This window comes from Suncus etruscus, chromosome 5 (genome assembly GCF_024139225.1).
Source record: "Suncus etruscus isolate mSunEtr1 chromosome 5, mSunEtr1.pri.cur, whole genome shotgun sequence".
Taxonomy (NCBI): Eukaryota; Metazoa; Chordata; class Mammalia; order Eulipotyphla; family Soricidae; genus Suncus; species Suncus etruscus.
Genome location: NC_064852.1, coordinates 71,361,843 through 71,422,218, shown reverse-complemented (window position 1 = coordinate 71,422,218; position 60,376 = coordinate 71,361,843). Strand labels below are relative to the sequence as shown.

General features: G+C 39.3%; 1 protein-coding gene across 1 annotated transcript; it reads left to right on the top strand.

Moving 5' to 3' along the window:
• The first annotated feature begins 4,307 nt into the window (after positions 1-4,307).
• Positions 4,308-44,896, top strand: IWS1 (interacts with SUPT6H, CTD assembly factor 1). The gene is made up of 14 exons (XM_049773105.1): positions 4,308-4,540; positions 6,401-6,516; positions 19,204-20,272; positions 21,309-21,501; positions 22,423-22,480; positions 25,155-25,252; positions 26,543-26,693; positions 27,863-27,945; positions 29,903-30,032; positions 31,221-31,338; positions 32,309-32,420; positions 33,322-33,378; positions 38,923-39,034; positions 44,523-44,896. Exons 1-14 carry the CDS (start codon positions 4,507-4,509, stop codon positions 44,652-44,654), a joined length of 2,463 nt encoding a protein of 820 aa, XP_049629062.1. The 5' UTR covers positions 4,308-4,506; the 3' UTR covers positions 44,655-44,896.
• Positions 44,897-60,376: the final 15,480 nt, after the last annotated feature.

Here is a 60,376-nt window from a genome sequence, read left to right as displayed (position 1 = left end):
TGGCAATGTTCCTTTTCGCATAGGCATATTAACATGGGAAATCTTATGTATGCAAAAGAATTCTTCCTAATAGAGATAGAAACACATAAAATTTATACTGCAGTTGGGCCTACACCCTGAACACTTGTCATAGTGTCTTGGCTTTGGCTTCAGAAGATCACACATTGACCATTCAACCCTGAACCTTGGATATCATCTATGGAAACAACCATGGTTTTCTACATCATCACCAGGAATCAAACTTCCACCAGGGAAGGCCTTACTGCTTCTCTGGATTCAGAGAGGGTTTCTGTGTCACCCTGACAACTTGGTAACAGCAATAACCTGCTTTCAGGGTAAGGTTCTCTGCATTGCCACCTAATGGTGAGATGAAACCAGAAGTCACCTGACTTCCACATAGTATCAGTACAGACACCAATAGTTCTAGCTACAGAAACCTGACAACAACAATCTTTTTTTTTTTTTTTTTTTTTTTTTTTTTTTTTTTTTTTTTTTTTTATGAAACTGATTTTAGATGGGAGGAACACATTTTTGTTTTTGTTAATTTGGGGTGGGGGTAAGGAACACCTGGCATTGCTCATGGGTGACTCCTGACTCCTCTGGGAACCATGTAGTTGCTGGAGGTAGGATTTGGGCCTCCTACACACAAATCATGTGCTTCTATCTATGAGCTATCCTCCCAGTCCCAGAAACAGATTTTTTTTTTAAATTTGTTTTGTTTTGTTTTGTTTTGTTTTGTTTTGGGGCCATACCCGGCGGTGCTCAGGGGTTACTCCTGGCTGTCTGCTCAGAAATAGCTTCTGGCAGGCACGGGGGACCATATGGGACACCGAGATTCGAACCAACCACCTTTGGTTCTGGATCGGCTGCTTGCAAGGCAAACGCGCCATTGTGCTATCTCTCCGGGCCCAGAAACAGAATACAACAACAATCTTAATTATGAAGAACTTTTACTGAGACCACAAAGAAAGACTTTGGGATTGGACAACCTACTATGCCTGGAGTTGCTATTAAACCAGAATATTTCATGAGTAAGGTCTCCCTGTTTTTGGATCAGAGGTTTTTCCTTTCTATTTCTTCCATATTTTGCTGTGCCTGTGCAAATAACAACTGATATACACGCACACACACACACACACACACACACACACACCTTTTTATTGTATTTTTTCACTTAGCCTTTAAAAAAGAGTTTACTAAACCTTCTGCTTTTGTATTAATGACTTTATTGGAGATATAATAATTTTCACAAATATACTTGCTACTGAACTTTTTCATCTTTTTTTCTTTTCCATTTTATATATTTATTTTCTTTCTATTTTTAATAACTTTGCTTTCTGTCATCTTGAAACAAATGTATTATGATCAGTTATGTCAACTATGTGATGCATTTTCTTTAAATAAAATATTAAAATAAAATTTTAGTAATGAATTCTAATATTTCTCTACTATAGTCCCACCATTAATTTTCTATATATGTAGACACACACAGTCAAGCAAATTTGTAGAATACATATTATGAATCAAAATTTCTGAAGAAAAGAGCATATGAATTTGGAATGTTTATGTTTTCAAAATGCTTTCTTTAGATTATGCCAATATATTCCCATTATTATCTTGAATGGCATGTATTTCCTTATGACCTCACCAAGATAATTTTACTTGCTTTAGGTGCGTTCCTATTTTCAGTACTATAAACAACTTGGTGGAACATAACTTTGAATTTATCTTCTCAAGAGAGGCTGTGTGGTATGTGAGAGAACACAACAGATCCAAGAAGCAAGCATAAGAAAGACTAATTTCACTTGTTTGTTGGGAGCAAGGGAGAAGGTAGAGAGAGAAAGAGAGAGAGAAATAGAAAAAGAGAGGAGACTGGAAGATGTTACTGGCATAGAATAAAGGGACTTAAAATCTGAGACAACTCCCTCATCTTACTTTTGGGAAACGTGAGACTCAGAGAAAGCTGATAACTTATAGAAGAGCTTGCCACAGTTGAGCAAAGGCAATAAACCGAAGCTGGACTCAAACCAAAGACTTGTGTGCCCTATCTGCAGTTTTACCAGTGACTAGTTGTTCTTTAGTGTCTGACCTCTTGTTCCCTAACAAGTTCAACAATTACAGTGTCTCAAAAAAAAAAAAAAAAAAAAGCTGGCAAAATAATGAGTTTACTTAGAGAGTTCCTTATAGAATGTCTCTAGATTATCAGTGAAAAGAAAGTTCTAGTCTGATATAAAGCCAACTCTCTCTCCTCTCTCTTCTCTCTCTCTCTCTGATATAAAGCCAATTCTTTCTCCTCTCTTCTCTCTCTCCCTCTCCTCAAAATACTGCTTAGAAAGACAACTTGTATTATTTCAGCATTTCTCTGGTAGGTGTTCTGAGGGGCAGTCAGCTGATGGATAGAAACTCTGGAAATGCTTCTGAAGTTGTACTTGCTTTGACAAACACTCCTTTAACTAAATTCTATGTTATTTGAAAAGTAACAAAAATTTTGGCTTCCTAAGTAAACATAAATGTTTGTGTGTCATATATTGGGGTTATTTTTACATTAAAATGTTATAGTTAAGGTCTTATGTTTACAATAATATTCACATTTATGCCCTTCGTGTACAGTTGCTTCATCTCACCATCACCCACCACCCTGTATCACATACAGTCCACCTACTTCACAAACACACCTCAATCTGGAGTTATCAGTTTGTATTCCAGTAAGGCGTTTTTTTGTCCAGTGCTATTGTCTGTTACTTGTTTTGTTTCCCTATCTATATACCACAGAGGAGTGACATCAACTGGAGTTGTCTTTCTTTAGCTAATTTAGCTCAGTATAAAACTCTTCAGTTCCACATAATTTGCAGCAAAATCCATGATTTTACAGCGTTGAGGTACTCCCAGGCTGGCTGATGATTCTGGCCAGACCAAGACACCACATGTGGTTCTTCGAACACCTTTGATGTAGTTCAAATGCTTGGTCACATGGGCTAGTTTCATGGGAATAATTAAAAAAAAAAAGCTACGTTTTGCGTAACTCAATAGGAAGAAGGGTGTTTTTTGTTTGTTTGTTTATTTTTTGTTTTTTTGTTTTTTTACTGAGAGTCATCCTGAAAATCCTAATAGGTGAGGTTGTTCCTTATCCGTTCTCACGTTGGTACACAATGTCCTCAGTTTCATTTGAGATGTTCCTGAAATCAGAACTCTATACATCACCTAATGGAACTAAATAAAGTGTTTAGATGTAAGTGGTGTCTTTGTTTTTTTAAATTGAGGAAACGCCTCAGTGAAGGAAAAAAGGAAGGAAGGAAGGAAGGAAGGAAGGAAGGAAGGAAGGAAGGAAGGAAGGAAGGAAGGAAGGAAGGAAGGAAGGAAGGAAGAGAGAAAGAAAGAAAGAAAGAAAGAAAGAAAGAAAGAAAGAAAGAAAGAAAGAAAGAAAGAAAGAAAGAAAGAAAGAAAGAAAGAAAGAAAGAAAGAGAAAGAAAGAAGAAAGAAAGAGAAGAAAGGAAAGGAAACCTCTGGTACGTTTTGCTCAGGGAGGGAGGGAGGGAGGAAGGGAGGAAGGAAGGAAGGAAGGAAGGAAGGAAGGAAGGAAGGAAGGAAGGAAGGAAGGAAGGAAGGAAGGAAGGAAGGAAGGAAGGAAGGAAAAAAGGAAGGAAGGAAGGATAAGGAAGGAAGGAAGGAAGGAAGGAAGGAAGGAAGGAAGGAAGGAAGGAAGGAAGGAAGGAAGGAAGGAAGGAAGGAAGGAAGGAAACCAACCAACCTCTGGTACGTTTTGCTCAGGACAAATACATCCATCCTCCATCTCCAAAATTTCCTACAAGTCCCAGAAAGCAACGCGCCACTTCCTCCCCATTCTCAGGGCGGGAATGAATCAAGCCACTCGCTGCATGCCGGGAACATTAGGTAAAGAGGGCGCGTAAATAAAGAAAAAAAGGAATTTTAGCAGCTAATTCTCTTTTCGGAAGAGGAAATTCCACAATGACCCAAACAAATTAAGGACTAATAACCATAAACATCACTGTCAGCCAATAAGGATAAACCAACGTGCTCTCCGAGGTGGGCGGGGGGAACGACACTGAACGGAAGCCGGAAGCTCCCGCTCAACTTTCCCCAGCAGTTTCCCATCATGCCACGCGCTACCCCCCACCTTCCTCGGGCTCTTTTCATTGGCCGAATGACGGGTCACGGCGCCTGCGCGTTACGGTTCCTTGAGGGTCGCGGGCAGACGCCATTTTGGCCCCAGAGGTGCTTCTGGGAAGTCGGTTTATCTGCACGCCTGCCCGCCTGCCCGCCGAGCCGGGTAATTTGCCTGTGTCCGGTGTGGCTTGGAGTTCGGCTCACTCACATCTGCGCCTGCCTTCTTTCTAATTGCCCGCACTCCCCCAAAACCGTCTGCCCGAGGGGGGAGCCCTCCGAGTAACCGTACCGTCGGGGAAATCATCAATCACATCCCCTGGAAGAAGGTGTTGGGCAAGGCGGTGCGGGGTGCGGACGCTCCCCGCCTTGATCCCGCCTGCCATGGACTCGGAATACTACTGTGGCGACCAGTCAGGTGGGGCCAGACTGAGGGACGATCAGGGCTGAGAAGCGGAGTGCCAGTTCTGCAGGGCTTTCATTGAACCCCAGGGGGAAATTAGGGAGCCCCCTTTGACAAGCTCTTCCCTGCTCTGGGCCTAGGGGCGAGGGGCAGGGGCATTGGCTTAGAACCCTAAATCAAGTGCAGAGATCAGATTTAGCTCCCAAAGTTAGAACCTCCGAGTGGGGAGGGATCATGGAGAAAAAAAGACTTAGGAATCTGCAAAGGGTGTTTGTGTTTTTTTGGCTGAAACTTGGAAGCCACTTAAGAAAGAAGTCCTCGCTGTGTATGTGCAGAGGATTCCACCCCCCCCACACACACACTCCACCTCTCTTTTCTGGAGTCGATTATTTTCTTAAGAGAATGCTCGAGTTCGGTTGGAGGTGGGTGTTGTGGTTTGGGAACTTGGCGTTCCTTGTTTAGGACTCCTTGAATCTTGACTGTAGCTAACGAACTAGCCCAAATGTACTTAGGTCCCTATTGGAGTTGTGGACAGACTTTGATATCTTTCTGACACTTCATGGGAGATTTTGTGACTTTTCCTTTTCTTGGAGATCTGCCCTCTTTCTCCTCGTTGAAACGTGGTTCTTCCTTTCTTTTCCAGTTCAAAAAAAGTTCTTTCTGGGTCTCGCTCAGCTAATAACTGCCAGCACTGGAGTATGGACAAAAGCAGCCCCCACCCCACACCTTCCTTGCATTTGCTTTGATTTCCCTCGGGTCCCCCATTCCTTTGGGTATTTAGCTAAGCGCTCTAGTCAAGCGCTTAAATTAAGTCTTAACAGTCACCTTCCCTTCTGAGTTCACTTCAGTTCGTTACTCTACTACAGCTCAATAGAGACCTGTAAATGCTTCCCCACCCCCACCCCAAGTATGCACTTAAGCTGTCTATGCTGGTGTGCTTGAAGTGTTACCTCTCATCGTGTTAATAGATTTATATATGATGGCATTGTATATAGATTTAAGTGCTAGAAGACATGAAAAGTAGTAATTTTCAGATTTTTTAAAACCTTTAATTTATGCTATCATAACATTTTTAGGCATTCTGCAGTGATTGTCTATGGCGCTCAAAATATTTTAGCTTCATGAGAACTCTATTTGCCATACTTAATGTTACAACTTAAATTTCAAGATTATAATGTTATTCACTTCTAAATTGAGTGGGTCCATAGTGTGATAGTGATTTCTTATGGTTTGTTTTGGTGGCTTTTGTTTGTTTTGTTTTTGTTTTGGTGGCTTTTTAAGTTAATTTTTCATTAACTTCTGGACACTTCCTCCCCTTGTTGAAGGTATCAACTCGTCTTTGTACTACCTTGTAATAGTATATGCTTTAATTAATCATACTTGTAGGCTTAAATTTCTTGTGTTCTTCATTCATAAACAAGTGTTACTGCATATACATCATATACTGGGCAGTATTCTGCTTCCTGACTCAGCAGTGAGCCCAAATAAAAAAAATCTCTGTTCTTTTGGCATTTTTATTTAGGTGAAGGAAGACTCACATTTAGCAAAGAAATTGTAGTAAGTTAAGTTGATGGAAAGATTAGACTCAGTTTTTAACATAACAATTAAAGAACATTTTTATAAGTTGTCAACTGGATCCTCAAATTCTTCACATTCTTTTTATGATGTATTTTTATTACTACATAGTCACAATACATGTTAAAATTGTTGGTATTTATTTTAGAATTATACTGCTCTCTTAATTCACATTACCGTCATATCCTTTATTAGTGATAACCTTTGCTTCTACATTACTCTTCGCTGATTGTGTTCATTTCCGTTGTAGATGTCCTCCATCCTACACCTTAAGTGGGTCTTTGTTTTATTTTTGAGCAGATGATGGTGGCGCTACCCCAGTACAGGATGAACGGGATTCAGGGTCAGACGTTGAGGATGATGTAAATGAGCAGCACTCTGGATCTGACACTGGAAGTGTAGAACGTCATTCAGAGGTATTCATTAAACATTTGGGGGAGGCTTTTTCCTTGCATTCTATGAGACTTGTTTTATTTAGACATTATAGAGATCCTGTTGTGAGGTTTAGACTTCAAATCCTTGGATTAATTATTTATAAATTTAGAGTACTGGGGCCGGAGAGATAGCCTGGAGGTAAGGCGTCTACCTTCCATTCAGAAGGATGGTGGTTCAATCCTGGCATTCCAGTTGGTCCCCCGTATCTGCCAAGGATGATTTCTGAGCATAGAGCCAGGAGTGACTCCTGAGCACTGCCAGGTATGACCGAAAAACAAACAAAAAAAATTTAGAGTACTGCTTTAAAAATAAATAGGGATTGTCAGGTTGCTTATATTAAACGACAAGGATGAATTCTGATTGAATCCCGATTCAGATAGGAATCTTGAACTGAATACAAATTGAAAAAAAAAATAAGCCCAGCTTTTATATTTGACTTGGCTTTTCCATTCTCTAATTGAAAACTTGTTGACCACCAGGCAATTGGCAGCTAAATACCAATACAAAGGGGTGTTTGTTTGTGGTCCATACCCAACTATATTCAGGATTTTCTCCTGGCTCTGCTCAAAGATCAATCACTCTTGGAGGAGTGTAGTGGTTCATACATGGTGCCTGGGATCAAATCTCAGCATCTCAGCTGTTTGCAAAGGCGAGCATCTCACCCACTATACTCTCTCTCTCTCTCTCTCTCTCTCTCTCTCTCTCTCTCTCTCTCTCTCTCTCTCTCTCTCTCTCTCTCTCTCTCTCTCGCCCCTAATGTGTTGTTATATTTATAACAACAAAAGGGATTATCACCAAATCTCTAGCAAAATAAGGTTTTCTGAATTTCAGCTGTTTCATGTCTGTTTGTATGTTAATAACAAAGCAAATGTAATTTTTAAAGTTTTTCTTCCTTGATAACAAAATAGTATTGGGTCTTAAATTCAGCATTTGAGTGTGTCTCACCAAGTAACAAAGTAATTTTACTTGCTTTCCTCATTATTTAGTTTCTATTACAGTGTTTAAAACATGGAACATTTTTCAGTAAGAGAGCTCTGAGTTTTTGGTGTACACAAACATACATAAGTGATAAAATGGTCTGATTTTTTTATTTTTTTTTTTTTTTTTTTTTTTTGGTTTTTGGGCCACACCCAGAGGTGCTCAGGGGTTACTCCTGGCTGTCTGCTCAGAAATAGCTCCTGGCAGACACGGGGGACCATATGGGACACCAGGATTCGAACCAGCCACCTTTGGTCCTGGATCAGCTGCTTGCAAGGCAAATGCCATTGTGCTATCTCTCCGGGCCCTTGATTTTCTTTTAAGAACTTTATATACCATTATCTTGCTTGATTATTCATAAACAGAAAATTGTCCAGCTTAAAGGAATAGATAGATACAGTGGTTGGAGATGTGTTGATATGTTTTGACATGATAATAATATAGTCACATAATGTACAATAAATATTATTGAGCTCCTGTTTTTGTCTGCCTTTTTTTTTTTTTTTTAATTTTTGCTTTTTTGGGCCATACCCGGTGATGCTCAGGGGTTATTCCTGGCTAGGCACTCAGAAATCGCTCTTGGTTTGGGGTACCATATGGGATGCCGGGGGATATAATCGCAATCCGTCCTAGGTCAACTGCATGCAAGGCAAATGTCCTACCACTGTGCCACTGTTCCAACACCTTCTCTGGGTTTTTTGACTTATCAGTAACTAAATGAGGTCATCACCAAAATTCTTTATGTGTAATTATTTTCTAGGAGGAAAACATGTTAATATTACACATTTCTTTAAATTTTTGTATGTTGGCAGCTAGTAAATTGGTGCATGTAGACAGACCTATATCGCTTGAATTAGTGTGAAAGGAGTTGAAGAAATAGCCAAGTGGCGATATAGAAAATTTCCAGGCAAAGATCCTAAGATGGGCATATGCTTGATGTCCTCCAGGAACACCAAGGAAGCCATATAGGTAAAAGTGAGTAGAGGTGGACTAGATCAAAGGCTGAAGACTGGAGGAAAGGCTTATTTTTTTATTTTTAATTTTTGAGTGCTATTAAGTATTTGGACTAAATTTTAATTAATATATTTGATAGAAATTACCTGATAATAATGTTTATTATTTATAATGTTTGAAGTCTATACTTTAGAAAATGGTATCAAATAATTGACCTCATAATATAATTCAGTTTAAAATTAATATAAACTTTAAATATCTTCATTTGTTTTTTTTTGTCATGAATATGCATGTTATTGGAAATTTGGCAGTTATTTGTTTAAAAAAAAATAAAACACCATTCTTTTATTTAAAAAAATAACTGAATTTTTCCCATCTTATTTCTTTCTCATGTATATAATATATATGAACATACTTTAAGCTTGAGATTTTTATTATATATTTTTTCCTGTGATACTTTTATCATTTTCACTTAAGTTATATTTAAGTATTTTGGTCCATACATTAATCTAACTCAGCTTAATGGAGGGTGGCTTTGCGAGCCACAAACAGCCACAGTGCTGTTCGTTCCTGGCTCTGTGCTCAGGAGTGACCCTTGCAGTACTCAGGGGATCATGTGTGGTACCAGGGATTAGAACCAGGGTTGAATATAAGTCAAGTGCCTTAACTCTTACATTATCTCTCTAGCCCATTGCTAAACATTTTTAATGACCACATAATATTTCATAATATGGGTATACTATTCATGAGTACTTAAATAATTTTTTATTTGATCTTTTTAGCTTTTTATAGATGAATTGCTGAAAATAACTACCCCAAAAATCTGTCCTTGTTTTTTTATTTCCTTAAAAATTTACCTGATGAATTTATTAAAATAAAAGAAAGGGTCAGGGGCCGGAGAGATAGCATGGAGGTAAAGCGTTTGCCTTTCATGCAGGAGGTCATCGGTTCGAATCCCGGCGTCCCATATGGTCCCCCATGCCTGCCAGGAGCAATTTCTGAGCCTGGAGCCAGGAATAACCCCTGAGCACTGCCGGGTGTGACCCAAAAATCACAAAAAAAAAAAAGAAAGGGTCAGCACATTTTACCATATTCCTCTCCAGATAGATTTATCTTTTTTTTTTGTTTTTTGTTTTTTGGGTCACACCCGGCAGCACTCAGGGGTTACTCCTGGCTCTGTGCTCAGAAATCGCCCTGGCAGACACGGAGGACCATATGGGATGCCAGGATTCGAACCACAGACCTTCTGCATGCAATGCAAACACCTTACCTCCATGCTCTCTCTCCAGCCCCAGGAAGATTTATCTTAATTTACTAAAGTACTAGTAGTTTGAGAATGCTAGTTATACCTTTATTAAGTATTGAGTTCTTTTGTTTGTTTTCTTGTTTTTGGGCCACACCCATTGACACTCAGGGTTACTCTTGGCTATGCGCTCAGAAATTGCTCCTGGCTTGGGGACCATATGGTACGCTTGGGGATCGAACCATGGTCCGTCCTAATCTAGCACACACAAGGCAGACACACCTTCCGTCTCATGCCACCGCTCAGGCCCCAAGTATTGAGTTCTTGTAATGATGCTTTTGGCCTTTTAAAATGATTTTAGTATTGATTATTTTAGAATTTTAGACAGTTTTCCCATCAAAAACATTTTTTTAGGGGCCAGAGTTATAGCACAAGGGGGTAAGATGCTTGTCTTGCACACAGCCAATCCAGGTTCAACCTCTGGCACCCATATAGTTTTCTCAACACCACCAGATATGATAGCACCCTCACCTTTGTTTTTGTTTTGTTTTGTTTTTTCCTAGATGCCAGTGAATTGTTAAAATGCCACATGTCAGAGTTTTGTATGCAGGTTAGGATGCAATACATGACATGATGCTAATAAGCCCTGGTTCTGTCTCTTAACACCACATTATTGTAAATCTCTCGGTGCATCCCTGAAGTCCCCCCAGAAGTCGACTTAGAGACCTAAAGCACCATTGGGGTCTAGTGGGTTACCTATTCACCCCACTACCCAAACTGCAGAACTACCTCCTCGGGCTCTTGCAAACCCAAGTGGGTATGCATCTCTGAGAGGTTCTTCAGTTTTCCTGCCTACCACTTGGGAGGGGCCCACATCCCAGAAAGGTCACTCTTTTTTTTTTTTTTTTTTTTTTGGTTTTTGGTTTTTGGGCCACACCCAGCAGTGCTCAGGGGTTACTCCTGGCTGTCTGCTCAGAAATAGCTCTTGGCAGGCACGGGGGACCATATGGGACACAGGGATTCGAAACAACCACCTTTGGTCCTGGATCGGCTGCTTGCAAGGCAAACACCGCTGTGCTATCTCTCTGGGCCCCACTTTTTTTTTTTTTTTTTTAAGGTAAACTTCAGTCACCTTTTTATGTTTTGTAGGGGAGGACATCTGACGTTGTTCACAGATTACTCCTGGCTCTGTACTCAGGAATCACTCTTGATAGTGCTCCAGGATCATATGGGATGCTGGGGTTTAAACCGGGTTGTCCTCGTGCATCCCATTGCTCCCTGCTTTATCCTTTTGGTCCCTAGTCACCCGTTTAAGGTGTTGTGATTCAGTTACTGTTAGTTTATTCTTAGTAGTTCAGTCATCATGGTAGTCAATTTCAAAATGTTTTCATTTCTAAAATTAAAAAATAGCTTTTAGCATTAACGCCTTTTTTAGTTTGTTTGGTTGGTTTTGGGTCCACATCCAGCAATGATCAGGGATTATTCCTGACTCTGCATTCTGGAATTACTTTTAGTGGTGCCCTGGTGAACCTATGAGATGATAAGAATCAAACATGGGTCTGCATCATACAAAGTAAATGCTCTGCCTCCTGTACTATTTATTCCAGACCCCAATGTAACATCTTCTGTCCTTTACTCACACACCTCTTCCCTTCCTGTCAAACATTCTCCCATAAATTATACCATATAAGAAATGGTTTTTAGTGAACCTTTTCTTTCCAATTACATATTTTTAAATGTTCGTAGCATTTATAAGTACTTCACTCCTATTTTGTGGTGAATACTTCATATTATGAATGGCCCTTATTTTATGTATCTATTTGCCAATTATTAGAGATGTGTTTTTTACTTTTGATATTTAATAATATACTTCTGAACACTGTGGATAAATTTTGGTGTGATTATATTTTTTAATTTTTCTTCTGTGAAGATTCTTTCTTCACCCCTCACTGTCAACGCTTACTGTTTAGGTATTTTTGCTTGTGTGTATTTGCTTACTCCTCGTTCTGCCCTCAGGGATCATTCACTCCTAATGGCAGACTCTGGGGACCTCATACAGATGCCTGGGATTGAAAAGGCAAATTTACTCACTTTAGTACTTTGTCTCTGGCTCTGGGTTTTCAATTTTTTTGACAATATCTCATTGTTTTGATTTTCATTTTTCTGATAATAAGCAACAATGAACTCTTTTCTTTTATGCCTATGAACCATCACTGTGTCCACTTCTAGGAGTTATCCTTTGTCTTCCCAATTTTTGAAATGAGTATCGGTTTTTGTTTTTTGGGCTTAGTGAGTGTTTTGTGTGTGTTGACTATCAGCCCCTTATTTGATTTATACGGTGCAGTTGTGCTTTTTTTTTTTTTTTTTTTTTTTAACCTGAGTTTCTGTTGTCATGCAAAAACTTTGGTTTAGTACTCTGATTTTTACTTTTGGTTTTGTTTTCTTTCTGGTGAAATCAAAATAGTGTAGATACCTCTGAGATCTATATCTTGTAGGTTCTGCTTATTTTCCTCAGTGTATTACATGGATTCTTGTCTAATCTCAAGGTCTTTAATCAACGTTGAATTAACATTTTTTTATTTGTTTGGCTACAACTGGTGATGCTTAGGAGCTACTCCTGTCTGCTGAGAGATCACTCCAGGAGGTGCTTGGGGTTACCAAATGTTCTGGAGGTCTAATCAGGGTTAGTCACATGCATTGAAGTAATTCTGTCTATGATTTTATTTTTTTTAATGAGGTTATCCAGTTTTCCCAGCCCTACTGGAGAGGCTCTTTCTCTTATTCCAATTCATGCACCCAGCTCCTTTGTTATAAATAACTGTCTGTAAAGCTGAGTGTTTGATAAAAAAAAAATCAGGTAATGTAATACTTATTTTTTTTTCTCAATATTGCTTTAGTTATTTGGAGAGTTTATGATTTCATCCAAATTTTAGGTTGCATCTTGTGGCTAGAGCATGGTGCCAACCTGGTGCCACATAAATTCTGAAACTTCAAAGAATTTTTGGTATTATGATGGTGATTTTGTTGAGTCTGTATAAAACTTTAAGTAGGATAGTTGAGGGGGTTGTTTGATTGATTTTTAGTTTTGGGTCACACCCAGTGATGCTCAGGTTACATATGGCTCTGTACTCAGGAGTCACTCCTGGAAGTGCTAGGAGGATCAATATGGGACCAGGGATCAAACCCAAGTAGACTGCTTAAAAAGTAAGATCTTTTCCCACTGTACTATTGCTCCAGCCCCAAGATGATTGTTTTGACAAGATTTTGCTTCCAAACCATTAGCAGTGAACTATTGTTCAATTTCTGTTGTCCTCATCTATTTTTTAGAGACCAACAATTTTTTATATGTCTTTTAACATCCGATGTTAAGTTGATGCCTAACACATCCTATGCTAAGTTGATCGTGATGCCTAGCTACGTAATATTTTTAAACAGTTTTAAAGGGAGTCATCTATTTTTATATATATATATATTTTATTTAAACACCTTGATTACATACATGATTGTGTTTGGGTTTCAGTCATGTAAAGAACACCACCCATCACCAGTGCAACATTCCCATGACCAATGTCCCAAATCTCCCTCCTTCCCACTCAACCCCCGCCTGTACTCTAGACAGGCTTTCTATTTCCTTCATACATTCTCATTATTAGGATAGTTCAAAATGTAGTTATTTCTATAACTAAAGTCATCCCTGTTTGTGGTGAGCTTCATGAGGTGTGCTGTAACTTGCAGCTCTTTTCTCTTTTGTGTCTGAAAATTATTATTGCAAGAATGTCTTTCATTTTTCTTAAAACCCATAGATGAGTGAGACCATTCTGCGTTTTTCTCTCTCTCTGACTTATTTCACTCAGCATAATACATTACATGCACATCCATGTATAGGAAAATTTCATGACTTCATCTCTCCTGACAGCTGCATAATATTCCATTGTATATATGTACCACAGTTTCTTTAGCCATTTGTCTGTTGAAGGGCATCTTGGTTGTTTCCAGAGTCTTGCTGTGGTAAATAGTGCTGCAATGAATATAGGTGTAAGGAAGGGATTTTTGTATTGAATGTTTGTGTTCCTAGGGTATATTCCTAGAAGTGGTATAGCTGGGTCATATGGAAGCTCGATTTCCAGTTTTTGGAAGAATCTCCATATTGCTTTCCATAAAGGTTGAACTAGATGGCATTCCCACCAGCAGTGGATAAGAGTTCCTTTCTCTCCACATCCCCCCCAACACTGCTTGTTCTCATTCTTTGTGATGTGCGCCAATCTCTGGGGTGTGAGGTGCTACCTCATAGTTGTTTTGATTTGCATCTCCCTGATGATTAGGTATGTGGAACATTTTTTCATGTGTCTTTGGCCATTTGTATTTCTTCTTTGTCAAAGTGTCTGTCCATTTCTTCTCCCCATTTTTTGATGGGATTAGATGTTTTTTTCTTGTAAACCTCTGTCAGTGCCTTGTATATTTTGGAGATTAGCCCCTTATTTCGTGGGTATTGGCTGAATAGTTTCTCCCACTCAGTGGGTGGCTCTTGTATCCTGGGCGCTATTTCCTTTGAGGTGCAGAAGCTTCTCAGCTTAATATATTCCCATCTGTTAATCTCTGCTTTCACTTGTTTGGAGAGTGCAGTTTCCTCCTTGAAGATGCCTGTAGTCTCAATGTCCTGGAGTGTTTTGCCTTCGTGTTGTTCTATATATCTTATGGTTTCAGGAGTCATCTTTTTTTTTCTGGTTTATTGTTACAAAAATACAAGATTTTTGTTGTGATCTGCTGCTCAGCATGTAAGTTTGTTTCTAAGATTTTTTTTAGTGACCTGTTTAGTAGGAATGTGTGTGTTTCTGTACACTCATGCACACGCACATACATAACACGTCATATATAAATACTAAGAATTCAACTTCTTTTCCAATTTGAAAGCCTTTCTCTTGAATTGTGTCAAGGACTTCCAAACTAGGTAAATGATTAGCCATGTGCCTAAACTCAAGAAGGAAGGATTTCAGAGTAGATTCTGGTTGAATATGATTCTGGCTTTAGGTTTTTGGTATATGGTCATTTCTACTTGTATCCAATTTTGTTGAAGGTTTGTTTTTTTGTTTTTGTTTTTGTTTGTTTTTTGGTGGTGTGTGGTTGGATGTTTTATTTTCCACACCTAGTGGCATTCAGGGCTTACTCCTGGTTCTGCACATAGGCAGGTAAGCCACATACAAGTCATGCAAGTCATGCACTCAACCAATTTTACTATTGCTCCAGTGCTTGTTGAGGGTTTTTTGGGGGGGCAGGGTGGTCACAACTGGCAGCGCTCAGGGGTTATTCCTGGTTCTATGCTCAGAAATCGCTCCTGGCAGGCTTGGGGGACCATATGGGATCCCGGAATTCGAACCACTGTCCTCCTTCATGCAAGGCAAATGCCTTACCTCCATGCTATCTCTCCAGCCCCTTGTTGAGGGTTTTTATTATGAATATATGCTGAATCAGTTTCTTTACTCTAAATTCATCTTTTCAGGATTTCTGTTTCTTTGCTTCTGATTCAAGTTTGGGAGGTTATATTCTCAAAATGCATCCATTTCTTTTTGATTTATCAACATAGTTGCTTAAACATGCATAGTAAATTTGCCGTCTTATATTTCAAAGGGATCTGTTGTAATATTTTCACTTTTGTTTAAGAGTTAAGAGTTCTTTTGGTTTGTTTGTTTGTTTTTGCTTTTCGACCTCATCCAGTGATGCTCAGGGGTTACTCCTGGCTATGCACTCAGAAATCACTCCTGGCTTGGGGAATCAAACCTCTGTCCATCCTACGCTAGCATGCACAAGGCAGATGCCTTATGCCCTGTGCCCCACTTCGGGCCCAAGTGAAGGATTCTTTTAAAACATTCTAAGTAGTTCTTGCCATTGAACCTTTTGTGATTTTCAATTGTATTAGAAGTTCAAATCTTTGGAATGAAGAAAAAATACATACACATCTATGCATGTGAAAGAACTCTTTCCATTTAGTTAGGTATCATCTCTTACATTTAAATGTGGGAGACAAAGTGGAAAGGAATCATGGCATTTAATTTCTACTCTAAGAAAATTGGAGATCATACTTGGCAGTGATCAGTACTTCTGGTTCTGCATTCAGGACTGTTTTGGGGAGACTTGGGACCATATGTAGTCCCACAGATTAAAGCACCCTACCACTATACTGTCATCCTGACTCCCTCTAAATCAGGGGTCCTCAAACTTTTTAAACAGGGGGCCAGTTCACTGTCCCTCAGACCATTGGAGGGTCTGACTATAGTAAAAACAAAACTTATGAACAAATTCTTATGCACACTGCATATATCTTATTTTGCAATGAAGAAACAAAACAGATACAAATACAATATGTGGCCCGCTGGCCATAGTTTGAGGACATAAATTTTAATTATATAATACAGTATTAATAACGTTACGATGTTACATAATGGTCCTAAGCGTACTCATTTTGTAGCTAAAAGTCATGCTTTTTTTATCAGTTTCTCCACCCAAAGTCCACCCACCCCTAATAACAATCTTTTTTTCTGCCCTTTACATTTTTTTAATTTCTCATTTAATAACATGCAGTATATTTTTCTCTGCCTTATTTAATTTAGAACAGTACTTTCAAGGTATAATTCCACACAACATCACAGTTCTTTTTTTCATTTCTATTCATTTATTGGTAAACATTGAAGTTGTTGACTGTCTTGACTGTAGTGATGCTAAACATTAGCATGAATACGATATCTTTTCAGTGTTTTCATTTCACTTGATTCTATATACCCAGAAGTAGGATTGTTGGATCACGTACTTTCCTTCTAGCAGTGCATTAGGGTTCCCTTTTCTCTCCAATCTTATCAGTGTGTTGTCTTTTTGGTGACATTACTTATAATGGTTAATTAGCTAATAGCTTATCCATATTTCTAATTTATTTCCCTTCAGAAATTTTTGTTGTTGTTGTTGTTGTTGTTTGTTTTTGGGCCACACCTGGTGACGCTCAGGGGTTACTTCTAGCTATGAGCTCAGAAATTGCACCTGGCTTGGGGGGCCATATGGAATGCCGGGGGATTGAACCTAGGTCTGTCTTAGGCAAGGCAGGCATACCTTACCTCTAGCGCCACCATGCCGACCCCCCATTCAGAAATTTGATGCTATTGAATACCTTTATCTATACCTCTTAGCCATTAATCTCTCTTTTTTAAAAAAAAAAACTCCTCTTCCATTTCTCCATAATTTTTTGTTGTTTTTTTTTAATCAAAGTGGATTTTAGTTTTTTTATTGTGACTTCTCAATTTTGTGAGGTATTAACCCTTTACTGAGTAATAATGGCAACTATTTCTCTAGCTTTCTTTATTCTTTTTGCATCTGTTTCCCTTATTATGCAGGTGCTTGTATGTCCTCTTTGTTTAGGCTTTTAGTACCTTTGTTCTTAGTGTCAAGTTTTAAAAATTAAGACGAATGTCAAAAAATATAGTTTACATTTTATAGTTTTTAGATCTAAGATAATTATTTTTATAGTATAAGATGGAAATGCAATTTCTTTATTGTCTTGTGTGTTCAGTTGTCCCAATCATATCTATATACACTATATTTAAGAGAAAGAAATCAAAAAGAATAATGCATACAACTTCGTTCTCCTAGTCAGGATCTTTTTTGAGTCCATACAAGTTTCAATATTCTGTACCTGGCAAGGCATTGGCATTTTCACAAGGATTGCATTGAGTGTAGGTGGGTAGTATGAATATTGTTTTTAACAGTGTCTAATTTATAAGTAAGAATTTTTGTGTATTCAGGATTTCTTTTTTTTTTTTTTTTTTTTTGGTTTTTTGAGCCACACCCGTTTGATACTCGGGGGTTACTCCTGGCTAAGCGCTCAGAAATTGCCCCTTGCTTGGGGGGACCATATGGGACGCCGGGGAATCGAATCAAATCGCAGTCCTTCCTTGGCTAGCTCTTGCAAGGCAGACACCTTACCTCTAGCGCCACCTCACCGACCCCAGGATTTCTTTTATTAAAATAAATTTTAACCATATAAAACACAAGAACATTCTTTTATTAAAAAAAAAAAACTTGGGAAATAGGGTCCCTAGCGGTGGTGCAGCAATAGGGCGTTTGCCTTGCACGCAGCTGACGTAGGATGGACCACAATTTGATCCCCTGGTGTTCCACATGGTCCTCCAAGCCAGGAGCGATTTCTGAGTGCATAGCCAGGAGTAACCCCTGAGTGTCACTGAGTGTGGCCACAAAACAAAACAAAAAACATGCAAAATATATTTGCTTGCATTTCTTTGAAAATATGAGCTATAGGGGCTGGTGCAATACTACATCAGATAAGGCACTTGCCTTGTACCCAGATGTCCTGGGTTTGATCCCTGACACTCTTATGGTCACCAGAAGTAGTACCTGAGTATAGAGCTAGGAGTAAGCCCTGCACATCTATAGATGTAACCTAAAATATAGAGAGAGAATTGTGTGAAAGAAATTTTACTTTAATCTTGCTTTACAAAATACAGGTCTCAGACCTGGAGAGAATGCTCGGGGACTGCGCACATTCATGCAGGAGACCAATTCAATCCTTGACACCACATAATTTTTTTCCCCATGCCAGTAGTAGCCCCTGAGCTCTACTAGGTATGTTAAGGTTCATAAGCCTAAAGGGAAAATGTGTGCAGTTTTCTAAAGAAACTCCTGGATTGTGCTTTGCAGATTTGCTTTGCTGAAAGCTAGTTATTTTACCTTTTTAGGGCCCAAATGGTAGATGGTGTTTTTAAAAAGCTGATTTGTTCCCATATAGATACAGGACGAGAATTCTACATTTAATTGTACATACACTCTTAAAACATTGTTAGTAAAAAATGTAAATTAGTGTAGCCATTTTGGAAATTGCTATCGATTTTCCTTAAGATGCTAAGGATAGTAATTAACATGACAGTGATCCTACTTTTGGTTATCCAAAGTGTGCAGACTCTAATATAAAAGTTATATGTGTTCCATTGTTATTGCAGTGGTATTTTTTTAACCAGAGCTGAAAAACAGAAGCATTTAAAGTACCCATTAGTAGATGGTTAAATAAAGATGATATGATATACTTATATTATAATGGAATCCTGTTTAGCTCTTTAGGGAAAAAGATAATTTTACCATAAAATCATGGAAAGTAATTCAAAGGGATAAGTCAGAACAATGATTTTGTCTGTATGGTGCAATAAAATTATACAAAATTTTATGAACAGACAAAATCATGTAATACCCAGTAAGTATTGATAATAGACTAAGGTCAATAATACTCTTGTCAATTACCTATTAGTAATAGGTTCTCAAGACTACCTAAACAGAAAAGGGTTGGAGAAGGAAAAAAGAAGCGGAGGGTTCATGAAACTAGTTCATTGAATATAGTTTTAAAAAATAAAACATAAGTAGAATAAAAGAACATTATTGAAGACTGTTATCATTTCACTGCCAAGCAAAATTTCGCACTGAGTTCTTTCCTTTTCTTCTACAGAATGAACCTAGTGATCGAGAAGACGATCTCAGTAAGAGACACCATGCAACAGACTCTGAGAATGAAGAGCCCGCACACCTCAATGCTAGTGACTCTGAAAGTGAGGAGCTTCACAGGCCAAAGGACAGTGACTCAGAATCTGAAGAGCAGGTGGAACCTCCTGCTAGTGATTCCGAAAATGAGGACGTCAATCATCACGGAAGTGACTCTGGGAGTGAAGAGGTTAGGAAATTACCTGCTAGCGACTCTGAAAATGAGGAACTTCTTAATGGACATGCCAGTGACTCTGAAAGTGAAGATGTTCGAAAGCATCCTGCTAGTGACTCTGAACTTGAAGAGCTCCAAAAGAGTCCTCCTGCCAGTGATTCAGAAACAGAGGATGCTCTAAAACCTGCAAACAGTGACTCTGAGAGTGAGGAACCCCCAAGGCACCAAGCCAGTGACTCTGAAAACGAGGAACTTCCCAAGCCAAGAATTAGTGATTCTGAAAGTGAGGAGCTTCCCAAACCTAGAGTAAGTGACTCAGAGAGTGAAGGACCTCCAAGGACTCAGGCCAGTGACTCTGAAAACGAAGACCTCCCCAAGCCCCGTGTCAGTGACTCAGAGAGTGAGGGCCCACCGAGACACCAAGCCAGTGACTCTGAAAATGAAGAGCTTCCCAAACCCCGAGTTAGTGATTCAGAAAGCGAGGACCCCCCAAGGACCCACGCCAGTGACTCTGATACCGAGGAGCTTCCCAAACCCCGGGTCAGTGACTCGGAAAGTGAGGAGCCTCAGAAGGGAGCTGCCAGTGATTCCGAAACTGAGGGCACCTCCAGGCACGGACAAAAGCCAGAATCAGATGGTGACAGTGATGGCGAGAATAAGGGAGAGGAGATGGTGCAAAATGACTCCTTTCATTCAGACAGCCAGATAAACAGGAAAAGGTTTCATAGTTCTGACAGTGAAGAAGAAGAACCCAAAAGGCCAAATATTGACAGTGACGAAGATGAAGAAAAAGAGGGGGAGGAGGAGAAAGTAGCAAAGCGAAAAGCTGCTGTGCTTTCTGATAGTGAAGATGAGAAATTATGTAAGAAATAATTTGGGGCTTTTCTTATTTAACTTAGAACTAGGAGAATTTTCTCTTTTCTGACATAATAGCTATGTTTCTCATCTTTTGGGGGGTGAGGGTTGGGCAGCGCTCAGGGGTTACTCCTGGCTCTGCACTCAGAAATTGCTCCTGGCAGGCTTGGGGGACCATATGGGATGCTGGGATTGAACCCGGCTCAATCCTGGGTTGGCAACATGCATAGTAAATGCCCTACTCCAGCCCCCATCTTCTGTAGTTTTGGTTTTTTTTTTTTTTGTTGTTTTTGTTTTTGGGCCACACCCGGCAGTGCTCAGAGGTCACTCCTAACTGTCTGCTCAGAAATAGCTCCTAGCAGGCACGGGGGACCAGAGACATCGGGATTCGAACCAACCACCTTAGGTCCATGGATCATCTTTTGTAATTTTTCCCAAGTTTGTCATGCAAATCTTGGTAGTAAATTTTCTTGTTATATGTTCCAATCAAAATTTGAAATTGAACCTCTTTCTACTCTTTTTTTTTTTTTTTTAAAGTCTTTAAAGAACTATATCTGTATGGAAATCTGACATTATCCATTGTTGCTTGTGGGGCCGTTTGACATTGACATCCTAGCTGCTATCCAGAATGAAGTAGCATTCATTTTTAGGGATGTGGATGAGAAGCTCCTCTATAGAGATTCCTAGGTCTTTACCTGGGACCCTGTTATCATAGATACTGATTTTTACTTGATTTGCTTTTTATGAATTTTTAAAACTACATTCCATGATATTCTGACCATTGATAGAAAATGAAAAATGCCCCATAAGTGCCAGTTTACTAAGCACGTATAACATTCCCAACTGACTAGCAAGAATCAAGCATCATAGAAATGAATATTAAGGTGATTTTTAGATCTAATATTAGATGACTGAATGAACTTTAGTTGGTTTTGTTCTCTTTTAATTCTAAACTCAAGAGGCTTTTAATTTTTGTCATCTACTATATTTTTAAAGTGCCTGTCATGGTGATAAGATTAATGGTAATATTTCTTTCTCCCTAGCAACAAAGAAGAGTCGTGTGGTGTTTGATGGAGATGACTCTGACAGTGATGGTGCATCAGACAAACCCAGCAAAAGAGAAAAGACTGTAGCATCAGATAGCGAAGAAGATGGAGGGAAAGAAGACTTACCTGATAAGAAAAATGAAGAGAAGGATCTGTTTGGGAGTGATAGTGAGTCAGGGAATGATGAAGAGTAAGTGACAGTATAATGTGAGTTTTTAAGGATTCATATAAGATGGTAGAGTGAGTTTGTCTTTTCAAGTTCTTTGAACTTTTATAAAATTTTTCTATAGAGGGGCAGGAGCAATAGTACAGAAGGTAGAACACTTGCCTTTGCACCACATAAGGTCCCCACAGCCCACCAGAAGTGATCCCTGAGCACTGCCAGGTGTGACGCAAAAACCAAAAAAAAAAAAAAGGTTTTTTTTGCGTGTAGAGATATAGTACAATAAATGTATTTTGCTTAATTAAGTAGCATTGAGATAAATAGGGTTTTAGCTCCTTAACTATTGCTACGTGCAATAGTAACAACATGGATGAATCTGAAAAATACTGTTGGAAGAGTAGAGTATACCATTATTTCATTCAAGGACTAGAAAGGTTGATCTGTGGTGATAGGTTGCCTCTAATTTCAGATACAGGTGTGTGGGCTGTTGACTTAAAAGGGCCACAAGGGAAATTTCTAAGGAGGTTGAATTCTATCTTAATTAGGGTAATGGTTACATTAGTGTGTGCCTCTCAAAATGCATTAAAATGATACTTTTAAGATTACCTTTCTGTGCCATAGATATAGCTCAAATGCTGTGCCTGCAGGAACCTCTGGCTTGATAGCTGGTACCACATAGTTGCCCAAGCATGAGCAGATATGGTCCCAGAATACCAACAAACACTTAAATTTTTGCCATGTGTAAAATATACCCTATTATGTACAGCAGGGAGGGCACTGCTTCGCATACGACCGACCGGACTGTATTCCCAGGTTCCCATATGCCGCCCTACCCCACCCCGCCCCTCTGTGCATCTGGAGTAATTATTGAGCACAGAGTGAGAAATAAATCCCTTGAGTACTGCTGAATCTGACCCAAAAATGTAAGTTTTATTTTATTTTTTTTAGGAATCTTATTGCAGATATATTTGGAGAATCGGGTGATGAAGAGGAAGAAGAATTCACTGTAAGCATAAGATGAAAAAAATTTAAATTTTTTTACTGTTATTTTCTTACAGCAATGTTTTTCTGGTATATGGTTTAAATAAGTGAAAATAAACAACTAAAATGTATTCTAAAGAAATCTATAGCAAAGAGGTTCAGTAAAAGAAAAGCTATACAAAGGCATAAAGAGAAATAGCAGACAAAGTTAAGTGGGGAAGTAAGCACATAAAGATATAATAATGGACAAAGTAGCCCAACAACAAAGGGGTTTGTGGCAGCAGATTTGTGGTAAGTTCACAGTGTTGCAGACCGGAAGAGCAGCCACAATAACAATGGATGCAACCTACCTATCCACACAAGTTAGAAGCCAAATATGCTGAAGATTACAGCGTCCAGATAATCTCCCACTCACATAAACTACCCTGAGGCCTCCCTGGCAGTGGGAAAGATCAGTAGTAATATAGGAATGTAGTGTCTTGAGACCACATGGTAAAAGCGACACAAAACCTCACCATGCCTGGTGGGTGAAGACTGCAATCCTAAAGACCCAAGCAGTACAAATACCACAAATAACCTTTCTGAAATGAAATTCAGAGTGGGAAAGCTTAGGATATTGAGCAAGTTCAAAGAAAGAATAGAAAAGATTGCCAATAAAACACAGGAGAATATGAGAGCAGAAATGGAGAAAAATACAAATGACTGTCAAAACAGCTCGGGAATTTCACAGCCTCAAAACCAACTTTAAAAGACGAACTGAATGGAGTACTTTATTTGGGATAGAGCGTGTCATGCCCGGCAGCACTTAGGAGATCATGTGGCATGCCAGGTTTTGAACCCAGGTTGGCCACCTGTAAGGCAAGGATCTTAACTGCTATATTATCCCTCCAGCCAGAATAGGGTAATTTGAATACCTGAACAGACCTATCACTATCAGGAAATTGAAATAGTAAACAAAAAGCTTCCCAAAACCCCAAATCCCAGGCCCAAATGGATTCACTAGTGAATTCTTTCAGAACTTCAAAGAGAATATTACCAATCCTTTTTAAGCTCATCCAGGAAATTGAAAAAACAGGAATAATCCCAAACAGTTTCTTTTCTTGTGGGGGGGGGGAGGGGGCGGAGGTTTCACACCCGGCAGTGCTCAGGGATTACTCCTGGCTCTGTGCTTAGAAATCACTCCTGGCAGGCTTGGACCATATGGGATACCGGGATTTGAACCACCATCTGTTCTGGGTTGTCTGCGTGCAAAGCAGACACCCAACCGCTATGCTATCTCCGGCCCCCTAAACAGTTTCTATGAAGCAATATATTACCCTCAAGCAGATAGATACCACAATAAGAGAATTATAGGCTGATATGCTTGATGAATATAGTTGCAAAGATCCTCACAAAATACTAGCAAATAGAATCCAACAATTTGTCCAAAATTTCATATATTCATTATCAAGTAGGATTCATCCCAGGGTTGTAAGAATGGCTTTACATAAGCAAGTCAGTATAATTTACCATATCAATAAAATATTAATCATATGGCTTTATTAATAGATGCAGAGAAAGCATTTGACAAGATCCAGCACCTGTTAATGATAAAAGCTCAACAAGAGAATTGGGAATGAAAGGAACTTTATAGTCAAAGTTTATCATTTACTATGTGCCAACAGCAAACATGCTCAGTGGGGAAAACTAAAAGCCTTTCCCCTAAGATCAGGCACAAGACAGAGTTGCCCTTCTCTCCACTTCTATTCAGTATAGTACTGGCAGTACTTGCCATAGCAATTATGTGTTCAGGTAGGAAGGGAAGCACTCAAGCTCTCAGTATTTGTAGATGATAATGGCAGACCTTAAGACTCCGCATAAAAAACTTCTAAAAAAAAATAGATCTCAACAGTAAACTAGCTGGCTAAACAGTAACAACCTCAAATAAACCAGTAGCCTGGGCAGAGAATTACTAACATTGACCTTTAGGTTCTCTAAGCATTGCTTACTAGACCCCCCAAAAAGAAAAACTTTCGCAAAATATTTAGATCATTCTTGTAGTAACAAACTTGATAACCGAATCAATCACTGTGGACAACTAGAATGAATAACTATGCTGATATATCAAAAGAAGCAATAGGTTCTAGTGAGTACTGGAATTGTTTTCAAAAATAAAGGTTTGTCTACTAAACAAAAGAAATAGCTAGGAATTTAGAAATCTCAGAAAGGTAAAAGATCCATGAGGGAAAATAAAGCAACATAAATGTATACATGTGCTTAGTACATACTCCTTGCTTTGAGCTCAGAGATCACCCCTGGCAGTTCTCTGGGGACCAAATTTAATATCAGGAATCAAGCCAGGGTTGATTCATGCAAGGCAAGCACCCTGCCCACTGTACTGTCTTAGGCCTGTAAGTGTAGTCTTTTCCTAAGACCTAGGGATAGGAGGGAGTTTCATGTCACATACCTTTTGTTTTTTTGTTGTTGTTGTTAATGATTTTGGGTTTGGGCCACACCTGGTGATGCTTAGAGGTTACTCCTCGCTCTTCATTCAGGAATTACTCCTGGCAGGCCCTGGAAAATATGTGGGGTACCTTGGTTGGCCTTGTACAAGACAAACACCCTACCCTCTGTATTATTCCAGCCCCTGAATCTTTTTTTAAATATAAAAAAGAACTATTGAACAAAAAGAATTCTGGCTAACTTACTCTTCCTTTAAGGGTTTTAACCAAGAAGACCTGGAAGAAGAAAAAAGTGAAACTCAGGTAAAAGAAGCAGAAGATTCAGATTCTGATGATAACATAAAGAGAGGAAAACAGTAAGTCTGGTTTTTGTTGTTGGCTTTGTTTGGTTTGTTGTTTGATTTGGTTTTAGGGCCACACTTAGTGGTGCTTAAGGGACCAAGTGGTGCCAGGGTTCAAACCCAGGCTTCACACATCCAAAGCATATGCTCTGCTTTTGAGCCAGTTCTCTGCCAGAGTCCAGCCCCTTGTGAACAGACCTGAAGCAGGGGCCTCACGAGGATTAAGAAAACAAGACGGGCCGGCATGGTGGTGCTAGAGGTAAGGTGTCTCTGCCTTGCCAGCGCTAGCCTAGGACGGACCACGGTTCGATCCCCCAGCATCCCATATGGTCCCCCAAGCCAGGAGTAATCCCTGAGCGTCACCGGGAGTGGCCCAAAAACCAAAAAAAAAAAAATAATAATAATAATAAAGGGGCCGGGAAGGTGGTGCTAGAGGTAAAGTGTCTGCCTTGCAAGTGGACGGACTGCGGTTCGATCCCCCAGCGTCCCATATGGTCCCCCCAAGCTAGGGGCAATTTCTGAGCGCATAGCCAGGAGTAACCCCTGAGCGTCAAACGGGTGGTGTGGCCCAAAAACCTAAATAAATAAATAAATAGAAAACAAGACAGACAAAGAGAGACATGCATGGGGTCAGGGTTCTCCCAGCTTCTAGCCTGAGAACCCAGACTGTCCTCCACTTAACTATATTTTATTGTTCAGTATCACTCAACCTGGGAGGAAGGGCAAGTGTTGGTAACTGACAAAGTGCCTATCTAATATTAATCAAGCCTGAGTGGGTCTTTACTATAAATCTCAAGGGGTATGTGAAGAGAGGAGGAAGCTAAGGCAAAGTCTGGATTGGGAGAGGGAGTGATGGCAGACATGCCAGTGAATACTGGATCCTCATCAGCAAAGCATTGTTTTGCTGATGCCTGAAGCCAGGTATTCAAATTAAGAGTCCTTAAATCATCTCTTTCTGCCATTCTCCTCAGACTATCAATTTTCTAGCTAAACTTAATGATTTCTTTGATATCTTCATATCAATAGTTCTCTCCACCCTTTTTTTTTTAACTATTTCTAGATTATAAACATAATGCTCAATTTTCTCCCTTTACTTCCTATTGATTTGCAATAATTAAGTTGAATGATCTTGACAGTGGAAATTACATAAATCATATATGTGATGGTAGCAGACAACAAATTAATTCCCCTTTTGTGTTAATTCAGTTGATTTATAAACATTTGAGGCTCTAACATGTTAGTCTGTAGATTTCTATATTTTAGTCAAATAATGTGTTTTTCATTTGATTTTGTGTTAATACTTAGTATGGACTTTTTGTCGGATTTTGAGATGATGTTGCAACGGAAGAAGAGCATGAGTGGCAAGCGCAGACGGAACCGTGATGGTGGAACGTTTATTAGTGATGCTGATGATGTTGTGAGTGCCATGATTGTCAAGATGAATGAGGCTGCTGAGGTAAGCTTCCTTCATCTTTTAATTGGTTGCGATTTTTTTTAAAGCTTACATCCTAAACTACACATAGGGCATTTTGTTCTAATCGAGCATTTGCACATCTAATTACCTTTTCTTTTCTTTTCTTTTTTTTTTTTTTTTTTTTTTTTTTGGTTTTTGGGCCACACCCTGTAATGCTCAGGTAGTTACTCCTGACTATGCGTTCAGAAGTCGCTCCTGGCTTGGGGGCCCATATGGGACGCCAGGGGATTGAACCACGATCCATCCTAGACTATCACTGGCAAGGCAGACACCTTACCTCTAGCGCCACCATGCCGGCCCCACACATATTTTAAACATAAAAATAATTTTAATTCTTAGTCGCATAAAAAGGTAGAACTTTTAAGTATCTTTTTTGTTGTTGTTTTTTGTGCTACACCCAGTGACACTTAGGGGTTACTCCTGGCTATGCACTCAGATACTGCTCCTGGCTCGGGGGACCATATGGGATGCCAGGGATCGAAACCAGTTCCATCCTGGGCAGCAGCATGCAAGGCAAAAGCCCTATGCTGTGCTAGTACTTTAAGTACCTTTAATAATGTATTTATTAAAGTCTCATAGAATGTTACTCCTGACTTTTCCACTATAATTTGTATTTCAGTTAATATCAGTAATTAAGCTACAACTAATCCTCTTAAGTTTTCATTATGAAGCCTAATAAGATAACTTTGTAGATAAAAGGTATTTTTGTTTGTTTTTGCTCTTCTTCTTTTGTTTTGGGGCCACACCCAGGGGGCTTCAGTGGTTACTTCTGGCTCTTCGATCAGAATTACACCTGACAGGCTCAGAGGACCATTGGGATGCCATGGATCAAACCTGTCCTGGCCGCGTGCAAGGCAAAAATACCCTATCCATTGTACTATGACTTCAGCCCAAAAGATGTAAAATTGAATTTCTCAGGGAAAATTCTGCCTTCTTTTTCCCTTGAAATTATAGTAACTAGGGCCATAGAAATACTGCAGCAAGTAGGACAACCTGCCTTATACACGGTTGACCCGGGTTGATTTGAGTCCTGTCACCACCCTGAACACTACCAGGTGTGACCCCCAAACCCAAAATATAAATAAAGTTATAGTGACTATAATTTATCATCAACAATTAGTATTACACTTTTTAACTTTTTTTTTTAACAGGAAGACAGGCAGTTGAACAATCAAAAAAAACCAGCACTGAAAAAATTAACATTATTACCTACAGTGGTCATGCACCTTAAGAAGTAAGTATTCTGGGGTCCTTAGCAATGTTACAGTGAGGAAGGCATTTGCCTTGCATGCAACTAACTCAGGTTTGATTCCTGGCATCTCATATGATCCCCTGAGCCTGCCAGGAATAATCCCTGAGCACAGATCCTTGAGCAAAAACCCTGAACACTGTTTCCTGGAAACCCCACCTACCCCCGCACTCACCTCCAAAAACAAACAAGAAGTATTCTATCCTTGAAGAAAATGTGTTTCTTTTGGGCCAGAGAAATAGCTTAGCAGGGTAAGTACATGCAAGAGGTTAAATTTGATCCCTAATATGACAGAGTCTCTTAGCATTGCCAAGTATATACCTCCTCTCCCACAAAAAGCATTTTTTTCCTTATGATCAAATAATACTCAGATCATACTGTTGTCTTAGAAATAATAGAAGTGATTGCCTTTTAATAAGTCACAGAAAAATAATAGTGAAAGAACTTCCTTAATCATGTTAGTTCCTTAAATTTTCTTTAGACTGTAATGCCTGAATGAATCAAACAGAACAGATAACAAACTGCTACTAATAAAAAGAATTTGAAAACACTTTCTTTTGACAATCCAGTTGAGTTTCATAAAATTGCATTCATTTTCTTAATGTGAAAACACATCCTAGGAGACTACTTGTAGCATGTATTGTAATGCTTTGATAGCCTGTTACATTATAAATTATGTCATTATTCCTTCTAGATTAAGGACCCTTTCTTGATAGATCCTTGTTAACATGTTTTCACTGATTTGCTCATATTCCTGAGCAACTCTGGTTTCTCTTTGATCCTAGCCATAGCCTACTTTTGTTTTTGTTTTGGGGTCACACCCAGTAATGCCCAGGAGTTACTCCTGGCTATGCGCTCAGAAATCGCTCCTTGACTTGGGGGACTATATGGGAACCTGGGAGATCGAACCACGGTCCATCCTAGGCTAGCTCAGGAAAGGCAGACAGATGCCTTACCACTTGCACCACTGCTCTGGCCCAGCCTACTTTTGATGGCTACAGAAATGTGTGTATACTCATCCACCAATGATGTTTTTTTTCCCTTTGTTTTTGTTTTTTGTTTTTAGCCACACCCGGTGATGCTCAGGGGTTACTCCTAGCTATGAGTTCAGAAGTCGCTCCTGGTTCATATGGGACACCAGGGGATCAAACTGCAGTCTGTCCTAGTCTAGCACACGCAAGGCAGACACCTTACACCCTGCGCCACTGCTCCAGCCTTGTGTTTTGTATTTTCTTACTAGATAATAAATAGCTATCTCTGTCACAATAGAGAATTTTCAGTTACAGGTTTCATGTATATATTCACATATGTATATGTGTGTGTGTGTGTGTGTGTAGTATCATTAATTTTAATACTAGCAATAAATTCTGCACCTAACATGGAATTTAATCAATCCTGTGTTGGGGTTTTGTTTTTTCCTGCTAGAATCATATTCTCCATGTCCTGTAAAGAATAGCAGAGTTTGCCTTTTTTTTTCACAAGAGTATAAGAATCACAATCCTGGTAGATCAAATATTTTTAATTGTACTAATTGGAACTCATTAATTTGACTGTACAATTTAGAATAGCAATAACCTATCTTGTGTAATTTAACCTATGAATTGGTTAATCAGTAAAAAAAATAGGACTAAAACTAGTTTTGGGGGTAGAGGGGCCACACCGGTTATGCTCAGGGGTTATTCCTGGCTATTTGCTCAGAAATGACTCCTGGCTCTGGGGACCATATGGAATGCTGGGGACCAAACAAAAGTTCGTCCTGGATCAGCTGCATGCAAGGCAAATGCCCTACTGCTATGCTGTTGCTCCGGCCCCTAAAACTAGTTTTTGAAAACAACACCAAGTATGTTTTTAAAAAAATCCAGAGATAGCTAGAATAGAACTTAGGTTTATAAATTTAATAATTTCTTGTCATTGTCATCATCATCATTATTTATTATCTCAGACAGGACCTTAAAGAAACATTTATTGACAGTGGTGTGATGTCCGCCATCAAAGAATGGCTCTCCCCTCTGCCAGATAGGAGTTTGCCAGCACTGAAGATTCGAGAGGAGTTGTTGAAGATTCTGCAAGAGGTTGGATGTGAATGAACTGTTTCATTTGTTGTCTAATGTGATTTTTAATATCACAATCTTCATGTCACTGTCTATTTAGATATCCTCTCTTTCATGAGTTCCAGGAAAGGGATACTTTAAACATAGAAAGATATCGGAGAAAGGGCCGTAGAGATAGCACAGCAGTAAATTGTTTGCCTTGCATGCAGAAGGACGGTGGTTCGAATCCTGGCATCCCATATGGTTCCCTGAGCCTGCCGGGGCCGATTTCTAAGCATAGAGCCAGGAGTAGGCCCTGAGCGCTGCTGGGTGTGACCCAAAAAAACAAAATAAAAATAAACAAAAGAAAGATAACAAATAGAATGAGCTAATTTTATATTAAAAGAAAGAATTTTAGTTTGTACCTATAGTTTATCTGAGATGAATAGATAAAACCACAGTAGTGGCATGTTCTCCAGATCTACTGAGGCCAGAAAGACCACCTGGCTCAGTCAAGTAAACTTAGATTTGAATCTTGAACTGTGCCTTCTTTATGTGGCTGTCCACCATGGGCAAGCTACTTAAAGTACCAAGGAATCTCTGTATGCTAGAAGGATGCATATTTGTTTTATATTTACTTGGTATTATTTTGGTTTGGGGGGGTTGTTTGTTTTTCCCTAGGGGAGTAGTTAGTAGGAGCAAATGGTTTTGGCAGCATTGGGGGTAGAAGCCAGTACAAGGCCAAGTCTCTTTAACAATGAACCACCCCCCTAACATAGTGTTGAATATTTGTATTGGTTCATGTATTTCTCAGGACGAATCCATACAAGATTGTATGTAATTGTATAGTCTTCATTTTACAGATGAGGAAATTAAGACTCAAAAGTTAAGTCACTTGTCCAAGGTCACATAAATTGCAGATGGATGTCTGTGCTTGGATCTGTTTAATTCTGAAGCTCAGGCTGACTCATTAAATTGCTGGCCTCATAGCATGTTTACTTCACATTTCCTCACATTGTTCTGGTTTTCTTTAACTTATCATAATATTAATCTATCAGCTCCTGGCATAAGCACTTTGTCTTTGTGCTCATTGTATATATGTATCCTGAAAATGGCATATTTTATTATTGTGATGTAAATGAGTCTGGTCTTGGATGCCCTTTAGAATAGACTGGCATAATTCCCAGCTTCTGAGTGATTGAAATGTCTATATGTGTTTATATTCCCCAGTTACCTAGTGTGAGCCAGGAGACCCTGAAACATAGTGGGATTGGACGAGCAGTGATGTATCTCTATAAACATCCCAAGGAATCAAGGTCTAACAAGGACATGGCAGGGAAATTAATCAGTATGTACATTTTGATTTTTGTTTTTTTTGTGTTTATATGGGTAGAGAAACACATATATAAATGAGTCATCTTTTTAACCAATGGTCTTAAAATGAATCAGTAAGTTAAAAAGTTTGTGATTCGTCAGGTACCAGTATTTTTTCCTTAAGTTTGAAGTGTGTGTAACTAGCAAAACCATACATTTTCTAATTAAGTGTGAGAGTGATGGGTAAGAGTGCAGACCTAAGGCTGGAGCAGTAAGTAGTACAATAGGTAAAGCACTGGACTTGCATTTTCTGACCCAGGTTAAGTTCTTGGCTTTCCATAAGGTCTTGCTAGTCTACCAAGAGTGATCCCTGAGCACAGAGCTAGGACTACACTTTAAATACAGTGGGTGTGTTTTTAAGAGTCAATAAAGGTTCAAATTTTGGATTATTTACTTGTCTCACCACGTGTTCTTAGTCTAGTGATTTAGACTCAGCCATTGTTTCCTCCTCTGTAAAACAATTATATTTACTTTAGATCATCAAAAATTATTAAATGACAGTGTGTAAAGCACAGTGCCTAGCACATAGACCTCAAAAAATGCTAGCCTTCACATTTATCCTTTTTAGGTAATTACTATATTTAATTAAGACATTATGACAGGTCCAGAAATTTTTTTCTTTTTAGAATTTCAAGATTTTATATTTTTGGTAAATTTAAAAATTGGATTGCATTTATTAAATTGAACAAAAATAATTGATGACTTTCAAAATAAAATAATGGTCTTTTTTAAGTCTGATGATTTCAAACTTAAATCTAATTTCAATGGATTTTCTAATCACCTAGTACTGGGATAATTCTGTGTTTGTTCTATAAATGGTTCTAAATAACCTTCAAGGAAGAATATTCTATTTGTCTAGAATATCTTACAGCATGAATGTCATTATTTTGTGTTATGATAGGAGAAATGCTATTTGTGAGTTTAATAAACCATTTTTACTATAGATGAGTGGTCTCGCCCTATATTTGGTCTTACCTCAAACTATAAGGGGATGACAAGAGAAGAAAGGGAGCAAAGAGATATCGAACAAATGCCTCAACGGAAAAGAATGAACAGGTATGAGGAAATGTACTGCAATGGCGTGGGTTTTGGGATACTTAAAATTAAAATAAAAAAAACTAGTATAATCTTAAGGTTTTGATATTCTTTTTTAACTGGGACTTATCATGATAGAACCTTTAAATGTGATATGTAGTGACCACCTCATATCCCTTCCCAGATTTTTTCTAAATGATTGCTGTGGAATGTGACCTCTGCACCAATTCTGACAACCTCCAAAACCAGTACTTTTATTTGACCACTTGCAGGACAAAATTCCCCTGTTCCATTTTCTTTCTTTTTTTTTTTTTTAAATTGGAGTGGAGAGAGTGTTTATATTGATTAAATTGAATGCAGATGTATTCAGTTGTAGAGCAAGGGAAAAGATATTAGTAAAAAATACAATTACTGGCCCGGAGAGATAGCACAGCGGCGTTTGCCTTGCAAGCAGCCGATCCAGGACCAAAGGTGGTTGGTTCGAATCCCGGTGTCCCATATGGTCCCCCGTGCCTGCCAGGAGCTATTTCTGAGCAGACAGCCAGGAGTAACCCCTGAGCATCGCCGGGTGTGGCCCAAAAACCAAAAAAAAAAATAAAAAGGGAAAAAAAAATACAATTACTGTTCACTCATATTACCTAAAGTGGAGCATAGTTTTCTATAGTTTTAAATGCCTACACAATTTTAAGATTGAAGGATGTTAGTCTTTTATCTAGGATGGTAGTTCTCATATATGTGCTTAAATCCTCATAATGAAACATGGTATTCAAATAAACACTAAAATAGATGTGTGCCCTTTTTTTTATATTAAATTGGGATTACTTTTTTGTTTCAGTGTAAACTGGTCGAAGTTTGATAATACATTTGTTCTTTATAATTTTCTAACATGCCTAATCATTCTCATTGATTGCTTTTTTTCCAGCACTGGTGGTCAGACGCCACGAAGAGACTTGGAAAAGGTGCTGACAGGAGAGGAAAAGTAAGATTTTTGTATTAATTTTTTTTCTTGGAACATACAGAGAATTTTCAGCCTGTTTTGCATAAGGAAATAAGGCAAATGAAATGTGTTCATATAGGTTGAAGCTTAGAACTAATTGTCAGTTTTGCATTTATTATTTAATCACAGCATTGTTTTGGGTTCTGAGCAGGACATAAGGAACATTGAAAAATAATTCATTCAATGAAGACTTATTTTGAACAAACAGGTTTCTGTTAGGCTCTGGGAATTCAAAATCAAAATAAAGTCCATACTCAGAAAATTCTTGTTAAGCAAAGGTAGGTTAAACATGCAAGGCTAGTTTTAAGAATAGCAAGTAGACTTAAGTAGTGAAGCAGAAGTTTGGTACCTGAGCTATGGAAAGAAAAAGTTATAAATTAAGATGAAGCATTTTCACTTTGTGATTTCACAGGAAGCTTTTGAGCATGGACATGAAGTCAACAAAGTTTATTTGGAATCCCTGTTCTGGTGGAATGATATAGAATGGGTTAGAAGGTAGAGAAAATGAAGACGAGTAATAGTTCAATTGAGATGATCATTATGGGGAAGTAGCAAAAGATGATTTTGTGGTGTCAGAATTGTAAATTGATAACTTAGTCATTGACTTTACTAAAATTGAAGATACCAGTTAAACGTTAAGCCTAAACAACAGATAATATTACTATCCACTAAAATGAGGGGGGTCCCCAGAGCGATAGTAGAGTGGGTAGGGCACTTGTCTTGCTTGTGGTGAACCCAAATTTGATCTCCAGCACCTATGGTCTTCTGAGCCTGCCAGGAATAAGCCCTGAGCACTGTCCATTGTGGCTCAAAAAAAAAAAAAGAAAAAAGAGATGAAGATTTGAGGACAAATTTATTTTCAGCATATTAAATATGAGGTACCTGGTTAGTAATTCTTATAAATACTTTGAATCTAGAACTTGAATTTTGGGCTATAGACATAGATTTGATAATTCTTTAAAAACAGTCATTGATGCAAAAGAAGTATAAAGAAATAAAACTATAGGAGCTCAAGAGATAACATGCAGGTAAGCGGTTTGCCTTTCATGCAGAAGGATGGTGGTTCAAATCCTGGCATCCCATATGGTCCCCTGTGCCTGCCAGGGGCGATTTTTGGGCATAGAGCCAGGAGTAGTCCCTGAGCGCTGCCAGGTGTGACTCAAAAACCAAAAATTAAATAAATAAAACTATAGTACAATGGGTACTATAAAGTAATATTAGCCTGGGTGCAGAGCTAGGAGAAATGACAATTATCAGGTGTGACCCAAAGAATCAAAACACAAATAAGCCCTCAAAAATAATGATGGTAAGCTCAATTTTAAAGGGATGTATCACCAAGCAGAATCACAATTGAAGATGAATGAGTAGATTTGCCCCTTTACCAGAGGGGAACCTACAAGTGAGGCCAAGCAGAGTTTTGTGAGTGTGGCAGTCAGGCAGCATCTAGAATCTAGATCATAAGCAGAAAATAATGATGAACTAGAGAAAATAAATATAATTTGTTGTAATTTTGAGAATGAGACAGATTGTGGATGGTTTCAGGTAAGAGAATTAACATTTTCTTTGGCTAGCCAATTTTCTCATGTGAATTATAAAGAAATTTGAAGAATAAAGCATGTAAGAGAAGGGAAACAGTTTATACTTCTCTTCTCCCTGTCCTCCCATACCCACACCCTGCTCTTAAGTACAGATTCCCACTCTATCTTCACAAGGGAAGATAGTTACCTAAAGGCTGAATGATTTGAACTCTTGGGCATTTGCAAATAGACTTTATTTGTTTTTGGTTTTGGGTTTTGGGTCACACCTGGCAGCACTCAGGAGTTACTCCTTGCTCTGCGCTCAGAAATCACTCCTGGCAGGCTTGGGGGACCATATGGGATGCTGGGATTTGAACCACTGTCCTTCTGCATGCAAGGCAAATACCCTACCTCATGCTATCTCTCTGGCCCCTGAAAATAGACTTTAATATTGAGGATGATAATTCAAACTTTGTTCTAGTATATTTCTCAAAATTTTACAGTATATTCTAATTGAACATTGTCAGTAGGTTCTTTTTTTTATGCGGGAAAATTTCTTTTCTTTTAATTTCTTTATTTAAACACCGTGATTACAAACATAATTGTAGTTGGGTTTCAGTCATAACAACCTTCACCATGCAACCTTCCCATCACCAGTGCCCCATCTCTTCCCTCCCCCACCCCCGCCTGTATTTGAGACAGGCTTTCTACATCCCTCACTCACTGACATTGTTATGATAGTTCTCAGCATAGTTATTTCTCTAACTGCACTCACCGCTCTTTGTGGTGAGCTTCTTATCTTGAGCCAGTCCTTCTGGCCCTCATCTCTGGGAATTATTTCAGTGTCTTTAATTTTTCTTAAAACCCATCCATCGATGAGTGAGACTATTCTCTCTCTCACTAATTTCACACAGCATAATAGATTCCATGTACATCCATTACTATTACTATGTAATATAATTTAAAGTTGAGAAAAGTGATACCTCCCATATTCCTTTTCTCAAGGATTGCTCTAGTTATTCTTGGGTATATTGTTCAAAATGAATTTCAGGAGTGTTTGAGTCTCTTCTTTGAAGAATATTATGGGTATGCTTAGAGGGATTGCATTAAATCTGTACAATGCCTTGGGGAGTGTCAGTAGGTTCTTAAGTGACAGAAATAAAGTTACAGCATATTTGTCCCCCTCAAAATCATTGAGATCTTAAAGATCTAAAACACTTAGAATAAAGAGTAATTTTTGTTCATTCACTCATACTCAACCAAGTTTAGAGCCGTCTATCTTGACATCTCAAAGACAAGGTAGGAACCATTTCTAAACAGTATGCTCTTTTTTTCACACATACTTCAACCATATAACAGTTTAGACACCCAGTGAAGCCAGGGATTTGACTGGCTCCAGTAATAGACCATTTGCAATGCTCTTGGTTTGATCCATGGCACAGCATGCCTCTTCGTGGCATCACCAGTTATGACCCAAAATAAGCAGAAATTAGGTACTGAGCCTCACTTATACATCTTTGTGATGTTAGAGGAAACCAGAGTTTCTAGAGGAAAGCTACACATATAGGGGAGAATGTGTAAAGAATCCCAAAATTGACTTGAGTTAAGAAGAATCAGTTAGACTTTCTCATCTACCTACTTTGAGGATCTGCTGTATATAAAACTTACCATAATAACACATACAACTACCATCTTACACAGCAATTACACACTTGTGCATTTATCCCAGAAAAATGAGAACTTAAGTTTATACTAAAGCCTGTATATGTATATGCAGTTTATTTATAATGATCCAAAATTGAGGACAACCCAGGTGTCCTTTCAAGTAAATCGTTAAATGAACTAATATTTTTATTCTGTAGAATTTGAACAATCAAACTAAACAATATATTGATAATAAAAGAACTTTAGAAAATCATACTTAGAGAAGATTATTTCTCTCATTTTTTGGGGGGGTGGGGTGGGCCACACCTAGTGATGCTCAGGGGTTACTCCTGGCTATGCGCTCAGAAATCACTCCTGGATTGGGGGATCATATGGGACACTGGGAGATCGAACCATGGTCCTTCCTAGGCTAGCACTTGCAAGGCAGATGCCTTGCCACTAGTGTCACTGCTCCAGCCCTAGAGAAGACTATTTCTAATGATGATGTATAAATAGTGATTTATATAACATTCTTAAAATATTAAAATCATTGAACTGAAGAGCAAATTTGTGATCACTGGGGATGTAGGAATTGGGCCAAAACAGATGAGAGGTTGATAATAAAAGGATGTAACAGGAGGAATTTTTTTTTTTTTTTTTTGGTTGTTTGGGCCACACCCGTTTGATGCTCGGGTTACTCCTGGCTAAGCGCTCAGAAATTGCCCTTGGCTTGGGGGGACCATATGGGATGCCGGGGGATCAAACCGCTGTCCTTCCTTGGCTAGCACTTGCAAGGCAGACACCTTACCTCTAGCGCCACCTCGCTGACCCCAGGAGGAATTCTTTTTATTGACACAGACCTACTACACATTCTGTAAAATCACCCAAAAATATCATATATACTCGAGTATAAGCCGACACACACCCTCTATTTTACCCTAAAATCTGGGAAAACTTAGTCACTCGAGTATAAGCTAAGGTGGAAAATGCAGCAGCCACTGGTATATTTTAAAAATAAAAATATATGCCCAAAACAGTTAAAATAATTGAGGGATCAGTAAATAAATAATAAATATATACATGATTACATATAGAATACATAATTGTTTGATATACTGTATACAATTATTATACCACATTAACCTATAGTATTCAGTGGCACTTTAATATTAAAGTGAATAGGGGCTGGAGTGGTGGCACTAGAGGTAAGGTGTCTGCCTTGCAAGCGCTAGCCTAGGGCGGACCACTGTTCAATCCCCCAGAGTCCCATATGGTTCCCCAAGCCAGGAGCGATTTCTGAGCACAGAGCCAGGAGTAACTACCCCTGAGCATCAATGGGTGTGACCCCCAAAAACAAAAAAATAAAGTGAATAAACCATTTAAGACAGTAAAGCATTATAAATGTTTATAAATCCTGAGTTCTTATACTTTAAAACCCCTGATTATAAGGATTCAGGATTTATAAACATTTATTTACACAACTTCACTGCCTTAAATGGGTTTTTCACTTAATTAAATGTGCAATTGAATATTGTGGGTTAAATAGTTCAGTGGCATCCAGTTCAGTTCAGCCTCCTACCTCTTCAGCTCAGTTGTGACTTGTGGATTGAGCTGAAGCACTTCCCCGTCTAGGAGGGGCAGAAGACTACTGGAGATTATGTGCATTTGCTTCCGTGCGCACCAAATCAAATAACCCGTATGACTTGAATATAAGCAGAGTTTGGATTTTTCGGCACAAATTTTGGATTTAGCTAGAGAAATAATTTTAAGGACTGAGAATATGCTTTACATGTAGGAGACCCAGGTTCGAGGGACACTAAATTTTATTCTTTTGCATGTAAAATTATCTCAGAAATTTAAAGGTACACAAAAATTGCTATATGAATAAGTTGTGCTGAACTATATAAACTAGGGTTATACTCTGCTGTGAGCTCTTTTTTTTTTTTTTTTTTTTTTTTTTGGTTTTTGGTTTTTGGGCCACACCCGGCGTTGTTCAGGGGTTACTCCTGGCTGTCTGCTCAGAATAGCTCCTGGCAGGCACGGGGGACCATATGGGACACTGGGATTCGAACCAACTACCTTAGGTTCTGGATCGACTGCTTGCAAGGCAAACACCGCTGTGCTATCTCTCCGGGCCCTGTGAGCTCATTTTGACCACACAATTTTCACTTCACAAGTGAGTTGAAAAGGAAAATGCAGAGAAGTTGGCTTTGGGAGGAAATTGAGGAATTCCTATAATTCTGTGACTAGTGATGAGACCATCAAATATAGCCTCCAGGAGGGTAGATTGTGTGATGTTGGGAGAAATGGGGTCCTCAGCTCTGGTTGTCCATATAAATAACATGCTCATTTTTTCTATTCTCAGGGCTCTTAGGCCTGGAGATCCTGGATTCTGTGCCCGTGCAAGGGTCCCCATGCCCTCAAACAAGGACTATGTTGTAAGGCCCAAGTGGAATGTTGAAATGGAATCATCCAGGGTAAGCAAACAGGAACAAGGTGCCTCACAGGTGTAAATTGCTTTTTTTCCTTTTTTTATTTTATGTCTAATAACACTTAACAGTTCTTACGATTTTTCTGATTTCTTATCTAGCCAAGTTATTCTTTGCTGATACCTTTACTTTAGACTTAAAACAACTTTTATCAAATCTGAAAGTTTCTTTTTTTTTTTTTTTTTTTTTTTTTGGTTTTTGGGCCACACCTGGTGACGCACAGGGGTTACTCCTGGCTATGTGCTCAGAAGTTGCTCCTGGCTTGGGGGACCATATGGGACACCGGGGGATCGAACCGCAGTCCGTCCAAGGCTAGCGCAGGCAAGGCAGGCACCTTACCTTTAGCGCCACCGCCCGGCCCCAAATCTGAAAGTTTCTTATTGAAATCCTTCTGTGCTGCTGACTGTTGAAACCACAGTGCTCTAATACAGTCATTTTAGATCCCTGAGAAAAAAATTACTTGATTTTTCAGTTGGCCCCTCCCTTTACTTGAACTGTTGCAGATTTTTAGCCTAGGTACTTCCTTTGTCATCATTGTAAATACTATACAGGGATTTCCATTGTTTCTCAGTAATCTTCTATTTCCCATTCAAACTACTCTTTCTAGCCTGGTATTCTTAAAAAGGGCCTAAGCCGACTGGAAAAGCATAAAAGGCGATTTGCAGAACAGAAACGACTCAGCAAACTGCATCGTGCTGTCAAGTTCAGCATTGAAGGCAACAGGATGCCCCTGTAGACCTGGCCCTACCAGAATATCGGTACCAAGGAAGCATGCTCAGTGCATGGGCTTGAATTGTCCATAGCTAAAGTAATAACTGTTTGTGTGCTTTCTAACCAGAAAGAGCCAGGCTCAAAATAATGAGCTTAACAAGTATTTAATAACCAAATCTTGAAGATTAATAAATTGATATGGAAGACCCTTTTTTATCTGAGTACCAATGAGGCTAATAGATACTTAATTCCCTGCAAAATATTTTGGTCTTCCTATTACCTAATTTTATCAAAAAGACCCAAATCGGGGCCGGAGATAGATAGCATGGAAGTTAGGCGTTTGCCTTGCATGCAGAAGGACGATGGTTTGAATCCCGGCATCCCATATGGTCCCCTGAGCCTGCCAGTTACGATTTCTGAGCATAGAGCCAGAAAGAACCCCTGAGCGCTGCTGGGTGTGACCTAAAAACCAAAAAAAAAAAAAACACCCAAATTGTGGTTGTCATCATTACAGACATATAAACCAGTATTTTCATGTAAGAGGAGATGGCTCATTTTTCTGTTGCCAGAGAATCAGCACCATGCATCTGAGAACTCATGGCATGCAGCCTTTTACTGAATAACAGATGTGATAAATCTGAAGAATACATATTTAGCATATGGTCATAAATTGAGAACACTTGTGGAACATTCACAAAGCTGGATTTACTGCCCTACTGTGCTTGGAGATTGATAGCTGCATCTTTGTTGTAGTGTACTCAGGAGAGTGAGAATATTATTTTTGTGATTTCTCCGTGACTCCTGCTTTTGCATCTAAATTCACAGGCAACATTTACCTCTCTCCCAGTTCACTTTCTTATTAAGCTATTCTTTTCAAATCAAGCATACTTCTTTATTTGTTGAGAATAAATAGAAGGCATTAGAGCCAGATTCAGTGCCAAGAATTTCACCTATAATCTATACTTACTTTTTTCCTGATTTTTTTTTTTTTTTTTTTTTTTTTTTTGTAATACATACTCAGTCCTCAAACCCTTTTCCCTTGGTGCTGGAGAGATAGCATAGGATTAGGACATTTGCCTTGGCATGCAACTAACCCTGGTTTGAATCTCCAGTACTTCACATGGTCCCCTGCATGCTTCTCAAAGTAAACCATGTTGTAACAGAATATAATAATAATAAACCTTCTTTCTCCCCTACCTCCACTGATATTTTTTTAATTTTTTAACTGTTTCTCTTCTCTCATCTCTAATATTTTTTTAATTTATTTTTGAAAATAGGAGTTTACAATATAGCAAAGAAAATGTAATGAAGTTCTTATTGACCTCTTTCTTTTGGAAGAATGCCTAGTGTTCAGGAGGGTGTTCACCTGCCCATAAGTGTAGGTGTTTTTAATCCCACTCTGCCTGTAAGTGATGGTAAGGTGGGAAGAAGTGGCCCAACCTTCAACGTGAGCTGAGAAGTGTCAGCCATGAGAAAAATTAATGTCCCTTTGTATTCTTCCCACTACAGCTAGTCGGCATTATTGGTTTATTTCTTTTGGTCCTTTCTGTATGTATACAAAAAAATGTTATTGGTTCTTTTTGGTTTTGTTCTTGAAACTGATTATATTTTATACCTTCTTAAATTTTTCTTTCACTTGATAAAAAATAATTTTAAGTAAACATTTTAGTGATAATACTGTATTATTACAGTTATACTGTAGTTTTTAATAAGCACTTTTTCATCTATTAAGCTGCTTTTGGTTTTCCATTGCTATAGAATTGATGAATCAGGGGCAGGAGTGATAGCACATTAGTAGGGAATTTGCATGCAGGAGACCCGAAATGGACCCAGGTTCGATTCCCAGCATCCCATATGGTTTCCTGAGCAGTGCCAGGTGGTTCCTCCCCCAACCCCCCAAAAAAAAGAAAAAAGAATTAATGAATCAGGAGAGGTCATTCAGTTTGGCATGTAAGGTATTTTCTGTGATTTTAGGCTTATTATAACTGGGCATCTGCCATCTAGAAGTCTTAACAAGGAAAGGGAATAGATTCTTGGGAGCCAAAGAGACAGCACAGCAAGTAGGGTGTTTGATTTGCACAGGTTTGATCCTTAGTATCCTGTATATTCCCTGAGCCTGCTAGGAGTAATTCCTGAGGGCAGAGCCAGGAGTAGCCCCTGAGCACTGCCAGATGGGGCTCAAAAAAATAAAATAAAATAAAAAGAAAGAAGAGCTGGCCCTTGTGTGTTACTGATGTTGAGGCTTAAAATATCGATAGGGTATTATTGGTTAGAATCAGAATGTAAGTAAAAGCAGGGAGAGACTTTGGGAAGGAATCAGGATATCTCAGGTATTTGATAGGATAGTGATACCATTGTTTCCTTAACAAGTTTTGTGCAAATTGCCAACATTAAAATGTTAAAATTGGGGCCCGGAGAGATAGCACAGTGGTGTTTGCCTTGCAAGCAGCCGATCCAGGATCTAAGGTGGTTGGTTCAAATCCCAGTGTCCCATATGGTCCCCCGTGCCTGCCAGGAGGTATTTCAGACAGCCAGGAGTAACCCCTGAGCACTGCCAGGTGTGGCCCAAAAACCAAAAAAAAAAAAAAAGTTAAAATTGATAATGAATCATTGGGGAGATAAAGAGCAATAATACAGCAGGGAGAATACTTATTTGTTTTTTACCTAGCAGATTCAGGTTTGCTTCTATACTATATATGATCCCTTGAGCACAGATCTAAAAATAAGCACTGAAACATTTCTTAGAATGGAAGATAAGCATTATTGTTTAAGAATGACTTAGAGATATCTGATGGGGCTAAAGCAGCAATACAGCAGCAGATGAGATACTTGTCTTGTACACAGCTGGCCTGGTTTCAAGCCCCTGCATCCTAAAAGGTCCCCGAAGCACCAACAGAGTTGTTTTCTGATTGCAGAACCAGGAGTAACCCCTGAGCATCTCTAGGTGAGGGGGAGGGGGACGAGCAAGATATCTTTGTTTATATCTAAACAGACTTGGTGAGCTCCCTAGTCTATAAAGCACTTTGCACCACTAGTGACCACCTTGAGATGTCTCCTAGGTTCATCCTTTTAGGATTATGTTAATTGAGCTTTAAAGGCAATTTGATAGTAAACGTCGTCTGGGTCAACATTTCTCTGTACCCACTCAACAGTCCTCAGTTTTACTCAGAATTTTACAGTAGTCATCCAAGAGGCTTTGCCCACTTTGACACAAAGACAGAACTTTTTTTATATTTCTAAATGGTTCATTTCTTGGAGACAAACCTTGGCATGGCATACAATATTTTTCAAAGTCAAACCATTATACATAAAAGGCAGAAAGGAAATAATGGAAGAACTCATAAGCTCCTTGAATAAATAGACTTAATTTTCTTATTGTGTCAGGTGTACTTAGTATAAATTTTAGTGATTTCAAGGTAGCCATGATAAATAACAATAACAACTGATAGTTATATTGAGCACGGACTATATTTTAGACTCTGTGCTTGTACTTAACTTGACCTTCTTTTCAGCAGTCCTGAAAGAAGTAATCCTAGAATATTACTTGCCCAGGGACACAATCTTAGGAGGTGGAACAATTACACTCTTAAGTCTGAGGCTGGATCTCTAGCGCTTAATGAATTTGCTTTACTCATCCTCTTAACCATCTGCACTACACTGTGTCTTTCTCAGAAGACTTGATTTGAACATCTAATCATTATTTCTTCTGTCATTCTGCTTGAGGGTGTACACATTCAGTTTTGAAAAGGAAAAGCATATAGTTGGTATATTCTGATGGAGGTAATAGGAATTATGGTATCAATTTTCACCTTTTATCTGGGGTTGGGGCCACATTTGGGGCAGAGAGGAATTTGAGTCACACTTGCTGGCACTCGGTTACTTCTGACTCTTGTGTTCAGGAATCACTCTGGCAGCCTCCAAGGACCATATTGCGATGCCAGGGATCAAGCCCAGGTGCTGAGTGCAAGACAAGCACCCTACCTGCTGTGCTATCACTCCTACCCCAGGGAACACATTTTAAAATAAATCACTGGTGCCCTAGTGATAATACAATTAGTAGGATATTTGACTTGTGTGTGGCCAACCTGGGTTCAGTCCCTGGTGCCTCATATGACTTAAGTCTCACTAGAAGTAAACGTGAAGACCACTAAGTGTGACTCAAATGCAAAAATAGAAATAAAAGCACCAGCGGCTAGAGAGATAATACAAGGGTAAATAAAGCATTTGCCTCGAAAGCAGCCAACTCAGGTTCAATCCCCAGCACCCAGTATGGTCTCAGGTACCTCCAAGAATCATTCCTGAACACAGAGCCAGGAGTAACTCATAAGCATCTCTGAGTATGGCCCCAAAACCAACTTTATATACATAAATATGTCACCAGATGATAATACAATTACTCCATTGAAAAAGTTTGGATTTTTTACAAGTATTGCTCTGCATATTTGCTCTTGAACCAGAGTTCTCAACACATTTTCATTATTGAAAAACTTTTGTCTGATAACTTCCAGATAAAAGATGAAAGACAAGGGGCAGAAGCAATAGCACACGGATACGATCTTTGCCTGGCATGTGACAAACTTGGGTTTGATTCCTGGCATCCCTTATGGTCCCCCAAAGCTGCCAGGAGAAATTTCTGAGTGCAGAGCCAAAAGTAACCCCTAACTACCTCTAGGTGTGGCTAAAAGCAAAAAAAAAAAAAAGATGAAAGACAAAACTACATGTATATGTTTCAGTAATATGTTCTTTTAACTTTTACTTCAATCAGTTTCAGGGCACCTCCAAGAAGGGTATCAGTCGACTGGATAAACAGATGAGAAAGTTCACAGATATCAGGAAAAAAAGCAGATCTGCACATGCAGTGAAAATCAGCATTGAGGGCAACAAAATGCCCTTATGACCTTCCTTGCTACCTTCCTTGCTGGGATGTAGCCCCATTAAGTGCAGTGGACTCTTTGGAGAAAGAAGATATTTTAAAAACAATTTTTAGTGTATCTGTAAATTGTTCTGCTTGTATCAATGTTGTCCTAGGACTTGCTTTTCTCGGTTGTATTTAAAATTGTTTGTTGTGTACTTTGTACAGAGGAATACTAGTTATACTTCTATAAACTTTACACAATAAAGTTCCATTATGGTTTGGGAGGACTGTGTCTTCATTGCCTTAGGGGTGTGAGAATTTGTTCTTGTTTCTTGGGTAAGTGAAAAAAAATATTTTTAAAGTCTTAGATAATAGTATTTAAAATGACCCTTCAAAGATCAGAGATTCGTCATGTCTGTGTTCTGGCAATGAGTTTCTGAGACCATAGTAGGACCTTCTCTGTGACAGGAGTGTCAACAGTGGCTAGTGATACCCCATGGATGGCTTTAACATGGGGACTGATCAGATTACTGTGGGTCACAAGAAAGAATTGCCACGTAGTTAGAGGACTTTGGACAGACTGACCTGATTGGTGGCGGTAGGGACAGGGTGTGCTGAAATTGATTGAGTACAGTCACTTTGCCAACAGTGTTTTCCTTGTATAGAGAAGCCCCAATTAGAACTGGACATTGGAGTACTGTAAAACTTCAGCTTGGTGAATACTGATGAAATGAGGGAAGATGTGCCTCAGTTCAGTTCCACATAGAAAAAACTGTGTTATAGGGGCCGGGCGGTGGCGCTGGAGGTAAGGTGCCTGCCTTGCCTACGCTAGCCTAGGACGGACCACGGTTCGATCCCCTGGCGTCCCATATGGTCCCCCAAGCCAGGAGCGACTTCTGAGCGCATAGCCAGGAGTAACCCCTGAGCGTCACAGGGTGTGGCCCAAAAAACCAAAAAAAAAAAAAAAAAAAGAAAAAACTGTGTTATGTGTTTATACATAGGAAAACCCTGTGAAGAGTTTCCTTCTAGACCTCACCCAAATAAATGTCCACTTGGCTTAGCCTCCTAGTTTGAATCTTTCATCTTAAAAGAGATTACTTTTTTAACAGCACATATCTGGGCTCTTAGTTTGCTGAGATCTGGAACAGGTATTAGGAAAACCTTTTAACTTAGATTTACTCAAGAGTAAGAATGGACCCTTTAAGCTGGCATTCAAAATGGGCAATCTGTGAATGGTTGAGACCTCAAAGGTATGGAGTTTATGCAGAACTCCAGTTGGTTGGTATCCAAGTAAAGCTTAAACTTACACCAACAAAATGGTCTTATTGTTGATCTTGTTAGGAGTAAAAAATCAGCACTGACTGATCACCTTGGATGGTAATACACACAAAATTACTACTGGCTGCACTTAGTCTAGAATCCACCAGCACAAGTTAAAAGTAGCAGGAAGCTGCCCCATTGGGCAGAAAAACTCCCATATCAGCAGCAAGACTCAGTGATGGTCACAGTGAGGAAACTTCCTGCAGATGTTCTAGTCATTGTTAGTGGAACACCAGGTAAAACAAAAGCACAATTCAGGACACTTACCTAATTTGAGATGAGTTGATTTGAGAAAAATGGTTATTACTGATTTGCTACCCAACCAAATTACTGTATACAAGGAGCTGACACTGATGGTGCTTCAGTTTCTGCTACAGTCAGATGACATAAGCAAAGTAGCATTAGCTCCAAGTATAATGGGTGAACATTAACCTTAGATTGCAATCAAGCCTCCACACACCCAGCCCTCATTGCATAAGTGGCACAATGAGAAAAAGGAGGAGCACACCAAAATGATCTAAAAAAAGAGTCCAAATGGCCCCTTATCACCCACCAACTATAAATTTTGGAGTGATGGAATAGAAGAACTCCAATAGGGGCCAGATTGGTGGTGCAGCGGTAGGGCATTTACCTTGCACACGACTGACCTAGGACAGACCTCAGTTTGATCCCCAAGCCAGGAGCGATTTCTGAGTGCATAGCCAGGAGTAACCCTTGAGCATCACCTGGTATGGCCCCAAAAAACAAAAAGAATAGAACTCGAATAAATTATAAAAGAAAATATCAAGGGGGCCGGGCGGTGGCGCTAAAGGTAAGGTGCCTGCCTTGCCTGCGCTAACCTTGGACGGACCGCGGTTCGATCCCCCGGTGTCCCATATGGTCCCCCAAGCCAGGAGCAACTTCTGAGCACATAGCCAGGAGTAACCCCTGAGCGTTACTGGGTGTGGCCCAAAAACCAAAAAAAAAAAAAAAAAAAAAAAAAGAAAATATCAAAAGTCACTGAAGAGAATGATGGGTAAATTTAAACAATGGAAAGCCCCAGAAGTTCAGTGACAGCAAAAAAATTAATCCATGTATAGAGGATAAGATGCAGGAAACCATTAATAAAAAATATTGGGAAGGGAAGCACAGCAGGTTAAGTCATTTTCCTTGCTTGCATAAGACTGACCCAGGTTTTTTCCCCATTACCACATACAGTCTCAAACTTCTGCTAGAAGTGATTCGTGAGCAGCAGCCAGGATTAAGCCGTAAGCACAGCTAGGTATGGACCCTCAAAAAGACATTTAAGAAAAGAAAAAAAAAGATTATGAAGATGTTGGTGAATGAAGGGATAAGTTTAAGAACAATAATTGAGGGGCCGGAGAGAGAGCATGGAGGTAGGACATTTGCCTTGCAGAAGAACAGTGGTTTGAATCCTGGCATCCCATATGGTCCTCTGAGCCTGCCAGGAGCTATTTCTGAGCATAGAGCCAGGAGTAATCCCTGAGCACTGCCGGGTGTGACCCAAAACTCAAAAAACAACTTCCTAAGTCAGAATTTAGCCATACACAGATCCAAGAAGTTCAAAGTGTCCCAAACAAAGCAGTAGAAAAATTAATAATAAAATAACAAAATCCTGGGGCCAGAGTGGTAGTGCAAGAAAGGGGTAAGGTGTCTGCCTTGCCCACACAAGCCTAGGATGGAGTACAGTTCCATCCCCTGGTGTCCCATATGGCCTCCAAGCCAGGAGCGCATTTCTGAGCGCATAGCCAGGAGTAACACCTGAGCGTCAACAGGTGTGGCCCAAAAACCCAAAATAATAATAATAATAATAACCAAAGCCAGAGATAGACTCTAGAGAGCAGGATAATCAAAGAAACATATAAAGGACTTCATTTGAGTTTATTTGATCTTGCTTCCCCATAAAATGGAATCTATAAAATGAAACCAAATCTACATACCAGATGAGAATGAGAGTGGTTGAACATGGTAAACAAGTTGGATGAAATAAACATCAAAACAAGAATACTCTGCTCAAGCAGATGGGCGTTCAAATTTAAAGGAACGACCAAAAAATAAAAAGAGTAACTTACAACAGAAGCTACAGAAATTCAAAGGATTTTCTGAGATTATTATGAAAGGACAAATTTGGAGCTACAAAAATTGGAGAACAAACATTTTTGGAACCTTAAATCCTCGAAGACTGAGTAGGGTCAGGAAGAGGCAGCACAGCAGGAATCATAGCTAGAACTTGAATAATGTCAACCCATGTCTCTCCATGTTCCCCAGTGCTCCGTGCCCAGGAGAAACCCAGCCAAGGTCTCCTGACCTGGCCCTGTTGGAGTCCTTCCTTGACATGAAGTACATAGTAGAGAAAGGATTTGGACTTTTTCTCTTTGCCTGGTTTCTATCCAATAATAGAACTCTGGGCAATGGAAGGAGATGGGGAGCAAGGAGGATAGTATAGAAAACACTATTGAAGGCTCAGAGCAACAGTACTTCAGGTAAGGAAGGCACTTGCCTTGAAAGCAGCTGACCTGGGTTCAATCCCCAGCATCCCATATGGTTCTCTGGGCATTTCCAGTAGTAATTCCTGAGCACAACCAAGAGTAACCCCTGAGCATTCCCAGGCTTATGCCCCCACCCCCACAAAAGACAAAAAACTACTGAAAAATAAATTACTAAAAAGTAAAAATAGATAGGTTTCTAGTCTCTAATCTCTATTTTTTTAAGTGTCGAAGAACAAATCTACACAGGAGAAACCTGCAGGCTACAGTGAGATGGAGAACAAGACCACTTTCTCTTCCCTCCTCCTTAGTCACAGCTATAGTCTGATTGTTAGATGCTGGGAAAGAACATCTTTTGTCCTATCACTTCCGGGCTGAGGTAGCACAGGGCCAAGGCATTGCTTGGGGAAGAAAGGAAAGAATACTCCTATGACATGCTTCCACCCCTATGGATCCCTATGGTGGGATCCTTTTTCAGAAAAGGCAAATGAAGACCCAGCATATGCACCATTCTAAGCCTTCTTCTCTCTCATCTCCACACCTCCAGCGATGTCCTAACAGGGGTCCTCAAACTTTTTAAACAGGGGGCCAGTTCACTGTCCTTCAGACTGTTGGAGGGCCAGATTATAGTAAAAACAAAAATTATGAACAAATTTCTATGCACACTGCATATATCTTATTTAAAAGTGAAGAAACAAAATGGGAATAAATAAAATATGTGACCCGTGGGTCATAGTTTGAAGACCCCTATAAGAGAACACCCTTTAAGGACTGTCCTCCCTGACAGAGAGACATAGACTATCCATGAAACATACAGAAAAGACCTTTGGGAATCAGACTGAATCACCACTGTTTCTTGCTCCTGGCCCTGAACTCTGTTTTTCTTAAATCAACTTCTGTTTTCCTCCATAGCAGTAATTGTTAGATTTCTGGGGGGGGGGGGGAATGGGGAAGAGAGTGGAGGAAAAAGAAGATATGCTTGGGGAGTGTGCAGAAGAAATGAGAGAAGAGACAAAGGGAGGGAGGAAAGCTTAAAGAGAATCAGGATGGAGAAATAGTACAGCAGGCAGGGTGTTTGCCTTGCATGTGACAGACCTGGGTTCAAACCTCAGAACCCCAAACACTACCAGGAGTTATGAGCATTGCCAATTGTAGCTCAAAGACAAAACAAACAAAAAATGCCACAAGCCACAATATTCTTTGTGGTTTTTATGAGTTATTATGAGTTGATCTGTGTCCATCTCCACATTGGTCAAATGAAGTTCTAACCCCCAGCATTTCAGAACATGACCCTGTTTGGAAATAGTGTCATTGCACATATAATTAGTTGAGTAAGCATGAATGTGGTTAAATTGGAGTACAGTAGGACTCCCCATTTTTAAAGAGTGAGTTTGGTTGTGAATGCATACACAAGGAGAACACAATACAAAGATGAAGACAGAAGCTTTCAAAAGACTGTGGGCAACGTGGATATGGATGGCAGGTGGACATGAACAAATTCTCTCTTGCAGCCAATATCCCCTTTGAATGCTTTACTTCTAATGCCAACATATTCATCCTCTGCTATTTCCTGGCCTCCACCTACAGCTTTTCCCATAACCCTTTACTTTTTAGTGGGGTGTGAGTAGCAGCAAGCACTAGAGATGCTAAAGGAGTTCTCATTAGGATCAAAGGGAAGAAAGATGTGGAATTATAGGTTTTGGCTACTTGAAAATTTGATTCCTGAATCAAATCAAATCAAATCAGAATCCTGAACCAACTAGATGAGGAAAGACCTATCCTAAGACTTGCTATAAACACCAAAGTATCCACTAGTAGAAAGAGACCCCCCCCCCAGCAAAGTAACTGCCAAGGAAAACTGAAATCTACACTGGGGCTTCTCTCTGAGCAAGATTCTTCTTAAACTCTGGGTCACAGAAAAGCTTCTGTGTAAAACTGTATTTTAACAAAAGCTGCTTTATTTAAGATGAAAATGGATCTGTCAAGTTCAACCTAGCCATTCAGGGCTAGTGCAGTTTTATGAAGTTAACTTACTCTCAACCCCCAGAAATGCCCTAACACCTTACCCAACAGGGACTAGAGATAACTAGAGAAACAATGGAGCAAGTATTGGCCAGAAAGGTGGTAGGGGAGAACATCTGAACCCTTTTCAATGTTCATATTCAGACACTCCAACTTATAAATAGAAGAGACAACCAAGTGTCCTGTGGCTGAATGTGGGACTAGTTTATATTAAAATAACTGCTGAGGGGGCCGGCGAGGTGGCGCTAGAGGTAAGGTGTCTGCCTTGCAAGCGCTAGCCAAGGAAGGACTGCGGTTCGATCTCTCGGCGTCCCATATGGTCCACCCAAGCCAGGGGAAATTTCTGAGCATCCAACGGTGTGGCTTGAAAAACAAAAACAAAAACAAAATAATAATAATAATAATAATAATAATAATAATAATAATAATAATAATAATAATAACAGCTGAGCTTTGTTCTACTCCTAGCAATAGGACATATTCTGAGAAAGACTTTTTTAAGATTTTTCTTTTTACCAACTCTTTTTATGTTTTGGTTTTTTTGTTTTTTGGGCCACACCCAGTGACGCTGAGGGGTTATTCCTGGCTATGCGCTCAGAAATCGCTCCTGGCTTGGGGGACCAGGGGATCAAAACTTGGTCCATCCTAGGCTAGCGCGCAAGGCAGACGCCTTACCTTCAGCGCCACCACTCCGACCCCTTTACCAACTCACAAACTAGTTGGTCAGGACTTTAGTAAAATCAAGCTTATAGACTACAAATATGAGGAAAATTTACCAGGTTGACTCCCACTGGGCTCATCTCAGTGCAAACCAGACATTGCAGAGAAAGGTACAATGCTAAAGTTAGAGAAGGAACTAAACACGCAAATTAGATAGGACTTCTAGAGGAGGTTAACTCCCCCCAAAAGTTTGGGATAAACCAGCCTGTCCTCGTCACTATCGTTTTTGGGTATTCATGTTAGAAATAGGACATTTTGAGAATAGAGCCATAGTGATTAGGGCATTTGCCTTGCATGCTGCTGACCTGGATTCAATCCCTCGCTCCCTGTGTAGTCCTCCAAACCCCACCAGGAGTGATTCCTGAGTGCAGAGCCCAGAGTAAGCCTTGCACAAAGCTAAATTGGGTGTGACCCCCCCCAAAAAGAAGAAATCAAGACATTTTGATTTTATATGATTACAAAATGGATTACAGTGACAAATTTATCTACTATATCAAGAAATTACAAAATAGTTTTTCAACCCCTTAGGAATGCCACAAGTTATACAGTCAGACCAAGGCAGCTGTGACAAAGGGTATGCTAAGATGACTTTGTTGGGTGGTAGGGTGGGCTGGGCAACAGAGACATAAGGTGCTAGCCTTTAACAGCCAATCCTGCTTTAATTCAGGCACTTGCAAATGACCCTCTAACCCTGCCAGTAGTGACTATTGAACACAGAGCCAGGAGTAAGTCCTGACACTGCCAGGTTTTTGCCACCTCCCTCAAAAATATTAGTTGAGTATGTTAAAAATAGCATTTTACAAAAAAAATAGCATTTTACTTTGTGCTATGGCAACAGATATCATAGAAAAACAGAAATATTTTATTTTATTTCTATGTTTGTTTTGGGGTCCACACCTGGCGGCACTCAACGGTTACTCCTGGCTCTATTCTCAGAAATTGCTCCTGGCAAGCTCAGGGGATTATATGGGATGTCAGGGATCAATCTCAGATTAGTCTGGTATTACACATTTACCCTTACATTTACATTTATGAGTACATCATAAATGCCCACACACTATGCTATTGCTCCGACCCCTTCTTTCTTTCTCTTTTTTTGGGGAAGGGGTCACACCAGGTGGCGCTCCTGGGTTACTCCTGCTCTCCGCTCAGAAATTGCTCCTAGCAGGCTCAGGGGACCATAGAAGATGCTGAGAATCAAACCATGACCCATCCTGTGTCGGCCGAGTGCAAGGCAAACGCCCTACCACTCTGCTATCTCTCTAGTCTAGATCCTTTCTTTTTCTCTTTCTCTTAGTTTCTTTTTCTCTTTGTTTTCCTTTCTTTTGTTCTTTCTTTTCTTTCTCTCATTTTTCTTTCTTTTTCTGTCTTTTTCTTTTTTCTTCCTTTCTCTCTTCCTTCCTTTTCTTTCTTTCTTGTGCAGAACCATATCTCCCTACTGCAGATGACCTATGACTTTACTCCTACTCTGTTGCCACTTTCCTGCTCTACCTTGGAAGTTTCTGTTCATACCTGTTTTTAACTGTTTTGGTGAATGAACACATAACCATATATTATTTACTAGTTGCTAAGTGGAGTCTGACCCCATCTTACTATTTATTATAAAGAGTTGGGAACTGGGGCCAGAGAGATAGCATGGAGGTGAGGCATTTGCCTTTCATGCAGAAGATCTGTGGTTTGAATCCCAGCATCCCATATGGTTCCCTGTGCCTGCCAGGGGCGATTTCTGAGCGTAGAGCCAGGAGTAACCCCTGAGCGCTGCGGGTGTGACCCAAAAACCAAAAAATAAAGAATCGGGGACTGCCTCAGAGGAACCATAACACTTCACAGGCTAAATAAACTTATGCAAAGTCAAATTCTCTTTTTCTGATCCAGTCTTCTGACAGGCTGCATATAAACTTTGAAGTTCTAACTCTTTTAGGATTCTGGGTCATTAAAAGGCTTTATTACTGATTCCAAATTAGATATGATAATGAAATACAGCTTAAATTCTGAAACCACGTGGGTCCAAGGTATGAACTTTTATGAGTCAAAAGTGACTTCTGGGGGGGTCAGAGAGATAGCATGGAGGTAGGGCATTTGCCTTGCATGCAGAAGGACAGTGGTTCAAATCCCGACATCCTATATGGTCCCCCAAGCCTGCCAGGAGCAATTTCTGAGTGTAGAGCCAGGAGTAACCCCTGAGTGCTGCCAAGTGTGACCCAAAATCAAAACAAAATAAAAGTGGCCTCTGTCTACCAACCCTTTATTATTTACTTTTCACAGCAACCTGGAACCTAACAGCTCAAAACTCTGCAGGTGTCAAACTCAAACTTTACATGTGCAGTAGTTTTTTTTTTTTAATGTTTTGGTTTTGGGCTACAGTTGTCTGGTTCAGTGCTTACTCCTAAATATATACTCAGGGATCACTCCTGGTTGGTACAAAGGATCACATGCAGTGCAGGAGGTTGAACCTGGGTCAGCTCCTGCCCCAAAATGCAGTAGTTCAAAATATGGCTTGGATACATAGATTGTAGTCAGAGCCAGCCTATTTACTTTACCCCCAGAAAACTACATACATACATTTAATAAACCCCAGTGATATAAGTACTCCATCTAAGTTGCTGGCTGCTGTCCTTCAGAACTCTATTTTCTTTTCTTTGGGGGGGGGGAATTTTTATTGAAACCATTGTGAATTACAAAGTCCTTCATGGTTAGAATTCAGGTGTACAGTGAAAGTGAATTAGGGCCATTCTCACCACCACTGTTGAACTCCCTCCACCGAAGTTCCCAGCGTGCATTCTATATCACCAGCCTTAGTTCCCTGGCCTGCCAGTGTAATAAGCCCATTTTAAGTTTAGATTGTTATAGTTTGGGTCTCTTGATTCTATTGTTATTGATTTTTGCTTGGATATTTAGTTCTTCCTTTGTTTCTCCACCAATGTAACTGGCCCCTAATCCCCATCCTCTACATTTTTCTTCTCAATTTTATAGAAAATGCAGAAATATGAGGTAAAACAAAGTACTTCATGTCACAAGAAATATGAAAAAGGCAGGATTCCCTATTTAAAAAATAAAAATAAAATAAAAAGGTGTGTGTGTGTGGCAGATTTTTGTTTGTGTTTTTTTTTTCCAAAGGCACAATGAACAATGAGGAAATTAGAAAGGAAACACCGTTGGCCTGAAGAATAAGGTGTCCTACCCATGAAGTATCCTGAAGACCAACTATAGGCTCTGGGAATACTAATTGTTCAACCCCAAAGTCTTTCTTCATAGTCCCAGGAAAAGATCTTCTCAATCACGGTCATTGCATTCAGGCTTCTGTAATTAGAGATCTTGGTTTTTGCACTTATTCTATGTCAAAGCCAAGGTGTAAAGGTTTGTCTTACTACTAGGTGGCAAGGCAGGGAAACTTGCCCTGAAAGCAAGTTATTGTTATTTCCTAGTGGTCTGGGTGTCTTATGAGCCCACTCTGAAACAAGTTGGTGACAAGGTGGCATTAGGGCCTCCCCAGGTGAAAGTTTGATTCCTGTTGCTGGTGCAGAAAACCATACTGACAGAACTCTATGTTCTGAAAACTCTCAATCATGTTGTTGAGTGATATCGTGTAGACACAAAAGTTCAGTCCCTAGGTCCTCTTTCAGGGAAGTTCCCTGACCTCCCAGTCTCTAGAATGGTTATCTTGCCAAGGTCAACCTTGCCAAGAGCTGTTAAAATAAAGCTCCTGTGTATTACTGCCACCTTGTGATCATGTTTTTTATGTGTTTTGTCCAGAAATTAGTAAAATTCATTTATAGCTGCCTACACATTAACCAATTGTACCAATCTTTTCAAAAACTATTTTGAGAGAAAATTTTTATTTGCAATCTTATATTTATATGATTATTTTATTTATTATTTTTATTATGGTATGCTTAATTTGAAAACACATTTACTTTTTTTTAAATCTTTCTAAGATAAAAACTGACAGATATGAGATTTATCTTCTTTTCCAGTTGCGGATCACAAATTTCAAGAAACTTTATAATTCTTCTTTTAATTATTTTTGAGGGTTCACATGTTTAAAAGTGTGTTATTTAGTTTCCAACTTTTGGAACTTTATATATTATTTAATCATTTTATCTGGGTTTTTTGTTGTTGCTGTTGTTTTGGGTTTTGGTTTTGGTCTTTGGACCACACTGGCAATGCTCAGGGGTTACTCCTGGCTCTGCATTTAGGAATCGCTCCGGAACCCAGGTCAGTGCAAAAGAACTCTACACTCTTTACTATCCTTCCAACTTCCATATATTGGTTATTTTAATTCTATTGTAATCCAAGAGTACATTATATGAATGGTTTAAATAATTTTCATATAAATTGTATAAATAATTTTATATTTAATGAATTTGTTGTTTGCTGGATTTTGGTTTGGGAGTCACACCCAGCTGTGCAAAGACTTACTCCTAGCTATGTATTCAGGAATCCCTAAAGCACAAAAGGTTTTGTTGTTTGTATTTGGTTGTTGGTTCTGGGCCACACCTGGCCATGCCTAGGGTTTACTTCTTTCCCTGTGCTCAGGTTTCAGTACATGTGAACTCAGGGGACCAACGCTGGGGATTGAAGCCAGGCCAGCTGCATTCAAGGTAAGTGCCCTACTCACTGTACTCTTTCTAGCTACTTGAACAAACATTTTTAACCTTGATAAAATCTAGTTTATATTTCCTGTGATTCTTGTGTGTTGGGGTGTTATTTTGCTTTATATACAGCACTATATTGGAGTTTTATTTTGTATTTATTTCTGAATATTTTCTCTCTCTTTTTTGTTTCTTTTGGGGGGGATTGGGCCATATCTGGTTGTGCTCAGAGGTTACTTCTGATTCTGCACTCAGGAATTACTCCTTATGGACTTGGGGGGCCATATGGAATGTTGAGAATTGAATTCAAGTTGGCCTCATTCAAGGAAAATGCCCTATCCACTGTACTATTGCTCCAGCTTCTGAATATTTTCTTTTAATGGATGGATATTCCCCCTATTGATTTGACAGATATTTTCAATAACAATTCTTCTGATAATAATAAAAGTTTGTGCTACTGTTCAATTTTTTTAACCTTTATATAATTCCCCTGTATTCTTTGGAAAGGTTCAATGTATCTTGGATCTTACACTTTTTAATTTGTGGGTTATTTTCGCCAGAGTAGAGTACTTTTTGTAGGGTTTTGGGCCACACACAGAGGTTACTTAGGAATTTCTCCTGGTGGTCTCTGGAGGAACCTTATGGGATGCTGAGCACTGAACTCAGATTGACCACATTCAAGGTAAATACCCTACATGCTGTCCTATTTCTCTGGTCTCTATTAAAGAAAAGGTTATGGTAAAAAAAAAAAAAAAAAAAAAAAAACCTCTGAGGCATGCACATCTGAAAATAACTATAATTTGGCTTCAGATTTGATTCATTTTTATATTTAAGAATTTAAGATATAAAATCATTTTCTCTCAATAAATTGAAAATCTTGTGGAGTGAGTATTAAGAAAATGGGTAGAGTGCTTGCAAGTGGCCAACACAAGCTTAAATTCTGGTACTCCGTATGGTTCCCTGAGCACAGAGCCAATTGTAAGCCCTATGCACCAACAGGTACAATTCAAAACAAAACAAAAAAACTGAAGATCGTTCATTGTTCAATATTGTTTACTTTGAAAGTGAACTTCTTATTTTTCAATCCTGCAGAAAATGTTCAGATATTATTTTTGGAGGGGGTCACACCTGGAGGTGCTCAGGGTTCACTCCTGGATCTTCCCTCAGAGAACATTCCTGGTGGTGCTCTGGGAACCATAAAGGATGGTAGGGATTGTACCAAAGCTGGCCACATGCAAGCCAAGCACTCTACCTGTTGTCCTATTGCTCTGGTCCCAAAAAATCTTTATTTCTGAACAGTGCTTGGAGTAACTCCAAGTACTGAGCATGAAGCAGCCCACTGAACAATGCCAGTTGTATTCCAAAACCCAAATAAACAAAAATGAAAAGAAAAAGAAAGTTATAGTAAAATTTATTTTTTTAATTTTTAATTATGAGAACAAAGATGCAAAGAAAGAAGACAAGGTAAAGTTACAGTAGAAGGACAATCACCCATAAACAGAATTCTCAGAAGTCCCCTTGCTGAAAACTTAATTTTGAACTTTCAGCCAAAGAACATTAAGAAAAATAAAGCAGAATTCATGTACAATTACTTTGTCCCTCAAGTCCCCAGATTGTAGTACATTATAATATTTCTTAGCAGCACACAAAACAATCTAAAGCCATTAAATTATGTAACTTCTTAAACATTGAAGGCATAGTATTTTTACATTTCCATGCACATGCATATTAGTTTAAGTTAACCTCAAAAGTTTAAGTGTTTTTTTTTAAGGATTAGAGTCTAAGGAACACAGTGAAAACGGTGTTAGAGTGGCAATAATTGTTTAATAGGCCCACCAAAATATGAGGGACATGGAAAGGAAAAGCCTTGGCTTAAATACAAGGAGACCCTACCCCTGAAGTTTCCTGGCATAAGACCAACTCTAAGCCCCAGGCAAACTAGTTTGTCCAATCCAAGTCATTGTCTGTAATGCCCATACACTTTTATATTTCACACAGTCTCTGTTGTTGGTATCATGTTTCTGTATTAAAGATTCTGGAATCTGCATATCCTACATTGAAGTCAAGATGTGGAGTGTCCTCTAGTTTCACCTCACAATTAAAGGGCAATGCAGAGAACCCTGTCCTGTAAGCAGGTCGTTGTTGTTGTCAAGTCTTCTTAGTATTAAGGGAAGTCTTTTTTGAGCAGTTCATTGTCAGAGCAGCGGTAGGGTCTTCCCTGGTAGAGGATTGCTTCCAGGTGATGTTATAAACAACCGTGGATGTTTCATAGATAGTTTCCCTGGTTCAGGGGGGATGGAGAATGCCCATTCTTCTGAGGCCTATGCCAGATCATTATGTCAATGTCCAGAGTGTAAGGTCCCATTGCACTAAAAGATTTGTGTGTTCCAATCTCTATTAAAGAAGAACTTATTTGTATGCATAGTATTTTTCCCATTTTAATGTGCCTATGCAAACAAGGAACAATGCCACGTGGTGTTATCAGTGCATATGGGGGCCGCAAGAACAAATCCAACAATCCCCATGACATGGTTCAAACATAAGCATTAAACTGAGGGACTCTCACCAAATTTCCTTATTGAACAGCTCACAAAGTGGGGAAAATTGTCACTGTATAAGAGAATATTTAGTTATAACTGTCAAAGAAAATACACATAAAATATTCAAAACAAATATGTGTCCATTTTCTGTCTTTTGAAATACTTGGGGGTTGTTAAATCCACTGTACCACTTTGATCTGTGATTAGGATTGTGCAATACTGAAGTTAAAAAGGGTAAATGTGGGCTACTGATGGTTGGGTGTGAGAGAGTTAAGGAGAAAAATGAACTTTGTAGGGGTGTGTGAAAGGGCAGAATACAAAATGGACATTCTGCAGACATAAAACATAACTTAAGGATAGGGAATACTATTAAAATATACTGTTTTGAACATGTAGACTGGTAAGATATTGCCAGTGACTACCTTAGTGCAACCGAGCAAATCTCAGCACACCCCAAGTTAGGACCCACCAGGGAAAGCCTGGAGGCCAGGAATAGAAGAGGGGACGGCTGGAACCTATCAAAGCTCCCAGCAACCCCAAGCTAGGGAGAAGGCCTTCGACATGGGGTCTCCCCAAACCCCATGCCTGCTAGAGCTAGCCTCCAGATCCTAAAATTTATTTTTTTAATAAATATTTTTCTCCTGGGCCACACCCAACAGCACCCAAGGGTTACTCCTGGCTCAGAAATCACTCCTGGCAGGCTCGACAATCACATGGAATGACAAGAATCAAATCCGGTCCGTCCAGGGTCAGGCACGTTCAAGGCAAATGCCCCATCATTGTGCTATTTTATTGCTCCAGCCCCAAGATATAGTAAAAGTCTTAGCACACCAAACAAAGCTCTGCCAATGCCTCAAAAAGGGAATGGGACAGTTTTCACTACCACCACCACGATTGTTTTCATGTACCACTTAGTCTTATGTAATTTTCCAGAAATACATCTATTGTTTTCAATGTTTGGTTTATACTAAAAGAGTTCTTAATTCCCTCTTTACATTCATTTTTCTTTTGCTACTTCTGCCATGACTGTAGAACTGTCTCTTGTGGATATTTCATTTAACAAGTGCTTCACATTTAACAAAGCAGTTGTTCTGGAATTCTTGTGGATATTTCCAAAGCAAATGCTTCCATTTCATCATTTTTGTTCCACTCTTAAACTGATTTCTGCCCTCCTTTGCTATGAGCCAAATTCTTTTGCAGTCTTCAGCACCTGCAAACAGATCCTTCGTGGAGTTCGGGAAAAAATTCCACGGGGAGAGAGTGGGCACACGGAATGGCGAATGAACGGAATAATATTGTAGAAATGAATGAAACCACACAGATTGTATGGGGACTCGCGTCTAAAAAGACGAAGACAAATTTATTTTTTGAGCTGGCTGCTTTTAAAAGGTAGAGGCTAGGAAAGCAGGGTGCAAATTCTTGACATCAAAGAAAATGGGAAAAGAATGGAGGACCCTGGCTTAAATTAGCATATTAAAGAACCGATATTGAAGGTGAAAAGGCAGTTTGTTTTGGGTTTGCTTTGTTTTTGGGTAAGCAGAAGAAACCAGGTAATTTTCAGGGAAGTGGGAAGAGAGAGGAATGTTTTAGAGTTTTAGGGAGAAAACTGAAAATTGTTTTACTATGAGCTAAGTTTTGGGAAAAACCTGATCTTGGCGCCAAAGTAGCAAAAATTACAGGGAGCTGTTAAGTGGGAGACTTTTGGCGGGATTTGTACTGTCCTCCTTTGTTAGAAAGAATTTACTAAGGCCTAATTTCTAATATAGGTTAAAATTAAAGAGAGAGATAGTTACAGCCACTTTTGGAATTATGGCCAAACAATCCACGCAAAGGGTCAAGTGATTTTGACTGCTCTAAGCGGGCCTTTTTGGCAAATAATTCCTTTTCAGGAGGGCACTATACCTACTGGTGTGTGCCTCTCCTGAGTGGGATGTGGCACTCCTTATCTCTATACTTTCTTTCCTCTTGTTTTTGATGTATGTAGGGGGATGAGGTTTGTTGGAGTTGTTGATTTTATTTGTTTACTTTTGCAATGTGTTGTTTTCCAAAATTCTAAGTAGAATTCTTATGTCATTTACTATATT

What these genes read in the sequence shown, in the direction of transcription:
- IWS1 (XM_049773105.1), top strand. Translation starts at nt 4,507, where the DNA reads ATGGACTCGGAATACTACTGTGGCGACCAGTCAG. An exon ending in GTGGTCATGCACCTTAAGAA is followed by an intron (nt 27,946 to 29,902) that starts GTAAGTATTCTG and finishes TTATTATCTCAG; the next exon opens with ACAGGACCTTAAAGAAACAT. An exon ending in CATGGCAGGGAAATTAATCA is followed by an intron (nt 31,339 to 32,308) that starts GTATGTACATTT and finishes TTTTTACTATAG; the next exon opens with ATGAGTGGTCTCGCCCTATA.